The sequence below is a fragment of the Alligator sinensis genome, unplaced genomic scaffold (genome assembly GCF_000455745.1).
Source record: "Alligator sinensis unplaced genomic scaffold, ASM45574v1 scaffold736_1, whole genome shotgun sequence".
NCBI classification, from domain to species: domain Eukaryota; kingdom Metazoa; phylum Chordata; order Crocodylia; family Alligatoridae; genus Alligator; species Alligator sinensis.
Window position 1 is genome coordinate 847,452 of NW_005842561.1, and position 60,158 is coordinate 907,609.

Below are 60,158 nucleotides of genomic sequence, written 5' to 3' on the forward strand. Positions count from 1 at the left end.
GGGAGCCGCCGCAGGGCCGGGAGGAAGAGCAGCTGGGGGAGTGAGGGGAGGTGCTGGGTACGGAAGCTGAGGAAGAGCCGCCTCATCTTCCCACCGGCCCCAAGGGATTGCTCGCGGTTGGAGCTGTTTAGCGTCTCCTGAGGCGTCTCCTCTCCAGTGGACCGAGGCGGGTTGTGGTGGGGGGGGTGTGTGCGACAGCAGCAAATCCAGGATGGAGGAGCAAGAGAAATGCATGTACATTCCAGTGTTCGCTTGCCTGAGATCGGGGGTTTGTGAGCGTAAAGTTGATAGACAGGATGAGGCATGGCTGCTTGGTGAGAGTAAACCCACTTTAGAACATAATTTGGTAACATGGCAGCACAATCCCTTATGCTTCAGGACATCAGATCATCCACTAAAAGACTGAGGCTTTGGGATTGTCGGCTACAGCTGGGGAGTCAAGTGTGTGGCCTGCAGAACAGTTCTGTCAGGCCTGCCAATAATCCAATGGGCTCCCAAAGTTGTGGGGTCAGGACAGGTAGAGTATGACCTGCCATAGCATTGAGGGCCACTGGGCCTCACTGGACGTGGCTGTCAGTGGCATGAGGGTAGTGCCAGTACAGCTCTTGCTTGCCTCGCCACTGGTTCTGGACCCTTGCTGACACTGCTGGACCCCGTTACAGCTGCTGCTGTCTCTTTGGATCTGGCCTGGGAGGAGCCCCATAGGCCAGATCCAGCCCAGGACCTAGGCTGAGTTTAACCTGTGCATTACAGGATGTCTCTGAACAGCATGCTGGAATATATAAATAAGGCTCTGGTCCAGCCTGACAGTTCCAGTGCTGTGCTCACTTAGTCTGTGGATCTCTCTCCAAAAAAAGAAAAATGTCAAAAGTCCTTCCCAAGCCTGTGGCCCATCAGACTAGCGTGGTTAAGAGATGACAGTTTTTGTAGCATTTAAGGAAATTATTTGCCCAGCATCATGCTACCTTTTAATTCCCCCGGTCGAATGACCACTTACACCTAGGTGTCCTGAAGAGGAGCCTTCAGCATGAATCTAGAATAGACTGAAAATAATGTATATGGAGCCAAAGCATCACCCCTTAACTGCTCTGATACCACATCCTTTTGCCAGTAAATTCAAAACATGATTATCTTCCACATGAATGAAAATCAGCTATTTTAAAATATTTGACCTTCATGCCTGTCTGTTTAAAACAGGGGGGGTGGGCAGTTATTTTGGCTGGAGGGCCATGTAGGGTTAGTAAGCTGTTGTGGTCTGGGTCAGCACCCCTCCACCCTTCCAAGAGCTTGCAAAAACTACCTAGGTGGCCTCTGCGTGTGGCCAGGTGGTTGGGATGGGGCCATGGACAGATGGGGAGTAGTATCTGGGAGTGTGACAGTGGGCGTGGCCAGGACCAAAACTGGGATTGGGTGGTCACAGTGCAGGCCTGGGGCAGAGCCATGATCCACTCTCCATACGCCCCTGCAACAGGCACTGCTTCCATGGCCAGGGGTGCAGGGGGAGTGGATTGCACATCTGCCCTGGGCTGTGACCCTGTGTTGTCACTGCCCCAAGACACCAGGATCTCATGGAGATTGGCCAGGACCTGTGCAGGCAGGGCATGTGGCAGGGTGGACAGGATGGGGCTGCAGAGAGGCAGGGTGCTGCCTTTGGAGTCAGAACTAATGGGTGGGGCTCAGGATCTGGATCGCAGGGTGGTGACAGCACAAGGCCAGGGCAGATCTGTTCTCTGCATGGCCCTGCCTATGGAACTGGCACCCATTGCAAGGATGTGTGGGCAGCAGATTGTGCTTCTGCCCCAGTCCTTTACTGTTACTGCCCTTGATTCTGATTCCTGGTCCTGCCTGCCCATCCCATTCCTAGACGTGGCTTTCTGTTTGCCTGCAGCCCCATCCCATCTGCCCAGCTTCATGCCCCACCCATATGGCTCCTGGCAGCTGCAGTGGGTGTGGAGCAGATGGGCCAGGATACCTAGGCAGCAGGGCTGGGTCCTGCAGCAGCAGCTGGAAGGAGCCACTGCTGGGGAATGGAGTCCGGGCCTCGCCCCAGCCCCTCTGTGTGCTCTGGGGGCGGCAAGACTGGTTGCACGTGTTATGGCTCTGGCTGCCACCTGTGCCTGGACTGGGCGGGGCCAAGGGACCCACTGTGGGCCAGACAAAATGTCTTGGTGGGCTGGATCCAGCCCATCAGCTGTATTTTGCCCAGCCCCTGGTCTAAAATGTCTAGCCACTTTCAGCTTATTAGAGAAGGCATAGTTTGCCTCAGACTTCAGTGAGTGGTGTGGTATTAATATCTTATTGGAATGTGGTAGGATCATTAACAAATGAAGACAATATTAACACCTTTCTTTTTGAGATCTATTAGTGAAAATGCTTTATAAGCAGTATTATTAAAAATTGATTCCAAATTGTTTTTTTTTCTGAATATGAGATACTGGTGAGATAATTATTGCATAATTAAAATCTTACTTCACCTGCTTCTAAAACGTTATTTTATTAATTAAAATAAATGCTATAAAAATTACAAGAAATTATCCATTTGTTGATGTTGCATGCTATATGTAATGTTTGACCATAACATTCTGCACTGTGTAGGCAATTGGGGATCAGTGATGCTTTGTTGCGTTTAGATCCTCTGAATTTTAGCTGCCAAGAAAATGGTGTGTATATGTTATAGGAAACGGCCAGCAGGTGGCAGTAGAGGGCACAAACTTTAAGTGAGCCTATCAACTGTTTCATCTTTTCCTAGTTACCTATGGTTTGAACTTTTGGCAATTTTAGAATTTGTTAAAAATTCCAGTGCAAAACACCTGAATGGGTGGCTTGTAGTTGCTGTAATTTCACTAGCTTTTCCTGCCTAGACTTGATTCAAGATACCCCTCTAAGCGCATCACCACTTGCACTACTATAGTCCCTGCTGAATATTGTTATTAAGCATGGGGGTGCAGTAGTTGTACCAACAAAGTTGATGTTGCCCCAACTCAGCAATGAGAAGGTTAATGGGGTGTGTAACATTCTCCTGTCAACATGCTGCCAGTATTATCTGGGATGCTACCTTCCCAACTAAGAAGACAGAAGACAATTTGTGGGCTTGCTCAGTGTGCCGAACAAAACCAGGAGCATCTGCTTCATGAAGTCTTGGAGAAACTAGTACATAAACGACTAGAAAGTCAAAAAATCCATTTAGACCAGAAGTGCCGGTACAATTGCAACAGTGTGGAGGTGGGAGCAGTGCCATTTGGACACTTGATCAACACCCCAAAAAGTGGGATGATTCTCTTCTCAAGTGACCCAACACTATCCACCTGGGTACGAGCTCCCCTGCAACTTAAGAATTAAACAAAACAGGATTTTCTCTAGAACTGGGCACTTTGATGCTACACTTTATAAGATAGGCTTAAAAAGCAGTGGTTCTTAACCTTTTTTGTACCAGGACCCATTTGTAAACATGGATGGCCAATCCTGACCCAGTGCTCCTCAGTCCTGACTTGCTGCCCCCAAGCCCCACCCCCACAGTGTGTGGTGCAGGGGAGGTGTGTATGGAACATGGGCGGGGGCCCAAGCAGCCCCTTGCAGGCTGGAACTATGACAGCCTGCAAGGGAAAAGCCATGGTTTTCCACGTTTTTCTCCTTTAAAGGGGAGTCCATTTTTAAAGTTGGTCCACAACCCTTTTGTATATTCTTGAGACCCATGGGTTAAGAAATGCTGGCTTAAAAGACAGTCCAGTATGCGAGTGTGGCAGTGCCCCACAGACTGCTAAACAACACCTTGTGTACAGCTCACTTGCGCACCCAGGATGAGGACCTGGTAAGCGTCAACAATAAAGCAGTTGTGTGGCTCTGCCCCCTCTGTGTAGAGGGGAAAATGAAGTATATGAGAGAAGATGGAGTTGTAGATACCCCATGGAAAAGTTCTGAACTGCAAAATCAAGTAGGACAATGGAACAAGCTGCTTAGGGAAGTTGAAGAATCTCATTTCAACAGAGTGAGGGTGGGCAGGCATCTGTTTAAGATGATTTAAGAACAGCAAATCCTGTATCTTTGCAGGGTGTTGGGAAAGATGACTCTCGAAGTTTGTTCCAGTTCTGTGATTCTGTAAAGCTGGAATGAAAATCTATTAAATTCATAATAAGAAAGTGAAATTTAATTAAATTGGTTGTAATCTGGAAAGGGAATAGTATTGCTGTATTTACTCAAATAGAAGATGGCCCTGATTATAAGATAACTCCCCAATAATTAGATTCTATATATTGAAAACTTATACATTTATTATAACTTTCCAGGTATAGAATCTAATTATTGGAGGTTTGCCTTGAATTTGTCCCCCTGACACTGCTGTAGCAGGGAAGATAAATCTGGGGGTATCCTTTTGCTCTCTGCTTCTCCCAACTTTTCCCCCTGACAGCTGCTTCCCCCTCCCCTTACTATCAGACCCTGCTCTCCCTGAGCAACATGGAAGTGAGGAGCTCATTTGAAAACAATAACCTTGAAATTAAACATGGCTATAACAATTTGCATATAGACCCATGGTCTTAGTTCATCTAGAATTGATGCATGTTACCTTTTTGGTAAGTGCTGCAAGTTTTAGCACAAGTGTTTCATAAATACACTTTTGCGCAGTATTTTGGCATCTACTTATATCTAATATAAACTATGTATGGTATTAGTCCAAAGCCAAAAGGCTTGTGATTTACCACACAGTATGCTCGGCTGGGGCCTATTGGAGTCAACCACATTTCAAGTGAAGGTGAGCCCCAGGATTGTATTAAGTTCACCCAGAATCCTTTTGTCGCCCCCTCTCTCAGCCTGGCACATATAATTAGTGTGGCCTTGCCCTCCATAGTGACCCCATAGCTTAACACTGCTCAGTATGTGTGTATACTCCAGATACTCCCTCCTCTTCCCCCCCCCCCCCCCCAAAGGATCCATGTGCTAATTAGCCCCCACTCATGATGAAACAGGTGTTGTTATGCATTCCTGGGAGGCATTCCTAAGGTGCAGGGCAACCTGATCTGGCTTCACTGCATGGAGGGCAAGGTCACACTAATCATATGCGCTAGGCTGAGATAGGGGGTAACAGAGGGATTCTGGGTGAACTGTATACAATGGCACGGATCACCGTGACTTTAAAAAGAGTCAGTGATGAGGAGGATTGTACTTAATGGGCTCTAGTATATCTATTATTCAGATGGGCTGCAGTAACCTATCCTTGTGGTAGGTTCCCATCAGCATCTCAGCCTTTTGACTAAGATCAGGTGATCAGCAGAGAGCCTAATTAATGGCTTAATGACTGAGGAAGATATCAGTGGAGCATCGGGATGACAGAAATGGAGGAGGGAAACATGAAGCCCAAAACAATGTCAGTGGTGGCTGATAACCAGGAAGTGGAAAGAAAAATGAAGAGTGGAAGTGAAGGCCTGGAGACGCACAGAGAGTGGGTAACGGTGGAAAAGTGGAGAGAAAAGACAGAAAAGGTGAAGGCAGGAGCAAGAGCAGAAGCAGTGGCAGAAAAGGTAGTGGTGAGAGAGACACGGCCAGAAGGGTGATGGGAGCAGCTGGAGAAGCATCTTTGGGAGTGTGGCAGAAGCTTGGCCCACTGGGACTGGCACAGCAAGAAGACATGGAAGAGATGCTATGCTGCAGGATGCTGGTCCAGAGTGGAAACTATGGATAAGGACACCATTAATTGGCAGTGGGGAGTAGAAGGGATTCATGATGAACAAATGTGATTTTGTGGAGAAGGTACTGTTTGAGATAGTGGGCGTGCAGACAGCTCACCTCGACTTGATTGCTTTCTCTAGCCAAAAGATGTAGCAACTGAGTTACTGGAACAAAGATGTGTATCACAGATTTGGGAGAGATATGCAGAGGAACGGGGGCCGGAGGAATTAAAAGGGTTAAAGACTAGCAGCAGAGCAGTCAAGGGAGAGTGATTATTGTCTGAATGTATACAGATCTATTGGAGGCAGAAGAAATAGGTACCTGGAAAATAGTGTGCAAAGAGTTCTGTGGGTAGAGAAAGTGAGGGACAGACATGGTATTTGGATGGGAACTTGGAGGGCTTAAGCAGTGTTAAAAACCAAACAAGTGGGGCTCAGGTGGAGTGCAGCATCTCTTATCTGTGGTCCATCCAGGTAGGGCCAGATTAGGGTTTTATAACCTGCCACTGGCAGCTGAAGCAGTGTAGCAGATACAGGAAGGAGGGGCACCTGGTTGCACAGTGTTACACATGTGAAGTGATGGGGCACAGAGCAGCAGAGTGTCAGGAGTTCACAAAATGCACTGCTTGTGAGGGGGAGGGATACTTGTACATTAGGTGCACAACAGCTTTTGCAATCAAGGTCAGACCCCCCCCCCCGAAGAACCGCCAGAATTGGAAAGAGGCAGTGAGGGAGAGGAGGGGGGAGAGACTGAAATCCAAATAGTAGATGGGACTCCTTAGGGAGGAGAAATGGAGATGGAGGGAAGAGGAATCTCTGTAATAAAGGCTGCACGAGAGAACAAGACAAAATGAAAGGGGAGGAGAGAACAGCAACAAAAGGATCAAAAGACATGGAGGTGAGGGAGGGGAAGAAGGAAGAAACCCCGCAGACAACAGAAGTGGAGATGGAGCAAGGAAAAGAGCCAGCGAGATAGGGAAAAGGAAGAAAGCGCAGGGATAAAGTGAGGAAAAAGAAACCTGATAAAGAGGGAGTCAAGTTGGAGTCAGAGCCAGAGAGCAGCTTCCTGCCATTAACTCCCCTGGGCTCCAGCCCAGAGTAGAGAGCAGGAGGGGATAGGAAGAGGAGGGAAAATGGAAGCCTTCCTAGCTGCAAAAGCACCCAGACAGCTTGCAGGAGCAATATGAGGGGAGGAGGGCAGGAGTTGACCATGACAAGCACTGGCACAGATGATCCTTAAAGGGACAGGCACATTCCATTTTACCCAAGCAAAATTGCATTGATTATAGCTTCATTTTATGTCAGGAGTGTCATATCAAGGAAAAGATTGGGGCAGACTGAACCAATGTTAAATCAAGTAAAGGCATATTAACATCTGTCTCCCAGAATGTGGTATACTGGAGGAGAGGGTTTATAAATGTTTTGAGAAGAGGTGAAGATGGGGACCATCTTGGTGATCAGGGACAAATGAGAAAAAAGTAGCTGGAATGGCAATACCATTCAATAATCCAGAGGTAAAAAGCACAGTGGATAGAAGACAACATCAGTGGCAGACTGCAATCTATATCAATCTGGGGAACAGAATGAGAAGTTTTCAATGTATATGTAGCACCAGTATGGGAGGGGAAGAAGGCTCTGCTTAGAAAGCTAGCAGTTTATATGGTTGGAGGGAGACTGCAGATAATAGGGACTTCAATTGCATAATAAAGCAGGTGACAACAGGGGGAGGAGGAGATGGAACTTTAAATGGTTCATCCAGATAGTTAACCAGTGTAATTAAAGAAGAGTCACTAAGAGATGTTGGCAGGGGAGAAAGTTTTCATTAGAACTGACCCCAGGGCTAAGAAACAACCCAGAACTGACTTTGTATCAGAATAAGTAGAGATAAGGAAGAAAGAAACCACATGTGAAGCAGTTAGTGATCACTGGCTGCTGAGTCTTGGTAAGAGTCCCATAAGGCGAAGGGGAGGGTGGAAGTTAAATGTGCATTACAAGATGAGATATGTCAAGCATTCATGAGACAATATTAGGTGGTGGAGAACACTGAAGAAATATTTTAAGAGTACCAGAGAATGGTGGATAATGGTGAAGAAGAGGATGGGAGAATTCTTCAGGAAGGAAAGCTGAAGAACTCCGGGGAAAAGAATGAAAGAGCTAAGAGAGCTACAAAGTGATACAGAAGCTGCTAAAGGAAGCAGCAGAAGGAAGACAGTTATGAGAACTAGAAGAAACAAAGCAAGAGATAGAAAGCTGGTTTAGAGATGAGAGAAAATGTTTTTAGTACAAGCACTCTGGGTCTTGTAGGTCTTTGGTGAAGACACCAAACAATTCTAAGTTCACCATTTCCCATACTAAGCCATTCCAACCATCCTCAGTGCTATGAGAATTGCAATTTACTATAAGATTACATGTCTCAAACTTCAACTACCAGCCACAGGATATTTTTATGCTTTTGTCAGCAAGACTAATATTGAAAGACTGGGGTGGTGTTTTGATCATCACCACCAATTTTTTGGTTGTTCTTTTTAGACATGGACCGTGATTATGGACATGGAGCCTATGGTGGCCCAAGACCCATGGACTCTTACTTAAACCAATCATATGGGATGGATAGTCATGGAGGAGGTGGCGGCAGCGGAGGAGGAGGTGGTGGCGGCAACAGGTAAAATAATTATTCGGTTGTCTCAATAATTTAATAAATCAATATTATTTTTTTCCAACTTAAGTGTTCCTTAGGCATGTTGTTTGATTATATGGGCTTTCTTTCTGTAAGTTTTGTGTAAGAAAAACTGGAAAATGTTATGTTGTAACAGCTGATTTATCCAAACAATCACTATTTTTTGTGGATAATTCTGGCAGTCATATGATAACCTGCTTCTTTGAATCTAACTATAAAGATTGCTTTCTATCTAGTAACTTTCACTAGTCTGTAACTGATCAGTAAATTTACATTGGCATAATTTAATATTTCTGACATTGCAGTCCCTAACTAAAATGGCTTTAATTGGTTCAGTGCTTAAGACTGAATCTATCAACATTCCATTTTCAAGGAACATTTAGGATATGTGTTCTTTAATTCTAATTATAAATTGTAAGAATGCTCACTGATATTATTATTTACAGTCATGTCCAGATTATTTTATTGGCAGGTACTAATTGCACCCAAATTATGTATATTCTGGGATATTCCGTAAAATTAGTCCAAAAATAACATTTCTGGTATTGTGGTTTTGCAAATAAGTTCAGGTTTTAGTACATTATACAAATTAGCTTTCTTCTCGGGAGTGTTTCTTTATGAGAGAAAATAACATCCAGCAGTTTAAATTTTCTCCTAGTTTTGTCCTCTTTTGCATATTTTAATCCTTGTCTGGCCATAGCAGGACTACTGTACAGTAACTGTATGTAGCCATTGCAGTGCCACTGGGCAAGGGCAGAAGAGGCTAGAGAAAATGTTGAAGTTCTTTTTAAAGAGTTGGTTGATAATATTTTGCACAATTAAAATTTGCATACAGGTCCAGGAATGAGATGTACCTACCATTTAGTAATCTGTATATGATTAAGGTTGACCGGTTCCTTGAACATTAAAATGTGTCTTGCCTCATTACTATTGTGCATGGATTGTTTCTGTATATAGTGTCATTTTCTGTGTAGTTTGGGGTCTTCTGAGGCTAACTTCCTTTACAATGAAGAAATTCTTGTTATCTTAGACAAGGGTAGTAATTTGAGGCTGTTTTATTAGTTTGTATTCTGTTAGTAAAAGGGCTGACTTTCCCAATTTCTGCTGAACTGTCCTGTTTTAATCTTGCGGGGGAGACTAATGAGCTTCCCTTCCTAGTATAGTTATGGATGTCAATGAGTCCTTTTCCCTGCCCTTTTCTTCCTTTCAAAAACTCCTGAAGCAAAACAGGCCCCTAGTAAATAACTAAAGTTGTTACTTATCACTCTACCTTGAGATTCCCATGGACTATGTCCATGTGCAGTGTGTACTTTGTACAGCTTTTTCAAATCCTGAAGTTGCCAGACTTAATGTCTGCAAGCAAAGGATGGGTGCATGTTAATCATGGGGTGCATAAGAATCACCTCTTCATTATAAAGACTAAATATATTTTGTCCTGTTTTCCCGTTGAAAAATTAAACCACCTTTTAAATGCTTTTCAAATGTTAAAATGTTAGGTATGACCTTGATGAAGGAATAGTCTTACTAGCCTGTAAACATCTGCAGGTGATTATTTTCCTGAGACTAGGGCTGGGCTCAAATAACATTTAGTAAACGATGCTGAGAAATTTAATTTAACAAAGTTCAGGCCTATTGAACTTTAGAATTCTTTTTACAGAAAATGACACAGATAGCTTTCTATCTGGTCACAAGTTGAATGCCCAGCCCTAATCAAGATAAACAATAACACAACTGTACAAACCAATATAGTATAAATTAATTTTAGTTGATAAATGTCAACTGATAACTTGTCTTTTGAAATGTATAACACTGGTAAGCTTACTTTTTTTTTTTTCCTCACTGTGCAACTCTTCCAGGTTTGGACCTTATGAGTCTTACGACTCCGGGTCTTCTCTGGGTGGGCGAGATCTATACAGATCTGGCTATGGTTATAATGAACCCGAACAAAGCCGCTTCGGAGGTAGTTATGGTGGTCGATTTGACAGCTCCTACCGGAATAGCCTTGACTCTTTCGGAGGTAGAAACCAGGGCGGGTCTAGCTGGGAAGCACCTTACTCACGTTCAAAATTGAGGCCTGGGTTTATGGAGGACAGAGGAAGAGAGAGTTACTCTTCCTACAGCAGTTTTTCTTCACCCCATATGAAGCCTGCACCTGTAGGCTCTCGGGGGAGAGGAACGCCTGCTTATCCTGAAAGTGGATTTGGAAGCAGAAACTATGATGCTTTTGGAGGACCATCAACAGGCAGAGGCCGAGGCCGAGGAGTAAGTACAGAATCTTTTCAGATTCTTTTCACTAGTCACTCTTTTAAACCCTTTCAAGACCACAGCTTCAAAATGAGTACTCTGTTTGTCACAGTGTACTTTTGACCAAACGTACTAACACAGTTGATAATCCTGTTAATCCCTTTGAAGTTGACTTTAAGTAGTTCCCAGTCCCTCTGTTCTTGAAAGTAAAGAGCAATACAAGATTAGCTGATGGGGTTTTGTTACACAATCTCTCCTTTTGTTTGAAAGGTGAAGATAAAAGTAATAGGTTTGGTCTAAAAGGGGTTAAAAGGAATTGCATTTTTCCTTGTGAACGCTAGCATCTTTGCAGGTGGGAAAATTCTTGAATAATTATAAAAGGTTAATTGGAACCCTTTTGACCTTTTCAGTAGGTTAAAGGTGCAATGTATAAATAAAAATAAAACTGAGGCTATGAATGCCATAGAGCAGTTCTTTCCACTACTGTGGATAGGTGACATCTTAGCTAAATCTTTATTAAATACACGTGTTACCAAACACGAAGTCTCCTTTTTAATTTAGCTTTTACTCCATCTTGTATCTGGGGGGAAGGAAATAACAAAGGTAGGTGGCAAACTGCTCTATAGTGGCTTTCCTTAAATTTTAAAGCATGGTTAAAGGGACATAATCAGCATTAAATCAGCTTAAAATTAGTTTTGGATATTATACCTACTCTTTATCACCCGTGTCAGTGTTTTACTTGCACATTTGCCTGTTTTAATGGTGTTCATGCATAAGAGCGTGTGTGTGTGTGTGCGCGCGCGCGCGCACACACACGAGCCTTTTAGACAGGAAACCGTGAAACTGACAATACAGCAAGTACTAAAGCTGAAAAGTTAGGAGAGAGATTTCTATGTTTTTCAGTTTGTTTATTGTTAGGTGTTGCTTATAAGAGAAGAATCCAGAGGAGTGATTTTAAGTTGAGGATGTCCCTTTAACTAAGTTTTATAATCCCATTTTTTGATTTTTAATAAAATAGTTCAGCTGTTGAATATTTTTGTGCCTTAGATGTAACTTATCACTTTTTAAAATTCATAAGCATACGATGTTTCTCTAGGAAGTAATTCTGTATTATAACATTATGTAGCTTGTTTTCTTTAAAGTGTAGATAAGGATAATTTTTATTAGGTCTTCTAAATACTGAATTGTGCGTGTGGTTTTCCTTATTTCTTTTTTTGTTTGTTTGTTTGTAAAATTTTATTTTGCAGCTTTAAATAATTTTAATTGTATAACCAAACTTAGCTCAAAAAAATCTGCACATAGCTATGAGCTAACATGTAGCTGTAATTAGCAGATCTTATCCCTTGGTTGATGAACTGAAAGTGTTAGGTTTTTAAGCTCAGATATCTTCCTTTTAGAACTTTTTTAGAGATGAAAGTTCTGTTCAGAATTTTAATGGAGTACTTTTAGCTGATTGATATTCCTTAAAAAATAATGCTTTCAGTTTCTGTTTCATAAATAAAGGGCTATATAAAACTAAACTTACCATTTTTAAAATGCATTGCACCTTTAATAGATGATGGAAATATTGCTTGTTAAAAACCTGTAAAGCACTTGGAAACACTGTTTGTTCAAGTGCATATTTCATATCATATTTATGTTTGTGTAATATGAATACATCTTAAGTAGTTTGATAACACTACATTGATAAACTAAATTTTACTTGGTTTTATGCATGAATCTTCAGGGCTTTTTAAAAAATAAGCTTGTCTACCCAATAGTTGTACTGTATTCCAGCCTTGTATGATTAGAAATGAGTATGTGCTCACACCCACACCCACACAGTATTTTTATCTCGAATAGAAAAAAATGGTTTTGTTTTCATGTTAACACAAGTATTTCTGCTTATCTGATGTGTACACACAGTCAAATGGGTTTTCTCTTCTTCCCTCTCTGTTAATGAAGTAGATGAACAAATAGGAAATCAATTCTATGCTTTTCATAACTCCTTTGGTTCTTTCTCTTCAGATTACTCCAGTACCTGTTGCTTCCAGGGAGGTTATATCTATAAATGCATGTCTTTAGACATATGCACTATTATACAGTATTTTAGAGACAGGAAGGAAATTGTGTTCCAATACAGTTCTTGAATCCAAGTTCTGCCACTTTTTGCTCCTTATTGTTTGAATTATTCTGCTCTAACTATGGACTTTAAAAAAAAAAAAAAAAAAAGTCCTAAATTCTTTTAGTTCAGTGCCACAGATGCTTTTGTCAGGATGAAGTAAACAAAGAAGATTGGTCACAAGTCAGTGTTCTGCATAGAAAAACTTCCTCTAGCTGTGCTTTAAAAACATGTCTTACTAGTCAGCATCCTACCCAGATTTTCAGTTTACCTTCACTACACAGGAAAATCTTCAGACTCATCTGTTTCTTGCCTTAAGCCAGCAAAGGAGGATTCTTTACTAGCTTTTGTTTGAGTTATAGAAAAACTCAGCTGGCTTTTTTCTCCAGAAAAACAGAACTAGCAAGTAGAGAATCTGAAGAGAAGGAACCAGGATGTTGTAGTGAAATGAACTCTGATAAACATGATTCTCATCTGGACTAAGGGTTGTGAATAAGCAGAAACCCACTTCATATGCACTTGGCCACCACCCCCCCCCCCCCCCCATTACCAGAGTAATTTTGTTAACACACGTGTAACTAGAAGCTTTAGTTATCTGCCTTTTACTCCAGAACGCACATTTTACTCATTTACAAATTGTTTTAGGCATTGGCATTTAGTAATATTGTTTTGTTTCTGTTGATTTTGTATACCAATACCTTTTTCTTGATTTCACACGTTTCCAGCCTATGGGAGACTTTGGAGGCATGCATAGACCCGGAATTGTTGTTGACTATCATAATAAACCCAGTTCTGTAGCATTTGCTGCAAGAGGAATAAAGAGGAAAATGATTCCACAGCCATATAACAAACCTGGTGGGACGTTTATCAAGAAACCCAAACTGACAAAACCTATTATGAAGATGAACACAAAAAATCTACCTAGTAAGTAATTTAAATGAAAAATAAATTAATACTGGCACTAATTGTTTTTCTTATTTTGAATTAAGAAAGACATTTATTATACTTGGCAATTCTTCATTTTTTCCTATTGGAATAAAACATATATTAACACTGTTAAAGAACTTGCTGTTGACAAGGTGAAAAGTTTAGGTAGGAGCTAGAAAACTCCAGACAAATGTAGTCACTTCGGTGCACTGATGTGTTTATGATCATAGGTAGTTAGAATTGCCTGTGGACAGAAGATGATTTACTTCAACTTTTTGCAGCTAATTTTTTGTTTGATTTCCTAGCACTTTCTTTGTGAAGATAGGTTACCAAGTGTTAATAAATGCATTGCTGCTGCATGAAATATAAACTGGAAGATTGCTGTGATTTTTTGGGTTTTTTTTTTTTGCTTAGAGACAAAGTTAGTTTTAAACCTCCATCATCACAGGTAATTTCAGATTTGAGGCTCTCTTAAAAGCTAACATTAAGTATAGAAACCTGATACACAACAGCAATTTACTTTTTAACACTTTTTAAAACTTTCTATGGTGACTTTTTCAAGACTCTGAAGTTGAAAAAATAGAATTTCATGTCTCTTTATCTTTAAAATATGTTCCTGGTATAGCAGTCCTCTAGGGAGAACTACTGTGTTATGGATGCATCTATGCCTGCTCAGATATTGTGAGTTCAGTAATTTTGCTTGATAACTGCTGATATTTTATAGTATTTTGAACCTTAGTTATTGGGACTTGCCAAAATTTAAAACATTCATCCTTGCACAAGCCTGGGGAATGGAAACTTGGCCCCAGTTATTAATCTTGTCACGATGCAGCAGTTCCTGTTGGGTGTCCCAACTATTTCTTGATAATTTTCAAGATGTCTTTTTAATTTTTTTAAAAATGTACTTGGAAAGGGTGTTACCTGCCAACAAAGTTCCTTGCTTTTTACTATAGTAAAGATGTATACTCTCTCACCACCTCTTTCATGTACTAGAGGGAACTCTTATCTGTGGTATAGAGAATAAAGAGGAAAGGGTGACCATTGAGGTGAGGAAACATGGAAAATTATTAGGAAGTAAATGAGAAACACAGAGGTTTCTCTAGATTGTAAAAGAAGAAATTCATGGATAAAAGAGTGACCAATGGGGAAGAATAGATTAAAGAGGAAGGAATAGAGGGGAAAAAAGACACTGAAAGGAAAAAAATGTAAAGACAGTATGCATTGCATTTTGATTAGCAAAACTTATTTTTATACTTGTTCCTTTTAACATTTTTTCTGGAAGACATCCCACAGCTTCAGTAATTCTGAAGTTACTGGAGAGAGAGGTAAAGACAGAGTTGTTAATGAGGCATGAATGAAATGTTTGGTTTTGTGGGCATATGAATTTAAGTGTCAGGTAGCTTAAGCTGCATGCCCAGCAGTCAGTTTTCTTACTTCAAAACTTTCAATACTAGTTTGTACATGTTAGTCTGCTTTGCTAGTTTTGTATTTTTGATGGATCTACAATGTGTTACATAAATGCTGATTTCAGATGATACCTGTCAAATACGCTTAGTATGGTTCTAATTTTAAGTGTGTGTGAGGTAAATGCAGATTTTGAAGAAATTGCATGTGCAAACCATTTCCTTGACTTTCTTACATTCACTGACATCCTATCACACTTTTAGCTTCTTTCATTTCTTGGAGTCTCAGAACAGCAGAGACTCCCCATGCCCGAAAGCTTGCCAAGAACATTTTTTCCAACTACTCAGTTGGTCTAATAAAAGATATCACATCTACTCAAAGAACCTTGCCTGTAGAATGACCAAAAAACCTTTAAGTTTTATTTTTAAAGCTGTAGTCAGCAGTTTTACTATTGGGTAGGGAGCCACTGCATGAACACGGCTCATGCGCTTCATGTGCCATCAGGCTTCTTTCATCAACTCTGATGCATTTAGGTAGATTGCAGACTTCAATACTGAGCAGAGCAGCATAACATACAATGAGGGAGGAGAAAAGAATGAGCAGAGAAAAGGATGATGGGGGGATGGAGAGAATGGAGAAGGATGACTGAGAAAAGGACAGTAGGTGAAACATGTGTTTTATGGAGTGGAGATGAGGAAAGTGAAAGGACAAGCATGCATGAAGAAAGAGGTCAGTTTTCATGGAAGCAGAGACCAGTCTGGACCGGTTAGGAGTGGTCATTTGTAAGTCATAAGGAAGAATCTGCTAACACATGTAAAAATCCTGGACCTGTATTCGAAACAGTCATGTTTTAGTCTGGCTTTTGCCAAAATGAGAATGATGACACTACATGCAGTGTTTATTTTACTTCATAGTCTTGAACACCTAAAATGAGACTTGGATAGGTATCCCCCAAATAATTACATACAGTGTCATTTAAATTTCATTCTTGTTTATCATTCACAAAGGCATGAATGCTTGTTTGAAATAATAATTGATAAATTGGGGTTTTACTGAACTAGTTCCTGTATACAGTTCATCGACTATCAAATGAATTACAATGGTCAGTGACCAATGGTGTGAGATTAAATTTATTCTCAACCATCTTCTGTTCAATTGGACATGATACTTTAGGCCCTTGTTAACTATATCTTTTTCATGAGAAATGTATGGATTTGGCTTTATTAAGGTAATTAAACTGAAGCAGAGGATGCAATTGTGGATGAAATTTTTTACAAAAGATGCCTCTGATGTTAGGTATCAGACTTAGGAAGTAAGTCTGTTCTGTTAGGTAAAACTCTAGATTTTAGGCTAGTCTAGCCGTTTGTGTGATGATGGGTTTACCAAACAGATTCCATTGAATGTATGTTCTATAAAAGCAACTGCATCCTTCATTTCATCATAAAGAGTTTTTACAAGCATTAAAGGGAAAAAGCATTTTGCTTGGCGCTAAACAGGTGGAAGATTAGAGAGGAGACAGTTGTCTGATTTTGACAAACATTTGCCATTTTTGCTGTTTATATGCCTGTCTTTTTTTTAATATTCTGATCACATCTGAATGTTTTACCTGTTTATGTTTTTTTTTTTTTTTTTCTCTCCCTCAGTATTTTAGTTTTAGCTCAGATTTTTTAATGCCCTTCTGTCACTTAAGTATTATTTGTTCTTCCAGTTGATCATCCTTATTTGTACTTACTGAATGTTTCATTGAATTGACTTTTAAAGTCATGAACTGAGACCTGATGTTAAGAACACAGTGGGTATAATTTTGTGTAAATGTTACTGAAACAGGAAATATTGAGGCTCAAACTAGGTTCTAAATCCATTTTCCATTGGGTGTCTTGGTATTATATATATAATCTGTCTGATAAGGAATGCTGGAAATTGCTGAAAACTGTATGGAGTGTGCAGTACAGGCTGTTATTGTGCCATAATTTAGTATTCCTATAGCAACATGTTTAAACACACCTAGTGAGGCTGTGTTTGCTATATTCTGAATTTCCTGAGTTCAGACCCCTAAATTTACACTGAAGTGTATATATAAGATATATTGCTAAAATACTTGCATTGATTTTTGTTATGCAAAAAACCAAACCAACCTTATACGCCGTTGGAATATATTGCTTTAATTTATTCTGCGCTGTGAAACTTGTTAACGAGAGGTAGGGGAAAATAAGCATTGCAATTTCTCCTGGGTGAATTTTGGAAATGTAAAATACTTTTAACTCCTTTTACTGTGTGTTAAGATTCCAAGCCAGATGTCAGAAGTGAAGAGGAAGAAAAGCGACGAATTGAGGCAAGAAGAGAGAAACAAAGGCGAAGAAGGGAGAAAAACAGTGAAAAATATGGGGATGGATACAGGTTTGTACTGTTAATATTGTTTGTAGTATGTACTGCTCTTTCATTTGTAGTGTTCTGCTGCCCCTAGTATTCTACAAGGAGAGCATCAAAGGATACAGACTACAATAGTGATTTTTTTTTTTTTTTAACAGTTTTTGCTCATACGTTTTTTAAGATTTCTTGACTGCTTGCTTTATCCTATATCAGGAAATTTTACTAACATTTGTGAAAGTATTTGAGCATGCACCCGTACTTATGTGAGACCATCAGAAAATTAGTCAAGAATGGTACCAGTATTCCAGTACTACTCAACTACAGTTCAGTATTGTTCCAGTACCACATCACATTTTTGTAATTGAGTTAGTTGGATTTACATGCTGAACTGTATTCCTATACTATCGTTGCTGAGCTTTTTCAGCTTAGGACTTGATTTTATTTCATGCTTCTTACGGGTGTGTAAGAAGTACTGGTCTCCTGCCGTCAAATTTTCAGACCCATGGGGAGTCCTATAGGCTGGGTAGCGTGTGGCCAGTGCTCAGGGGTGGCATGGCATCTTGATCCCAGAGGGTGGGAGTGGATCTGGCTCACAGGACCAAAAGATTGAATGCCCCCTGATGTAGGGTTATCTATTTTCATATTTTTTCCCTGTTAGTATTTGCCTCCTACTGGCTGTAGCTTTCCCTGGCAATATGACATTCATGACAGTATTGCTAAATAGCAATAGCAGTATTTAAATTAACCGGTATGTTTCACTGGCAGAATTTTGAGTAGGAATGTGGTCTGTGTGCCTGAAAAATCAAACCTCTAGCCTGGTTACATCTATTCACTTCCTGCAGTTAATTTCTTAAATGTAGGGTTTTTTATGTTAGATTTCATAAATAATTCCAGAAAAAGATGGCAAAGTATCCCACACTTAGTAGGGAAGATACGTGTAATCTGCTATTGATTGCTTTTTTTCAAGCCCTCAGACCACCTTGGTGACTTTTGAAAAACACTAACTGACTTTTTAAGAAGCCTTCTTAAATAGTAATATTATATTGGATATTTTTTTTCTAGAATGGCATTCACTTGTTCGTTTTGTAAATTTCGAACATTTGAAGAAAAAGAAATTGAATCTCACCTGGAAAGTGCTGCCCATCAGGAAACATTGGACCATATCCAGAAACAAACCAAATTTGATAAAGTAGTGATGGAGTTTCTGCATGTAAGTCCCATGTTGGCGTTTAAAAATAAGCTGTACTATTTATTGCCTTCAGAACATGTTTATTTTTTCATTAAAATACTGCATTTTGAAAGAGTTTCCACATAAATGTAATCAAACAAAAGTAAGTTTTCAAATACTTGACAGTAACATTTACTCTAGATAGCTTTGCATCTAAATAAGCAATTATTGGAGTTAGTTGCTATTAATATCTCTTTTTTTCAATAAAGCTACTTTTCTCCCCAAATACTTAATAATAAATGCATGCACACCTAATCAACAGTAAGAATACCTGGGTAACAGAGTTTCAATTGTCTGACACAGGGTGAAGGAGTTCTACTTAGATGTTAACCTAGATTCTTCATATCTTGCTTCCAGGAGTGCATGGTGAATAAATTCAAGAAGACAGCTATGCGCAAGCAACAAACCAGCAGTCAATCTGAAAATGTCCAAGCTGTTGAAAAAGATATAATGGAAGGCAAGTATTGCTCTTTGAGTGAGAATGCATGCTCTGGGGATGCACACAATTTACTCCTATTTGAAGTCCCTGATAAAGAGGTTGTATTGGAGGCTGTTTCAGCACACTTAACATTTCAATAGATTTTACTGTCTCTCTCAAATCTGTCTCCTCCAAAAGCCAGCCTACTATTGGTTCTGCAGTCCTGGATTCCAGTGATTCTGTAGTGTTAATATCCTCAAACCTAAAAAATGAGCTAAAAATATGATTTTCAGTTAGATTACTTATGCTTGGCCATTAGGCAGCATAGAGGAGTTGTGATTATCCCAACATTTCTCCCAAGCTGTTTTCCCATCTTAAGCAGTATATGCTTAGGACCCTCTTGAGATACCTGCGTTTACTTTGATAGGTGTGGCCATGGCTAAGCAAGAGCATAGAGGAGGTGTTTCCAGAAATGTGGGCTGTAAATACTATTTTCAGTTGGATTACAGATTACTTTTACTGACAACAGATAGATTGTTATACTTACAACATGAGTACAGACAAAGGAACACAAAGAAATTTAATCACGCCATGTTTTAGCTGCATGGTACAGTGATATCAGCACACAAGCAGCCTAATTGCTAAGTTTATGGTGGAGAACATGACAAACCATATTCGTTTTCAGACTTATGTTGTTCCAGGAACTAGAGAGACCGCTAAAGTAACTTTGCTTTGGGAGCCTACACAAACTGAGCCCTTAGCTACCCTATGGACCAAAGTGCTGCTTCAGGTCTCTTCTATTGCCTGCAGTATCCTTGAAATTACCTTCCCCCTACCCTACCAGTTTGCCCCCCTATTCTAGGACTCGCAAAGAGATGGCATCCGTTTGTGGCTGCCCTTGCAGTGCCTACACTGGAAGGATGCTCCCTTTGCTACGTTGACCCTTAAATTAAGTGTTAAGACCTAGAGCAGGGTACAGTTCTCGGCCTTCCTCTTTTCCCTCTCTCCTGATTTAAATCAGGACTGTAAAATCATTGGCTTAGCACTCGAAGTGGGTAAATTTAAAATGTTACAGAACGTATTTCAAGCAGCTTAAATAAATTATCACAGGAGACTTTTAAATAAAAGTCATCCACTAAATTTCTTTGTTTTCTCAGTATATACAGAAATGCATTTTCATTAACTTGTAAATGGAAAATATTGACTGAGAGTTATAAATCTGTAAGTCTAATGGAAGTCATGCAGTTTTTCGGTGTGTGTCTGGAACTAGTGTTTTGTGGAGCAGAGTGCCAACTCATACCATTACTTCAGTGGGATCAGTCCTATAGAAAATCCTTTTTTATTTTTATTTTTTCCCCCTTCGTTTTAAAATAACTAGGGCCAGCAATATTAGACTGCTGGATTTTCTTTAATATTTTAAGGACATGTTAAATTTAAAAATAAGTTTGATTTATTCAGGATTATCCTTGCCTTCTCAGTAAGCACCAGTTCCTTAGTTTAGTGAATTTAATTAGCTAAATTTCTCCTTAAATGTCTGTTTTTGTATTCTTATTTGACACAGATTATGCATCTTATTCCTGTCTTTTTTTCTTTGCTAGGTGTTACTGCTGATGACCACATGATGAAAGTAGAGACAGTTCATTGTAGTGCTTGTAGTGTGTATGTTCCTGCACTACACAGTTCCGTTCAACAGCACTTAAAATCCCCTGATCATGCAAAAGGAAAACAAGTATGATTTAACGTACATTTGTAATTCCCAAATAGCAGTTGTTTGTGGAATGCTGAAAGTATAGTCTTATTGAAAGTGAAAATAGAATGTGGGTTTCTTTCCCGTTATCATATCTCTGCTCCTTGTTAGGTGTTCTGTGATGGAATCTGAATATCGAAAAGGAGGGCAGAGTTCATTGTACTTCTAGGATTTGGTAACCTCCCAGTAATTCAGTAAAAGATTTGGGCATTATGAAACGTTTACCTTTAAACTCTGAGTCACTGACATGTCTGTACTTTGACTAATAAGTATACACTGTGCTTCATAAATAGGCTACTTCTTAATAAGAGTATGTGCTCAAATATTAAGTTGTTTGATGGCTACCAACAAGAATCAGGAGAAAATTAGTGGTGATGCACTTTCATTTCCCACCTCTAATTAAAAATTGAAGCTAGTACGAAAATTTACTAAATATTGAAGAGCACTAGCATTGTTCTTGATCAAATGCATGGGATGATAGCTGAAATTAAATTGTGGGAATATTAGTTATTGGAACTCTTGGAACAGCACATTGATTAGTCCTCATTAGACGAGATAATGCAAAAATAGTTTGTTCACTTACATTTTGGAATAGACAGGAATGAATACCAAATACGAAAGGTCCTTTTAATCCACACAGTGTATGCACAGTGCCAGGTGTACATTCATTGAATTGGGTAGTGCTGCAGAATCCACATGCTTCTTTCTGGGAAGGCATTTCTAATTGTTAATCACTTTTTAATTGAACAAGAGTTTTCTGTCTGAAAAGAGAACTGTTTAGAAGTACTAATGTTAGAAATACAAAGTTGCCACAAATTTAAAATGATTTTTCAAATGTAATTATTTTAATAGAACAGTACAAAGAACACAAATTAAAAAAATGGTTGGCAAGCAGGAAGTTTGAAAATAATATTAATTTGTAGTAGTTGATGCATCCCTTGTTACAGAGAATGTGTTTTTATAATTTAGTTTTGTAGTTATTTATAAAACTATAGGTATACATGCTCTCTTGTAAAGATGGTTTTGATTAACTTTTGCATTAGAGCTCAATGTCTGGTTAAACATATATTAGAAACAGAATTAAATACATAGCTACAGTTTATAGAATCGAGGAGCTTTTAATTTTTTCCCTTGGTCCGGAGAAAGCTTGTGGCTGTAGACAAGTCCTCTGGCTTGGATTAATTGATTATACATATTGGGCCTTTGTCAAGAGGTAGCAATTCCTGAGAGAAAAACATATTGACTCTAATTTAGAAGATCCTAATTAGTGTGGCATGAGTTAAATTTGTTTTATAGATCTCTTTTACATGCAACAGGTTGTAATAGGTATTTATATTAAAATCTGTTTCGTAGGCCTACAGAGAACAAATAAAAAGGGAGAGTGTACTGACTGCTACTAGTATCTTGAATAACCCAATAGTGAAAGCACGATATGAACTATATGTCAAGGTAAGATGACAATGGAAAAAGGTAACGCTAACATTGTTTGTGTTATCACTCGGTTCCTTCCACAGTCCCAGTGATGATGCTAGTTTTAATACATTTCTCTCTTCTGGCCCTGCTTTCTTCCAGTTCACAAGCCAGGCTCAGCAACCTACAGCCTCCAAAAAAATTACAACTGGCCCATGAATACTTGATACATTTCATGTTTTGCTAAAAATGTACTTATCCCTACCCATTCAGTCTAGTCCATGTTCCACTTTCTTTTACTAACAGCCAGCCAATTCCCCCCTACTCCTGCCCCAGCTTCCCTGTTCTGTGCAGAGAGCAGCCTTCTGCACAGAGTGGGGATGATTTGGGCAGCAGCATGGGATCAGTGACCCATGACAGCAGCTGAGGCCCAGGCTGTGGCCCGTTATTAGTAAAAGGTTTTTGACCCTTGCTCTGTCAGGGATATTAAACTTGTCTGGTCCTCTGGGCTGGTTGAGCATACCAGAGCCAGTGTGTGGGCTGCAGAGTACCCACAAGGCTAGACCCAGCTTGGGCAAGCTGCATGTGTCAGCATACGTGGCATGGGGTCTAGCCCATGTGTTACATGCAGCCATTGGGGCTGGAGCTGGTCCAGTGACCCACGGGGTAGATCATACTGCCTCACTGGCCAGATGTTTGACACCCCTGCTCTAAGCAATGTAATATCCTCCTAGTCTGATATGCTAACATTTAAATGGGCATCCCAGTGTCCTCCAAAACTGTTAGCACTGACTTTTATTTGGGGGTTTCCCTGTTTGTCCAGCTTCGTGTTTCAGTGCTTAAGGAGAGGCTTACTTTCAGCTTTTTCAACCTCAAGTGCACTGTTAATGCTTGAATAATACACGCTTAGCTTTTAGAAAGTGCTGTTCATCTGTAGATTTCAAAGTGACTTAAAAAGAAGCTAAGTGTGATTATCCTCTTTTTACAGATTGGGAAGTAAGTAAATAACAGTTTGCATGGTGTAGGCTCTTGCAAGGATTGCAAACTCAGACATAATATTAAGTTGAACAGAAGTATTTTGCAAACATCCTCCTGTATAATGGAGATTGTGTGTGAATGAAGATACAAAAATAACAACATTTACTCAAATATACATAAGGTTTCCTCCCCCCGCCAGTCAACATGGTGGGTGGGTAGGGAGGGGATAAGCCCCTTGTCTTACATTTGCATACAAGGAGGCTCACTAAATACATCGTTTATCATTACACTGCCAAAAGCAGCATATGCTTGGTAATGGAAACCAACTGTGAAGTTGATTAAATGCAACAAACACTGAGCGTGACTATAAAATGCATGGCCCATATGGGCAAACATACTGAAGGGAACCTACCACAAGGATATGTTAGTGAAGTCCATCTGAATAAGGTACATAGTAGTGTCCATTTGTTCAATTTGGTTCCCCTCAGCGCTGACTCTTTCAAGATACAGAGAGCAACTACACTGAATACATTTGCACTTCTCCATTCCCACAGCTGAGTTGCACCTTTCTTTCCCATTTCCACTGGGTCCTGTTTTTTAACCAGTTTTAAGTGTCTGGGAAATGTCACCGAGTGGGGTCCCAAGCAGCTTATTTAGAATCCCTGTATTGTTCCCTCTCTGTTGCATATGTGTGGCCCTGCCCTCCATGAGGTAGAGCTGGACCAGGTTGCTTTGCACCTCAATGGCATATACATTTTTGGAGGATCCCAAGACTTATGACAAGAACAGCTGGTTTCAGTCTATGAGTACCTGTAGTTATTTCCCTATATATACATTACTATAGATATATTTATTTTTAGGTCAGTATTTTCAAATTTGCTTCTCACTTCCATGTGCTCAGGAAGAAGCAGGGTTTGATGGTAAGGAAGGGGGGAAAGGGACTGGAGGGGAAAAGATGTGGTGGGCAGAGGGCAAGGGCTACCTGACCCCAAGATCTATTTTTCCCTGCTGTAGCAGTGGGAAGGGGACATACTCAAGGCAGACCTCCAATAATTAGATTCTGTACCTGGAAAATCATAACGCATTTATAAATTTTCCATATATAGAATCTAATTATTGGGAGGGGGGTCATCTTACAATAATTGTGTCTTATATTTGAGTAAATATAGTATTTGTGTCCACAGAGCATTCAAGTAATTCTTAAATATCTTTGATGCTTGTTTATACCAGGGGTATCCAACTCGTGTGGGCTGCAAGGCTATATGTAGGCCAGATCCAGAGCCAACTCTTGTGGCGGGGCAAGGAGTGGTGGCACTAACAGCTGTGGATGCCTGAGCCATTGTCAGCTCAGGAAGCTGCAGGGGATTAAGATGGTCACTTGCCCCACCTCTGCTGAAATAAGTCTCCAACAGGGCTCTATACTCAAATTCATTTCCGGGGTTGGCGATCATGTTATTAACATTCGGGCACTGGTCAGACCGCAGTTGGAATACTGCGTGCAATTTTGGGCGCCACACTTCAAGGGGGATGTGGATAACCTGGAGAGGGTCCAGAGAAGGGCCACTCATATGGTTAAGGGCTTGCAGGCCAAGCCCTATGAGGAGAGACTAGGGCACCTGGACCTCTTCAGTCTCCACAAGAGAAGGTTGAGAGGCAACCTTGTGGCTGCCTATAAGTTCATCATGGGGGGCACAGAAGGGAATTGGTGAGGTTCTACTCACCAAGGCACCCCTGGGGGTTACAAGAAATAATGGCCACAAGCTAGCAGAGAGCAGATTTAGACTAGACATTAGGAAGAACTTCTTCACAGTTCGAGTGGCCAAAGTCCGGAATGGGCTCCCAAGGGAGGTGGTGCTCACCCCTCCCCTGAGGGTCTTCAAGAGGAGGTTAGATAGGCATCTAGCTGGTGTCATCTAAACCCAGCACACTTTCCTGCCTATGCAGGGGGTCGGACACGATGATCTGTTGAGGTCCCTTCCGACCCTAACGTCCTATGAATCTATGAAACTCTGCTCAGGGAGCTGCAGGAGTTAACACTGCCACCACTTCCCCTTCCTCCCATTCCCACACCCTCCAGGAACCCCATGAGCTGGATCCCGTCTGTGAGCTGTATGTTTGACACCCTGTGTCTACATGAATCCCAAGATGGTCCCTCCTTCCCAACTTGTAGTAGTGTCCTTACTTGATGTCTGTGTTGATGAAGGAACTGAATGGTAGTTAGAGCTGCTCTGCCTTGTATTCCTTTGCTGTGATGTGGGTGTTTTAGTCACCTAGTAGGTACTGCTGACTTGAGATTCTGGGCTTGAACACATGGACATTTATGTGGACAAAAATACTACAGAAAATTGTATTTGCCTTTCTTTCCAGGTTTCTTGTATGGTAGGCTTGTCCAACCTGCAGCCTGGGAGTTGCATGAAGCCTACAGAGGGTTAATCTACAACCCCTGGGCTCTCTTTAGCCACCATTCCCCTCATTTCTCTAACTGCTCTTGCAGCTAGCATCTCCAGGCTTCTCCTCCCTTTGTTGGCCCTTTGTTGGCTTTTGCTTTCTGCCCAGGGGGCAGGGCAGAGCAGCATGGCTGAGTGCAGCCTGCAGTGTAGTGCAGCAGAGGGGGAAAAGGAGATGTGGGAGTAGCCCTCCCACAGGTGCTGCACCTGGGTCTAGGAGGGGGCGCAGGGAGCCACCTACCTGCACAGTGCTGGGGAAGTGTGCAGCCAGGTATATGAGATGGGGCCATGACCATTCCTGGTGTGGTCCTTGGCCACTGGGGAGTTGGACAGTCCTGTTCTACAGGAAAGAGCATAAATCTAGCTGAATGTGTTCTTGTTTGTTTTTTAAGCCTTTCATATATCAGGGATGTGTTGGGGGATTTTTGGCTTTGGTGAGCCTCACTGAGTTTTTATTTTAGTTTTTTAAATTTTTTTGAGTTCTTTCATCACTAGTCTACACTGAAAGATACGGTCTTAATGATCAAATAAATGTAACAATCCACACTTTCATGTCTGTTTTTCTGTCTCTCTCTTTCTTTACACAAACAAAAAGACAGAAGCTCTGTGTCCTGTCTGCCCCTCCTCCATTTACTTTTTTATAATTTCAAGTAATACTCTTGGAAGACTAATGCTTCTTTAATTCAACATTTGTTTGATTAGTCTAAACTGATACTATCTGATTTAAACAGTAAGGCACCTTGTGCAGAGATTGCCCATCTGACTGAATTCCGTTGCCTTTGTTACATTTTTAAAATTATAAAATAAGTATAATAAAATAAAAATGAAAATTGAGTTGCATTCTATACTCGCTTTTCCAATTTAATAGGTGGAGCATTCAGCTAAAATGACTAACCTATTTAAAATACAGTTATTTGTGAAATCTGCTTGGCTACTCCCTGTTTCCCCAAGGATAACTCTGAATTCCAAGCTAGCTAAATGATTAGTCATTTAAGGTTTAACTTTATTTTTAATTTTGTCTAATAACTTGCTTTTTAAAAGTCGTATTGTCTTTGTGAGAATGAATAGATGGATGTTGTGCAAATAGGGGAAGATAGAAGAAAAGTATTTTTTTCTGAAGTCATCTTTTAATTCAGAAAAGTAGAGCACTTGTTTATGTCTGAAGAACTTGGATACCCTGGTATAAATTTATGAAATTTTCAGTTTTCAGTTTATCTGTTGAATTAAATAATAAAGTGATGCTGAAATTTTAAGCTGATCTGTAGTTTAATTCTGGCATCAATTCAGGTGATTTTTCCCTAACGTGGCCTGGTAACCGCTATTTTCAACTAAATAAAATTTAAGGTGTATGTGTGAAGGGAGCAATTTCCCTTTTGGAGTTTCAGGTTTCAAAATATTTTTGAATTTTTCAACTACAGGGTGAAAATCCTTTTGAAAATAGTGATCAAACTCAGGAGCAGCAGATAGAGGAAGAAGACAAGGCTGATGAGGCTGTTGAGGAAGAGGAGGAGGAGGAGGAGGAAGAAGAGGAAGAGGAGGAGGAAGAAGTGGAGGAGGAAGAGGAAGTAGAGGAAGAGGAGGAGGAAGAGGAGGAGGAAGAAACAGAAGAACAAACTGACTTCACCCTTGACCACACTGAAGATAACTAAATGCAAAAAAAAGAGAGAGAGAGAGAGAGAGAGAGAAAATTGAAGTGGGGAAAACATCTTTTTATTTCTGTTCCATAGTGGCAAACTGTAAGATACTTTCAAAATAGTTTCAAATAAGAGAGTTGTGTAAAAACCCCCACCCTGTGCATGCATTCCATTATGTGGAGAATTTTTGTTTGCCATTCGTTTAAAATGAAGTAGATTATTTAGTTAATTTTTTTTTATAGCAAGCCAACTATTAGAGCTGATTAAAAGTGGTGCTGTATATTTTTTTTAAGTTTCCTTTCTCTTACTTTGCTGTTAAAAATTAGATATATTCGTTTATAGTCTAATCACTTGAAAAAGGAAAACTCTTTGGGTTTAAATAGAATGCTGAATGACATAAAATATTATGTGGCTCATAATATTTACCCCTTAGTGCAAGGATGGTTACATTTTAAAAATTGTGCTGTGAATGTGGCTGGTTTTTGTTTTGTTTTTTTACTACATTGCACGCTATATATATTAGTACGTGTTATGCCTTGTAGCTTTTTGTGATAAGATGTATCAGTTTGTAGCAATAAAATGTTTTAGAAATGCCAGTGTTTTTACTGTCTGTAGATAAACACTAGCATATTGAATACATAAAAACAAAATTTCCCACTACAGATTTCTCTAGCCCAGAGATGCAATACTATCCTGTGGTGGGCTGGGGTGGAATGGAATAGAATGACTCAGCATATGTCTGATATGAACGGGCACTAAGACCCAGCTGCCGCTGCCACTTCTTCCCACCACCCAGCTACCAGGAATGGTATGGGCTAAATTCCAACCCCCTCCGCCGAAGCCCCTGCTGCCCAACTGTGAAACAGCTGTTTGGGCTGGATCCAAAGTCTCCATAGGTCAGATTTGGCCCCTGGGTTATAAATTGCCAACCCCTTCTCTAACTCAATTTATGAACGTTTTTTTATTCAACATTCAATGATTTAACACCCTCTTGTTGGATTCTGCCATTTCAGTCTGCCATTTGTCAGTATACACATCAAAGTTGTGCTTATATTTTATACATAAGAAATGTGGGGAGTAGAAATGGGATTTTGTGCACACTGACTGTGCAGTCATATAGTTTACACTTCAGATATGCATACTTTTTTTTTTTAAACTCTTATTTTTAATTTAGTCTTTTAACCAATTTAGCCTTTTAACCGAATAAGAATTAAGTTTTCATATTAAAAAAATTAAGTCTTGTTTATGTAAGTGGTGTATTGGTTTTACTTAAAATGTGATATTTTCTAAAATAAACTGGCTTGGTGAACTTTATTTTTGTTCAGCATAACTACATGCCTAATCAACTTAAACTGCAATGGTTCAATAAATCAGTTTCTTGCACCTTAAAATTTTAAGTTTTGCAGTGTTAGGTAAATTTTCAATCTAATTGTGTTCAGTTATATATAGCGATGCTTGTTTGTGGAATGTTTATGTGGGATTGATCCTTATTTTGGTCAAAAGGAGGCAAGTAATAATATAAGGGTGTTGTTACACATTAACTTATATGTGTTAAGGGTTTTTAAACCATCAGTGTATACACATTAGGGCAAGGAAACATGCAAAGAACCCTCTGAATGGCTTGGAGATAGTCCACTTCCATCTAGGATTATCTCAACTTGTTTTAGGCAGCTCGCTTATATTACAGTCACATATGACTGTTCCATAGATGCAAAACCAGTTGAGAGTGATCCTCTAGCATCCCAGGAGGCAACACTCCCAGCTACTATATCTTCCCCCCCGGTGACAGCGGGGGAGCACCTAAAGGTAAGAATTTCCCCTCCCTCCCATTCTGGGCTCTTCCCAGCCCCTGTACCCTTTCTCTGCCCTCCCTTCTACTGGAGTTCCTCCCCTGCTCCTCAGGAATCCCCACCTGCTCCTGTCTCTTCTGCTCCTTGCCATGCCCCTGTGTTCCCTGGTTCACTTTCAGTGCCTGTGCTGTCTTGGAGGAGTAGGCATGGAAGGGGAACCCCCTGCCCAGACATTGCTGCTGCTGGGCTGCTACTACTTTCCAGACTTAGGCCAGAGAGTGGTAGTGCTGGCAGCAGGTGGGTTCCTCTTTTCTGTGTATGTGAGGGCAAAGGTGGAGGTTGCCCATGTGCTAGGTCCCTGGAGGTGGGGAAAGGCAGGGGATGGGGTGCGTGTTGCAAAGCTCACTTGAGCAGTGCAGTACAGGTGCAGGTCTGCTCCCCTGCTTTCCCATCCATCCTATGGCTGTTCCTGCACTGCTGCATGTCAGGCAGCCTGCCCACGATCACCAGATAGTCCCAGCCCTGGTGAGCATGCATAGCTTCCTGGCAGGACTGCTCCTGGTGCAGTTGCAGCCACCTGGGTGCTGCTCAGCTTCCAGTGGCTCCTCCTCCTGCCCCTAGTGTGCAGCTCTAGATTGGCTCCTCCTGTCCCAGTGCGCAAGACTCCAGCTCCTGGCTACCTTCTACCTGCACTGCTTGCCTAGTGCAATAAGCAGCCACCTGCAGGCAGCTGAGTGGGTGGAAAGCAGTCAGGAGCTGGAGTCCCATCTGATGGGGGCAGGAACTGCCCTGCTAGAGCTCCTTCCTCCCCCTCCATTCCACCCCCCAGCAGCACAGCAGGAGGAGGAGCCACTGCTGGAGGCAGGGGGAGCTGAGTAGCACCTGGGCACCTGCAGCTGTACTGGAAGCAGCCCTGCTGGGAAGCTGTGCGCGCTGGCTGAGGCTAGCGCCATTGGTAGGCACAGGCCAGAGCGCAATGCAGGCTACCCAGGGCAGGAGTGGGTGATGTTCAGCTCCATATGGAGTACCGCAGGAGTAGCTGCAGGTGGGATACAATCAATTGGAGGGGCCTGCTCATGGGTTGGATCTAATCAGTTGGCAGCCTGGATCCAGCCTGTGGGTTATATTTTGCCCACCCCTGCTGTAGGGGCACATTACAGGGGCTATTAACTCTTGATGTGTGACTTCTCAAAGCACATGCTAATTTTAACACCAATTAAAATTGACCCGAAAATGCACACTAGTTTGAAGTGTTTGCCATTGCCTGGACTAGAATAAAAAATGAAAATTTTTTTGGCATATGTGACCAAATGTTAAGTAGGTGGTTAGTGAAAATAAAAAAGATCCATGAGTTGTTCCTTGCCAAAGCCGTTAGATGCACTGAATTACTAAGAAATGTCTCAATAACTCATAGCTGCTTTTAGCCCAAATGACTCTGTGTCTGATTGAAGTTCAGCTTGAGTTCAGGAAGATTAAGGACAAATGGTGCAGTCATAGTTCTCCAGAAGGCCTCTGTGGAGTGTGTCCTTTTTGTGGAGTTACCATGGAACTGATTTGGAAAAGACTGTTCATCCCACTTTCAATCACAGCCTTGAATAAACTGCCAGAGCTATTATTTGTTGTGATGCTGTCAACAATTTGTTTTTCTGGCCAACTTCAATGTCTGAATGAATGGTAACTTAAAGTCAGCTCAGGAGTTCCTGAGTCACAAAGACTTGTCAAGAAGTCCAGCTAAATCACAAATTGAGCCCAGGTTACATGCATTTCAATCCAGTGTTTAAACCACAAGATGCTCTCCCCACCAAATATATATATGTGACCACATTTTGAATTTGGTTTGGATGCTGAGGTAAAAACCTTTCCTAAATGGACTAACTGTTTACCTACAATGGTATATTTTGAGGTCAGCATAACCTTTTCCATTGGATTTCAGGGTTTTGTATTCCTTCCACTTTGCCAACCCATTCTGCTTTGTTCTCCAAGTGTTTGTTTTACTTTATAGACTACTGGCTCTAAATAGGATCACGAGGCATCCAAGGAAGTTTTCCACCTCCTAAAAGGCTCAACGTGTAAACTATATTATCTTCTTTTCTATAGCAGCCGGAGGTAGGAATTGGCAAGAGCTTTGGTGGCATGTCAAGGCATTCTTCAGGTAGTTGACAAGAACTCAGATGGTATAATGCTACAAAGATTTCTATGTGCTTTTTGATGACACATTTTTTGCAGATGTATTCTTGACCTTCCTTGGGGTAGTTTCTTAAACTTCTTCCTGTTAATGACAAGTGTCCAGAAGCTCCTTTTGAACAAGGGCTTTGTCTTTTAGTCACCGTTGTCAGTATAGGCTCTAAGAATCTTTTTGCTTCTGAATTCAATGACAGTCAGTGAAGCACATGGCTTTCCATAAACAGATTCATGACAGTCATACAGCTGCCAGGCATGCTGAGTGATAGTCTCTACTCCATTTCAGGGAAGTCAATAGGATTACTGCTGATAAAAATGCAAGGAAAGAAAAGTAGTCTACATCTTCCACGGGGTTTAGCAAAGAGAAGTACATACCTCTGTTAGAAACCAGTGTTCCTTTTGTACTGAATACTATCTGATTCAATGTAAAGGATTTTTTATCTCTTGTAGCTGAGAGGAATAAACAAAATGGAGGTCCTGCTGAGCCCCTGCAGCTCTGGGCTGCAATGTGTTCAGTACTGAAGGAGTCATAAAATTTGGCTGCCAAACTCTTCTAACAAATCTCATTTGAATATGTGCAAAGGACACAGAAAAGCCCAACCAAATTTGGGCTTCTATATGCAGGGTCAGCCAACGGCACTTGTTTGACACTGGAGAGACCTCTTCTCAAATCAAGTTCTTGCTCCAAAGTGTGTACATACTATGGCTTATCAGCTATGAATTTGTAAGAATTCTTTAACATGAGGAAACAACATACTTTCTCCTTCAACCATTCTTGAAAATGGCTGAATTACTGGAGTTTGCAAACATGAAGAATAGATGAGTAAGGAGCGCAGGGCTTCAGGTTCTGTTGTTACCCAGAACTATGCATCTTCCTCTGAAGACCTGTTAAGGCTACTTGAGTCTGGGGTGGAGTACCTGTGTTGGTGTATCTTTTACTTGCACAGCTGTCTAGCAGTTGGCACGTGTAACAGATTTTGGTTCTGTGGAGCAGTAGTGGAACTGCATAGGAGTAATGGTAAGCATGTACAGATCAGATTGAAGGACTAGATCCTAGCCTTTACCGGTGGAAAAAATTATGTATCTGGGAATCGGGCTTAGATGGAATCAGATTGGCTGAATTCCTACTTAGTATAACAAATGGTCATCTTTTGTGAGCTGCAGAAGTTAATACAGGATTTTAGTTCCTCTACTTCTTAGTGACACATGTATAAAGGTTTTTTCAGTGAGGCACATAATAGTGTAGCCAGTTCTTTTGCCCCTTTACAGTGCTGTCCATTTTGCCTAAGTGAAGTAAAATAATGATATGAATAATCCTTTATATGCAACCATTTTAATTAAAAACAAGCCCTGCTAGTTTTTATTACTGCTCCGAAGCTAAAAGCCTCAATAGGATGTACCGCAGTAACATGCTGCAATCTGAATGCTAGAGTTCTCAACCCACCCTGTATCAAGGGGTTAATTTGTTTCATCACTGGGGATTTGAATTGCTTGTCAGTGCTGAGGTCACTGTCACTGTTAAATGACAGATGTCTTTCTGAAAATCCCTTGCATCTTTCCTTGTGATGTAAAGTTCAGTGACTGCAATAACAGGGTGTTGTTCTTTAATAACTGTTAAATTTATTCTTTAGAGAATTTACAAAGATGTCCTATTGCTCCTGGAGAGCTCCCTTGATACCAAACTCTGCATTTTCTTTTTGCATAATGCCTACAGATTTAGAGTCACTGTACTCCCAGTTGTATAGCTTCTGTATCCCTGGTTCAGTGCTGTTGAAATACTCGTAAATCTCCTTTCTTCTACTGGCTTTGTGCGGCAGCTGGGGTATGACAATAAGGTCCCTGATCTATAATTCCAGACAGCCCCTGAGGGTGAACAGATTGGCCAATCCTGAGCCTCTACGTAAATTAAACTAGCCTGGACAACTCTGTATCCCTGAGATGTAGTCATCTAATGCTTCCTATTTGTATTCTACATGGAACTGTTCTTGATGCTGGACTGTTGTTCACTCAGAGAATTGTCCAGTGCACAGTATATCAACTCCCACTAGAGCTTGAATGCATCTAAATAAAGCATGCCTAATGCTTAACATAATGTAACTTTAACTCAAAAGGAATGCATTAAAACAAAACACCTTTTATAGCTGAATATAGTGTTCAATTCTGTTGACTGCAATGAAACTCTAATCTTTCTTTAATAGTAGCATTCATGAGCACAGTTAGAACATGTCAGTTGAACATGTAATTGTAAGGAACTCCATTTTTTTTTACTGAATTCAATTACAAAATACATAAATGCCTATTTGTAATTGGCTAAGTTGTTCTCAACACTAGTACTGTCAAATATTGTTGTATACTTTAGTACAAATGTGATGAAGATCAACATTTGAAATGCTTACACTGATTGGGTGTGCATTAGTTTGAATTTATCATTTGTAGATACGATTGTATAGTCATGTGTTTTACAGCTCCCAAAAGTGTGCCAGGCAGTTCAGCGTACGGAGAGAAAAGCATGGTGCCTGCCCCAAAGACCTTGTAGTCTTACTGTAAATAGCTGTATTCCTTTTAGGTATGTTATTTATGTGATTTTCATATATCCCTATAACAGGGTTTAATTATCTGATGTATTTTAATTGTAACACATTTTAAAATGTTCCTGCAAGGGTATAGCTGTATCTAGAGCCTAATATTTTTTTCTTTTTTGCTAAGCCTGAAACATCAGCTTGAAATATTAAAATGAAGCCAAGTGTACAAATTTTAAACTAGGTTTTCAATTTAGTGTCAACAGACTGGGCCTATTACTTGGCTCAACCATGCAGAATTAGTGCTGATACAATATTTTAGAACATTGGGACTCCCATTCATAGTGTGTTAATTGCAGGCTATGCAGCAATTTAAAACCATACAGTTCCAGGCTTTAGTATCTTTCTGATTAAAAGACTTGATTATTTGTAATTAAATGAATAACAATGTATTTTTACAGGGAGAACAGTTGCAGCATGACAAAATCCTGGTTGCATTGAAATGGATGGCAAAATGAGTTCAATAGATATTTTTTTCATAATACTAACACAATGCCTAAACTACCTCACCATCAACTCTTCAAATACACTGTAAAGGTAATTTAGCTGATATTTTAGGAATTCATGTATACATGTATTGTAAAAAAACAAAAAACAGAAAACCAAAAAATCCAAGGCCAAGCCAGAATCATAATGGAATTCCAATTCCTCTTTAAAGTCAAAGGCAGGAGGAAGGGAGCTTGTCTGTAGCACTAATGAACATAATTAAATCCAACTTCTGGAGAACAAAGCAATGGAAACCTAAACAAATAGCTGGATTAGATTCCTGTACTAAGGCAGCAGATCTGAGAAGTTTAAAACTTTGAGGAAGAATTTCTGGAACATGGCTTATTATTGTAAGCAAGCCATTCAGTGTGGAATTTAATGTGGAAGGCATATAAATTCATGTTGTTTAAGCAGACACTTGGCTGTGATGGTTTAGTCAGGGAATGTCCTGCCTTGAGGAGGAGGCTGGCTGAGATGACCTTGTGAGGTCCCTTCCAGCCCTACTTTTCTATGATCCTGTTGCCCCATAAAGTAAATACCACACTGTAGCAACTTTAAACTACACATAGTAGTTATTAAGAAAAAGGAGCTAGTGAGTGATAGAATCCAGTGTGTGCAATATAAGGCCCCTGCTACACATTAAATATATTATGCAATTAAATGGTCAATAGTGCAATACATTTATAGTAGCTGCATGTTCAGAGTAAGACCAGCTACACATGCAAAGTAATTATCACACAACCAGTTAATTGCACAACAAATTTAGACAAACCACACGTGCAATGTAATTATCACATTATAAAAATGACTAGACAGCTATAAAAAGAACAAGCCAGCTACAAAGTTAGTGCTTGTAAACGTATAACAAATCTATAGCTGGTTTCTGTCCAGCTGTAATCTGAACATGTAGCATGGCCCTATGAGGTACACATTGCAACACTGATAACTACTTATTTAAGCAATCCAGTTTTCTTCAGCTCAGGATAGTTATGTCATTCTCTTACACTTTGTATTAGAAAACCAGGAAACTTCATATACTTGTGTGATGAAAGAAGAAAAAAAGAAAAGAGATCACAGAGAAAAAGTAACCAGGAATAAAGGACTCTGTAGATAATTAACCTAGAGGGATTTGTTCAATTTGGGGGATGCACAATAACTCACTAGTCTTTTTGTTATTAAATGGTCTAAATGAGTTCACATGTCAGATTCATTCTCTTAAAAAAAAAAAAAAAAAGAAGCAATCATCATGCTAAATGTCATTTTAAAGACTTGTCTAATTGCACTCTCATTTGGCAGGCACAAAGTCTTGCTGAATTTCAGAAGCTGTAATACTTGGCAAAAAGAGTTTTGTGCCATCAGCTTACCTTTTTGTGTGTTAAGTCTGGTGCTATACAAGAAATACAACAATTCATGGGCTCTGCTGGTAAGTAATTTGCAAAGTGAGTACTTTTGCTCACTCAGCTAAAATGAACCTGGCATCACAGTAAAATCTTAATGTTATTCTTCATGATCTCTTGTGATTCCTTCTACTTGCAGATTCACAGCCATTTACTTGCAGAATGTTAGAACTAGTGAGGGGAAAAATAGGAAATTAAATAAAAATCATAAATTGTTTCCATTTCACAGGGTTTCAAATGGACCAATTTTCACGTTTTTTTTCTTTTTTATATATATTTCTGCTATTTTGTTTTCAAACCAAACTTTTTATTAACATAAATCTACAATAATTTTCTAAATATTTGTATTATTTAAAAAAAATGAGTTAGTGAAACATTTTAACAATAAATTTGAAATGAAAAAGTGTTAAAACATTGCAGTAAACTTCAATAATAATGGAATATTTTGGTGTCACTATTATGTGAAAAGCTTTGTTTTTGCAAGGCCATATTTTGACAAAACAAAAACCCTCCCAAACTGTTTTTGTGTGGAAATCGTTTGGCATACTTTGCAATACTTCAGATATACAATTTTTCCCAATGTTTAGATGTCATATACTTACTTCCATGCCTTATGCTATGAGAGACTTTCTTTCCCTCAAAGGCAGCATGAGTATGGTTTGGGGAGACGAAAACCCTTACCTTGTAATAGGATATTTTGTTTTGTTTTCTGCTGTACTCTGGTCTCTCTCTGTCAGCTCCAAGAAGCTATAACAATACCCTAAGTTACTCTCTTCATCTTATTCCCTCACAGGTGTTCTGTTGCTTTTCTCCACAACCATCTTTAGTATTCAAGTTAAACATTTTGGGCACCAGTTCTGCCATAAATGCTACAGGGTATATAGACTTCCCTTCCTGGTTGGAGTGCCCAGGGTACCTGCATTGTAAGAACACATCTGGATTTGTAATAATTCTTTCTGCTTCCTGAATCTGGTGTTTCTTTTAACCAGAGGCTAATATATAGATTGTAGATGATAGTACCTCTGTTAAAATTGGTTTACTTGTCTCACATCTCTTCCAACTTTGTTTCATGGTGTCCATACACTTCTCTGATTTCCTCCTTAATGAATTTGGAGGAGGTCATAATGCAGAAAGTATTTCTTCTAGCGTATTTCTGACTGTTGGTTCACTCTTCTTTACCCAGTCTTCCTCGTATTCTGCCTAAGTAGAGGCAGAATGCTAGGTGTTGAAAATCTTAAGTGTCTTTTGCTTGAGAAATAACACAAACAGCTTTTGCTCAAATTGTTTTCAGTAATTTTGTATTAATGGTTTAATGGGATGTAATTGCTAGGAAAAAGCTGAACAAGACTTTAGCTGCTCTGTCTTTTCTTAGACACTGTTCTAATTACTTGGAGGAGGTTGTTTTTTTTTAAATGCACAATGTACTTTAATGCAACAACATGACAAAGCAACATGATCAGTTGGTTTCAAGCAAATCCAACTTAATAAGCACATCCTTCACATAGCAGTAATTAGATCCGGTATTTTTAATTAAAAAAAAAAAAAGCAGCTGTCCAAAGAAGAAAACACATCCAATGATGCAAACAGTATTTTTAGTTCACTTCAGATCTTTCGTCACTTGATAGAAGACATTTCTGGTGTTTAGTTACTGCGACCCTCAAGTTCCTCTTTAGGTGCATCAAAGATGAGCTTAGTGAAAAGTAACTTCCCTCTGTTTGGGAAAAATCATGGTTTTAACGGAGTGCTCTTTTCCAAATCTAGAAAAATTATCAGCAAGCTGAGGTGCTTGTTTTTCCCTCTGCATTAGTGAGTTAAAGTCTCCAACTTTTGGTGATCAGAACCCAACTTGGCTTGCTGAAGAGCAAGATCTGGTTAGTTAATATAAATATAAGCAAGTGGAGAGAGTTTGTACATCATTCCTAACAGTATTTCATTTTAATCTCTTGCATCTGAAGATCCTAAGTACCCTAGGGATGTTACATTTTTACTGGTACTTTAAATGTTCTCTTTCACAGAATACGTGATTGTAATGACACCACTGTAACATCCTGCATTGTATTCAGAATTTATTAGCATTTTTCAGTGTCTTTTATCCAAAAGGCGCTTCATGAGGGAAAAAAAACCCTCATCCTCTGTAGCACATGTATATGGTTACAGAATTTGGGACTAAGTCCTTTGATAACAGTATCAGTTTTATGTCCTTATTAGTACTGATTTCCCTAAATCAGGGGTTGGTAACTTGTTGCCTGGGCTGGGTCTGGTCTTCCGAGTGATTGGATTTGGTCCAGGAGGCCAGGGCATCCTCAAAGATTCAGTGGCATGTCAACATAGTGGAGGGGATTGGCAGGAAAGGGCCAGGGGACAAAAGAGGAAGAGCTGTGGCAGCAGCACTGCAGTGTGGAGGGATGAAAAGTGGCAGCCCACCATCGGATCTAGCTCCATTAAAGTAGCCCACTGTTCTTAAACAGTTGCCTATCCCTCTCCTAAATTTTAGTACAAGTCTTTTAAGGAAAGGTTGCTTGTAGAACAGGTGGAATTGCAACTTTTTTTTAACTCTTCATGTGGCAGGCATAGAATAAAAGTCAAGAGTTTGGGGTTACATTTAGATTTCTTCCCAAGACTTTCTGTGGCTTGGGGGAAGTTCTATAATTATGCTCCATCTCAGCTTCCTCATTTGCAAAAGAGGGTTACTATTTATTCTCATAAAGCTGTACTTTGAGTCCCTTGGATGCAAAAGGTAGAGAAGAATCAGCTGTATTTCTAATTTATGCATTAGTAACACTAGATGTTTTATTTAATAAATGCCTGCTTGCTATCCTGGTTTTTCGATATAGAAACCAGTGTCAGCTTCTTTTAATTGCTTTGAATCTGACTTGATTAGCTAAAGCAGGCACCATTTCAGGTTTTTAATGTGAAACAAATTTTTACATTTTCACAACTAATTAGTGGCTTAACATTTTCTTTCAAATATTTTTATTTTATGTTCCATAAAACTCATTCAAGTTCCTTCTAAAACCATATTTCTTCTGGGAGGTTCACAGTTGGAAGTTCACAACTGAACAATAAGCAATACAAAGTTAAAAAGCCTGCACCACAACATCTGCCTGGCTATTTGTCTAAAGGATTTATGCCAGGACCTGTTGCTGTTGTTTCAGAACAGCAGTGAAATTAATAAAATGATAGGTGAAGCTCTAAGTGGAGCTCCTGCAGTCTCTTATCCTCCCTGGTTGTAAGAAGTGCTGTTTGGTATAATCCTGATGAGAGGCTACCTGTTGGTTTCTTTGCTTTGTCAAGGAGTAAGGTGTTTTCTTCTTTCTTATGGCTAGAGTAAGCAATGGTAGAGAAGGTGCAGGTTAATTAAAGTTGTACATTGAGGTTTGATAGCCAGTTGATGACATTTGGGCTGGCTAAGTGGATTGCTTCAATCCCTCCATGATATGCAAGTTCAGGGCAGGAGTTGGAGTCATAGATTGCACCTCATCGCATATGCAGTTTGGCAAGTCCTGTCGATGTGACAGGTGTGAGGGGTTTGGCATTAGATGGGAGTGTGGTATATTTAGTAGGGGTGTGCGAAGTGGGCCCTATTCAATTTCAGAATCAGGGACAGTGATTCAATTAGTTGATTTGAATAACTGTCCTTGATTTGATTCGTCCAAATCCGATGATTTGATGCTGATTCGGAGAATCAGTGATTCAGACATAAACACAGTTTTAATGTTTTTTTTCTACATACCTCAAGGTAGCAATGCGGCTTGTGAAAGCTGTGATGCTGGGGTGCATGGAAAATCCCACAGGAATTCAGGGAGGCCCTCCACATGCTCGTTGGTGAACCTGGAAGTGGACCAGAAGTACTTCTGGTCCACTTCCGGGTCTGCCAGGGAGTGCGTGGGGGGCACCCCCCAGACCCAGGAGGCACCAGTCACCGAGCTGGGGGGGCACAGAGGGCCCCCCCAGTGCGCTACCCGGCAGACCTGGAAGTGAAACGGAAGTGCTTCTGGTCCACTTCTGGCTCTGCTCCCAAGCGTGCTGGGGAGCCCCCTGTGCTTCTGTGGGATGCTCCATGTGCCCCAGCATCGGAGTGTTGACAAGCCACCTGGTACCTTGAGGTATGTAGAAAAAACATTTAAAGTTGTGTCTATGTCTGAATCTTTGAATCTTTCTGAATCTCTCTGATTAATTTAGATGGTTCCAATTTCATTCGGAGAGATTAAAGGGTCCTCTGATTCGATTCGGAGATTCAGCCACCGAATTGGGCCGAATCTCCACCAAATTGAATCAGCGACCGAAGCTTCGCATAGCTCTAATGTTTAGCTTAGTGGTCTCCAACCTTTTCATGGTGAAGATCAGTTTTTGTAAGTAAAGGGCACCCTAGGATCTACTGCCCCTGCCTCCCCCCCCCCGCCTCCTGGACAGGCCGCCCAGGCTCTGACCTCACTCACCCAGCCTGGCCTGGGCAGCAGGGGACGTGGCTTAGCCCAGCCACAGGTGTCCTGCTGCTCCTGATTGTGGAGTCTGTGACAGATTGAGATCGACTGTCAGAGGCTCCATGATCAACCAGTCAATCAAGATCAACTGGTTGGTGACCACTGATTTAGCTGTAGAGAGTACCAGGGCCTAAATCAATCTATGGAGGGTAGGAGCATTGCTTCCCCAGGAATTTCCAGCGAATGTCTCCATAACATTTAATAGGGCTGTGTGAAGCATTGATCACCGATTCAATTCAGAGGAGATTCAGCTCAATTCAGCGACTGAATCTCCGGATCCGAACTGAATTGAGAAACCCATTAAAAGGTCTGAATTGAACCTAAAGCAGCAATGAATCTCCAATTCCTAATAGATTCGGAAAAGATTTGCAGAGATTCGAATTGGCCAGGGACAGACAGGCACAGCTGGGTGGTTGGAGGTTCTCCCACAGTTCCTCTGGTTGTGCCTGCATCTCCCTGGGTGAGGGGAGCTGCGGCCCCAGCCTCCTTTTTTTTTTTTTTTTTAAAAGGCTTGCACTCACCAGCTTTGGCAGCAGGGATCAGGGCCTCTGAGGGCTTGTGGCAGAACCCCCCCACACAGTGTGGGGCAGCAGGGATCACCCTCTCCACCTGGCACCTGTGTGGCAGCTGCTGCATGGCGCGGGTGCAGCATGGCTTGGCAGGGTGCTGTGCGCTGTCTAGGAGCTGGGCCACTGGGGCTGAGCACTGCCGGGCTCTGGCTGGCTGCTGGAGCTGCCCCAGCTCCCAGACAGAACACAGTGTCCTGCCAAGCCACACTGCACCCGCATCATGAGGCAGCTGCCATGCGGGTACTAGGTGGGGGAGGGCGATCCCCCCTGCCCCGCACTATGCAGCAGGGGCTCTGTCACAAGTCCTCAGAGGTCCTGATTGCTGCTGCTGCAGCTGGTGAGTGCGGGGTGAGGGATGGGGCTGGGCCAGGCAGCCATGGGGGCTTCTCCTGCAGCTCCCCCCACCCAGGGGGAGGCAGGCACAGCCCGAGGAGCTGCAGGAAAACCTGCAGTCACCCAGCTGTGCCTGCCTCTCCCCCGCCAATCTGAATCTCCGAATCAGCACCGAATCTCCAATTCTGATTTGGCTGAATCAAATGGGGACAGTGATTTGAATCACCAAATTGAATCACTGTCCTCCAAATTGGCCAAATCTGAATTGAATACTTCCCTATTCTCACAGGCCTAATGTGTAACTTTGTTGCTGTCATTTTGCCAATAATTCCGAGGTGCTGGCAGTAACTGAGAGAGTGATCTAGAGTGACTCCAAAGTATCGTGGATGTTTTTTGTGTGTTTAGTTCCACAAAACTGTACATTTAGCATTTTATTGGCCTGACAGTTGCTAAGTTGGAATGAGGAAGTGGCCATCTTAGCTGCGTTAGGTTTCAAGCGCCAATCTTGGAAATAGTCCTCTAGGGTGCACAGATTGTTTTCAAGTACTTTTTCTGTTGCCTCGAAAGACGCATCTTGTGTGGCTAATGCAATAACATTAACATAAATCGGGGGGTTTCAACCTTTTTTAATAAGTGTACCCCTGGCGGCCCCCTCTTTAGTAAGTGTATTCTGGGGTGGGGGCAAGCGGCTAGACACGGAGCAGGGGTGTAGTGAGCGGCAGCATCTTTGTGGCCCTGCTCTCGCCCCACCTCAGCCCTGCTCCGGTGAGGCAGTTGCACAGGGTGGCAGCGCTCTGTCTCCATCCACCCCCGCGTACCCCCTGGGACCATTCAAAGTATTCCCAGGGGTATACATCTCCCTGGTTTACAACCCCTGGCATAAATAAATTTACACAATGCTGTCAGTGGGATGTCACTGATGTATAGATTGGAAAGAATCAGAGAAAGAACAAATCCTGAGGGAGCCCATCATTTAGCACTTTCAAGTGGCTCAAATCCTCACTGAGATGTACCCAGAATCTATGGTTTGATAGGAATGAGTTTATTAATGTGAGAGTTGGTCTGCACTTGATGACATATGCTAAGTAGCCTGGAAAATTTGGATCAGCAGTGGAGGAGGTCCTACAATCTGGATTTCTGCTCCATCCAGTTTGGGCCTGCTTCTTGGTGGAGCTGCATGGGTAAAAACCCATCACGCCCCTGGGAGCTGAAGACCTGGATGCCACCTGGACACCACTGACCCCCCCCCCAGTGCAGAGCAGGAGGTAAGGGAACTGGGGCAAAGGAGAGGGTGGGCAAGTGCAGGGGCTCTCAGAGGGTGCATGTGTGCATGAGTGTGTGTGTGTGCATGTATGTGTGCATGTGTGTAAGTGTGTGGGGGCTGCACTGGGCGCAACTGAACTGAACTGACTGTGACCAGGGAAGGGAAGCCCCCTCTCCCCTGGGTCCCTACTTAGCTGAGGTCCCCAGGGAGGGTTGGTGGCAGGGTAGGTGAGGAGGCACTCACCAAGCCCCTCAGGGCTGTCAATCTCAGCTGTGTCTCACACGGTCTCGTGAGATCCTGCAAGACTTCATGGAAAGTCCCAATTTGAAACCAGGTCCCAACTGAAAGTTACTTTTAGTTTGGGCCTGCTCCTTGGTGGAGATGCATGGGTAAACACCTGTCGCACCCCTGGGAGCTGAAGACCTGGATGCCACGTGGACACCACTGACCCGTGGTGCATGGGTCGGTTTCGACCTGGAAGGGTGTGGGCAGTGGGGTCCCGCAGGGCTCGGTCCTTGGACCGATACTCTTTAATGTCTTCATCAGTGACTTGGACAAGGGAGTGAAATGTACTCTGTCCAAGTTTGCAGATGACACAAAGCTATGGGGAGAAGTGGACACGCCGGAGGGCAGGGAACAGCTGCAAGCAGACCTGGACAGGTTGGACAAGTGGGCAGAAAACAACAGAATGCAGTTCAACAAGGAGAAATGCAAAGTGCTGCACCTAGGGAGGAAAAATGTCCAGCACACCTACAGCCTAGGGAATGACCTGCTGGGTGGCATGGAAGTGGAAAGGGATCTGGGAGTCCTAGTGGACTCCAAGATGAACATGAGTCGGCAGTGTGACGAAGCCATCAGAAAAGCCAATGGCACTTTATCGTGCATCAGCAGATACATGACGAATAGATCCAAGGAGGTGATACTTCCCCTCTATTGGGCGCTGGTCAGGCCGCAGTTGGAGTACTGCGTGCAATTCTGGGCGCCGCACTTCAAGAGGGATGCGGATAACCTGGAGAGGGTCCAGAGAAGGGCCACTCGCATGGTTAAGGGCCTGCAGACCAAGCCCTACGAGGAGAGACTAGAGAAACTGGACCTTTTCAGCCTCCGCAAGAGAAGGTTGAGAGGCGACCTTGTGGATGCCTATAAGTTCATCATGGGGGCACAGAAGGGAATTGGTGAGTTTTTATTCACCAAGGCGCCCCCGGGGGTTACAAGAAATAATGGCCACAAGCTAGCAGAGAGCAGATTTAGATTGGACATTAGGAAGAACTTCTTCACAGTTCGAGTGGCCGCCAAGACCCAGCTGGAGCTACATGGAAGGCAGTCATCTCAGGCTACAAGGCAAGCATAGCCTGCTCCTCCCCTGGCACTGCACAACAGGTATGCTCCGCTCACCATGCACGAGGAGACTCCGTTGGAAACACCGGAGGAGGAGGTGAGTAGTCAGCGAACTACCACCCCCCAAGAGAAGACACAGGGTTTGGGGGGGGGGGCTCTCTCCTGCAGGACACTGAGGGACCCATTTGCTGTCCAGACCCCCTAGCCTGAGAGGTCTTCTGTCTCCCTGGGGCCTGTATCTGGGATGTTGCAGAGAGGATTCCTAGGCTTGTCCAACCCTCTGACCACTACCCCATGCTCCTCCTCCACATGGGCAGAAATGACAAGGCCAGGAGTAATCTGGAGTGGGTCATGAGTGACTACAGGGCTCTGGGGACTGGGTTTAAGGGGTTGGGATGCCAAGTAGGCTTTTCCTCTGTGCTCCTGGTTGCAGGCCACAGACCTAGGAGGGAAGGATTTGTGGAAGTATGCCCAGGCAAGACAGGTGATGAGCACAAGAAATATCCAGGTAAGAGACAGGGGCCCAGATAGTCCTGGGATTAGGGGGGGCGGTACATACACCTTTAGGAGGCCTTAAATGCCTCTTCACTATGCTCGTAGTATGGGAAACAAGCAGGAGGAACTTGCTCTCCTGCTAGCTAACACAAACCCAGACATAGTGGGGCTCACTGAAACTTGGTGGGACCCAATGCATGACTGGGCAGTAAACATCAAGTGCTATAGGCTGTACAGGAGGGATAGAATTGGGAGGAAAGGTGGGTGTGTGACACTATGTCAAAGAGCAATACACATCCTCAACAAACTGCACTGGGTCAGAGGAGGGGCAGACTGAAGTGGTCTGGGTCAGAATACAAGGGGGTTGGGGGGAAAGGGACTTAACGGTGGGGGTCTACTACAGGCCACCCAACCAGGGGGAAGAGCTGGACTGGGAATTCTCAGGTCAGCCTGCACAGACAATTAAGTCAAGGGACGTGGTCATCATGGGTGACCTAAACTACCCAGACATCTGCTGGGAAGAGCAGTCAGCTAGGTCTAACTGCTCACGGAGGTCCTATAACTTGGCTAGGAACCTACATCTAACCCAGGAGGTGCATAATCCCACCAGGGGAAATGCCTTGTTGGACCTGGTCCTGGCCACGCTGGTGAGTGGACTGTGTGTTCTCCACCACCTGGGTGATAGCAATCATCGCCTACTGGAATTCATCATCCAGCACAGGGTGTCAAAGGCCTGCAGCAAGGCAGCAGCCCTGGACTTCAGGAGGGTGGATTTCAATGAGGTAAGGAGACTAGTCGGGGAGGCACTGAGGTCCTGGAGGGGAGGGTAGTTGGGAGTCTAGGAAGAGTGGTCATTCCTTAAGGAGATGATTCTCCGAGCCCAAAGGGTGACAAGCTGAACGCGGATCAAAGGGGGCAAGAGTGCTCAAAAGCCCTCGTGGCTCACCAAAAGCATCCAAGAATGTCTCAAAGCTAAAAAGGAGGTGTACACCCAATGGAAGGGAAGGGCCATCACCAAGGAGGATTATACTTCCATTGCTCAAGATTGTAGGGGGGCTGTTAGGAAGGCTAAGGCGGAGACAGAACTGGGACTAGTGACCAGGATCAAAGATAACAAGAAGTCCTTTTTTAAATACGTAGGGGGTAAAAAGAAGGTACCGGGCAACGTGGGGCCTCTTTAACAATTTCTTTGCCTCCATTTTTCTGAGCAGGGACCAGGTCATCCCCCCCACCGGGATCCCAGACGGACCCAGGGGAGGTGTAGCCAGGCCCAGGGTCAGTGAGGACCTAGTCAGGGAACTTCTGGTGGGACTAGATGTGTTCAGATCAGCAGGTCCTGATGATCTCCACCCCAGAATGCTGAGGGAATTAGCAGAGGTTATTGCGGGACCCCTGGCAAGTGCTCGTAAAGCTGTATGGTGCTCTGACGAGGTGCCAGAGGACTGGAAAAGGACCAATGTGGTCCCCATTTTCAAAAAAGGGAGGAGGGAGGACCCAGGAAACTATAGGCCCGTTAGTCTTACCTCAGTCCTGGGGAAGCAATTTGAGAAAATTATCCAGGAGCACATCTGCGAGGGACTAGCAGGGGAGATTATGCTTAGGGACAACCAACATGGGTTCATTAGAGGTAGGTCCTGTCAGACCAACCTGGTGGCCTTCTATGACCAGGTCACAAAATCCTTGGACGCAGGTGTCGCGGTGAATGTAGTCTTTCTAGACCTTAGGAAGGCCTTCAACACCGTCTCTCTCACCCCATTCTCATTAAAAAATTAGGCAACTGTGGTGTCAATGCCTACACAGTCAGGTGGGTCGCAAATTGGTTGGGGGGCCGCACCCAGAGAGTGGTGGTGAATGGGTCATTTTTGACCTGGAGGGATGTGGGCAGTGGGGTTCCCCAGGGCTTGGTCCTTGGGCCCGCACTGTTCAACATGTTCATCAGTGGCTTGGACAAGGGAGTGAAAAGCACCTTGTTCAAATTCGCAGATGACAGATGTGGGGAAAAGTGGGCACTCTAGAGGAGAGGGATAGGCTGCAACTAGATCTGGACAGGTTATAGGGGTGGGAGGATGAGAACAGGATGGATTTCAATACTGACAAGTGCAAGGTAGGGAGAAAGAACCAGCAGCATACCTATAGGCTGGGGAACTCCCTTCTCATCAGCACAGAGGCAGAAAAGGATTCTGGAGTCATTATTGATTCCAAGATGAACATGGGCCGCCAATGTGAGGATGTGGTCAGTAAAGCTAACTGCACCTTGTCATGCATCCACCGATGCATCATGAGCAGGTCCAAGGAGGTGATTCTCCCCCTCTATGCGACATTGGTCAGGCCGCAGTTGGAGTACTGCATCCAGTTCTGGGCACCGCACTTCAGGAGGGATGTGACCACCATCGAGAGGGTCCAGAGGAGGGCCACTTGCATGATCAGGGGTCAGCAAGGCAGGCTCTACGAGAGGAGGCTATGGGACCTGAACCTGTTCAGCCTCCACAAGAGAAGGCTGAGAGGGGATCTGGTGACCATCTATAAACTGGCCAAGGGGGACCAGCAGGCAATGGGAGAGTTCCTGTTCCCCCGAGCACTAACTGGAGTAACAAGGAATAATGGCCACAAGTTGACTGAGAGTAGATTCAGGCTAAGTATCAGGAGGCACTACTTCACAGTCAGGGCGGCTAGGATCTGGAACCAACTTCCAAGGGAGGTAGTGCTCACTCCTACCCTGGGGGTCTTCAAAAGGAGACTAGATAATTGCCTAACTGGCGTTGTTTGATCCCAGCATTCTTTCCTGCCTATGGCAGGGGGTTGGACTTGATGATCTGCTCAGGTCCCTTCTGACCCTACCAACTATGAAACTAAAAGTAAACCAACAACTCTAGTGATGGTGCTACTGAGAGGGCTTCAGTTTCTTTGACCACAGCGCTCGCTTCAGGAAGAAAGGACTCCTGGGAAAGGATGACACCGCATGTGTAGAGGTAAGTCCCTGTTCCTGTGAGGATGGCCAATCTTCTAGATAGGGCTTTAAACTAAGATTCCCAGGGGATGAGGAAACTCCAACAGGAGTGTGCCCATGGACTGGCACACAAGAAAGCTCTGATGTTGGGGACACTAGGATAACCACTTTGAAAGAGCTGAGAGAATGATTCTCCCACAGCATGTCAGGAAATTGAGGTTGTCAACTGGAGGACTCAGGTGTCTATACATTAATGCCAGGAGCATAGGGAACAAGCAGGAGGAGCTAACCCTCCTACTTTCCAGTGGGCATTACAATCTAGTAGGAATCACGGATGCCTGGTGGGACTCCTCACGTGATTGGAATGTAGCCATAGAGGGCTACATCTTGCACAGAAGGGACTGAGGAGGAAAGGAAGGTGGAGGTGTAGCTCTCTATGTGAGGGAGCAGTACACCTCCTTGGAGGCTGACATTGGCCCCAAAGAAGAGCGGCTTGAAACCATCTGGATCAAACTAGGGGGGCAGGCGGAGGGGAGGGGAAAGGGCATGGTGAGAGAAACCTAACTGTAGGTGTATGCTATAGACCACCAAACCAGGGGGAGGAGTTTGATCTGGAGTTCTCTTGAGAACTGGCAGAGGCTGCGTGGTCATCATGAGCAACTTCAATTACCCAGACAAAGTGTTCGCTTGGGAGGAACACTTGGTTAAGTCGAATCGGTTAGGTAGCTTCCTGGCCTGCATTGAAGAGCTCTACCTGACTCAGGAAGTGCAAGGGCCAACCAGAGGTAACGCTGTCCTAGACTTGGTCTTGGCCAAAGGAGATGATCTGGTGAGCGACTTGTATATAGAGGGTTGCCTGGGTGACAGTGACCACGAGATCATCATGTTCACTGTCTGTTGCAAGGCAGGAAAATTAGCTAGCAGGGTTGCAGTTTTGGACTTCAGAAAAGCAAATTTCAACAGGCTCAGGGCAATAGTAGGGGAAGCAATGCAGGACCAGGAACTGAAGGTCAATGGAGTACATGAAGAGTGGTCATACCTCAACATGGGCGACTGGTGTCACCTTAGACCAGTCAGCAACCGACCTCACTGACCTGGGGGGCAGGTCTCCCACAACCTACATCTGGTGCTCCCACTCCCCGGATGGTGCTTACAGGGAAGGCACTGGCACTCCCAATGGACCCCTCTGCCCATTGTCTAAGCAGGGAGCATGGCCAGTCGGGGGGGGTAGACCAGTACTCTCAGGGGGTGCGCATGCACCCCTGTGCACCCCGCATGCATCGCAACTGTACCTCAAGGACACAATCCTTGAGGCAAAAAAGACCATTCCTGTGCCGAGGAAAAGTAGCAGAAGGGCTGGCAAGCCTTCATGTCTTGATAGGGATATCATGGTCCTCTTGAAAAAGAAGAATGAGGCATATGGACAAAGGAAGCTTGGGACAGTCTTCAAGGAGGACTATACAACAATGGCCTGCACTTGTAGGGGGAAGATTAGAACAGCTAAGGCGGTGACTGAATTTCAGTTAGGAATGGGAATCAAGGACAATAAGAAGTCCTTCTTTAGGTATGTAGGGAACAATAGGAAAACAAATGGAAGTATGAGGCCATTGCTTAATAACTCAGGACAGCTGGTTACTGACACTCAGGAAAAAACTGAACTGAATGAGTACTTTGCTTTGGTATTTCAGTGGACCAAGGGGAATATCATGCGAGATAAGATTCAGAGTGGGCATGGTGGGATTGACCACCTTCCTACTGTTGACACTGGGCTAGTGCATGGTCAGTTAAAAAAAAAGTTAGACATTTATAAGTCAGCAGGACTGGATGAACTTCACCCAAGACTGATGAAGGAGCTGGCTGAGGTCATCACAGGACCTCTAGTGAAACTCTTCCAAAACTCGTGGTGCTTGGTGGAGGTCTCTGAAGACTGGAAGAGGGCCAATGTAGTGCCCATCTTCAAGAAGGGGAGGGGAGAGGACCCAGGCAACTATAGGCCAATTAGCTTAACTTCTATCTCAGCTCTTTTGTCAGCCTGGTGAAGAAATCAGCAAAGAAGAAGGCTATACCTTTTGGCTTCAAAAAAGATATATGCTATGTTGATCATCAGAAACTGAAAGTCTCTTCAAACAGTACCAAAAGGACAAAAATCAGACTACGGCAACAGCTCTCCTAACGTTGTTGAACTCAGAGCGGTGAAGGCGGTGCCATGAAATGGTTGAGAACTTTGACTTGGCGTCACAACCCTGGCAACATACCAACCATTGCAAGTGACACCTGATTCCATCACCTGTGTCCTTGTTGCTAATTCAAAGGGTGGTCAAAACAGTATGGCAGCATGTCCACAAAGAGCTGCGGCAAGTTAATTCAGCCTCCCAACCTTCCTCTCCTTTCTCTGTCTTTTTCATGCTGAAGGAAGTAGACAGAGGGCTTGCAGCACAAAGTTGAGGAGAGAGGCTGGCTCTGACACTGTCATGTTTTCACTGGCTCTGACATGTTCCCAAGGAACAGAGTTCCTTGGGAACATGGGACCTCTCTCATGGACTTGTCTTACAAATCTTTTCAATAATAGACATACTGCCAGTTGACTTCCTAAAGAGTGGAAAAAAGTGAAAGTCATTACAATCAGAAAGCATGGAAAGCTTGTTGATGACCCAAAGGGCTACAGGGCAATCTCTCTTCTGTCCATGGCTTAAACTTATGGAGCAGTTGATCCTCACCTGCCTGAAACCTACCCTGGAAGCCATCATACCCAAAAAGCAAGCCGGCTTTTGGACAAACAGAAGCTGCTGTGATCAGGTATTAGTACTGACCAGCCATAGTGAGGCCTAATTTCACTACAAATTAAAAACAAGTGCAGCATTTATAGACCTTTCCTCTGTATATGACACTGTTTGGAGAAAAAAATAAGGTATTACACTATGACTGAACAGTGGTCAACCTACCTCTTAAGTCTGTTGAAGCAATAAACTTCCACCTTTTACATTTTAAGCTCTTCAGTACAGGGACTGCTTGGTTTAGTGCACTGTGTTGTGTATATTGTCAGTGCTAAACAATTTATACTTTACAGGAAATTTTACTGCTGAACATTGAACAAAAACTTATTTTTTTTCTTCCAAAGATAGGCACCTGCCTAATGATGTTCTGAAGAACTGTTGCTGTCACTAGATTAAGGTATATAGAGGCAGCTACCAATGGGGGTCTCCTTCACTGCAGAGAAAAGTATCTTCCTAGAACTGAAAAGGAAAGGAAAGAGAAAAGGTAAGTTAAAATTCTCCTTTCTGGGTGCATTGACAAGTGCAATTAATTTGAAACAACAAACTCTGGAGCAGTTTGAGCCAGAGTAGATTACTCCTGCATACAGCATCTACACATGCACCTAGGACAGCAGCAATTTGAGCTGGTGTGGAGCAGTTTACACCAGGGCCGCACCTGCCCTGCTCTGCCCTGAGCCTCAGGTGGCAGTATCGAGTGGCAGAGGGGTTAGCTAAGGTATGGGGATGCTGAAAGTGCAGAGCCATGTGGTTAGGTGGCAAGCAGGAGTCTGGCCCTTGGCTGGCTGTGCTGACCAGGCACACGTCTCCCTGTCTACACAAGCATTTAATCACAGCTAATTACCCTGCTGTAAGATAGTACTGTTTTGCAGTGGTGTTAATTAGTTTACTGTATCTTAGTAGCATGACATCTGTAGGTGGTGACACTGCTCCACAGCTGATTAATCTACTCCTCAGTTAAGTGCACATGTAGATGCAGCCTCTGACTTGAATGCCCTCATTTTGGTTTTTAGTAGTCACACATTGTTCATGAAATATGTAAAGAGAAGAGGTTACACGTCCCCAAGATAAGGACATTTTATTGTGTTTTAAAATAAATATGTTTCAGTAGAGCATTCATCAAATTCACTAACTTAACAGTGTGTGTTTAATATACTGTACTAGTGGACTGTTTGATGTCTCTCATACCTTGTTAAGATCAGCAAAAATTAGTTCTATGCTATGTAAGGGGACCCTTTTATGAAGGCCTCCATTACCTTAAAACTCACCTGCAAAGGAAAAAACATGGGTTTGTACCTTTTTTGCTTCTTTGTGTGTTTCCTTGGTTTTAGCTGTAGTTAATACTAAGAACATTGGTGGGCTTCTCTGGTTTTGTTGGATATGCTGGGAATCTAGGCAGTACATTAAAAGCTTACCAAACTCATGAAGAAAGTATTGGTATGGATGGGCTGTGGAGAGATCTTTTTCCCATGTGTTTTAATTAAACAGGTGTTAGGAAGAACCAAAAAAACCCACTGTTTGAAACTGGCAGAGTAAAACTCAGTTCCCATCTCAACTAACAAGGTTTGGTTTCTGGTTAATTGTAATGATCATACTTGTTCTTCAGTCACCCCACAATCCCAGCACAGGCACAGCTTGAAATCGGGAAAATTAAATAGAACCTAACTTATTTGGTCGATGGAAGTTGGAGATTTTCAGTGCTTTTATTGCATCAAAAAGAAACCAGCAAAAGCTTGAGCAGAATTCTCTGAATACTTTTTTTCTCTTTGTATTTGCCGGTCACCTTTTAAAAAAATACCAGCCCCCTCCCCAGTAATATATATTTTTAACACACATGTATGTATATAGAAATCTATTTCTATATCTATCTCTAGATATAGACGTATACATATTGATTTCCATATACATACGTGTGTGTGTGTGTATACATATATATACATGTACACAAGAATATATATATAAATCCCAAATGTGTGTGTATGAATATCAATATAGATATATAATAAGGGCAAAATGTCAAATAAATCTGTGAAGAATAAAAAGGTAGAAAGATTCTTGTCTCATTCTCCAGCATTCACTGAACACAGTCCTAAACAGGAGTTAGAAAGCAAACAGCTTTGCCCTGAAATAAGGCATATTGTTGGCTCATTCACTCAAATAATTGGAATTACTGGCCAGGGCAGTGACTGACATCTGCACACATTAAATTTACTGTTTTTTCCAATTACATTTGCAATCATACTGTGCACAAAAGTTTGTAGAAGTCAGCCTTCCTGTGTTGAATACAGAGACCCCATGGATTTAGTCACAATAAAAAGAGTTGATTTCAGTTTGTTTTACCCCTGACCCGCCTATCCATGTTTTCCACATGGGTGTAGTAAGTGCCTTAATTTTTATTTATAAAAGAAACAAATTTTAGTGGAGACAGAATAAATATAATTTCTACTGGAGCTCCAGCTCCAGACAAACCCTATCCCCTGTCCTCTGCTGTGAAATCCTGCCACTGCCTTCTTTAGTCTTTTAAGTGTTCTGGTGACAGTCCTGCAACCCTCCATCTTCTCTCCCAGTAATCTGCAAATTGGCATGTAGAGGGCAGCAAAGCCACATTTTAAAATAAAGTTTGAGTTGTTTATTCATGAAAGAGCATTTTCTTTCACTAAACTAAAGGAAGCTCTTGGACATTGGATGAGTGGCTGGCACTTTTATTTACTAATTAAAAATTAACGAAGTAAAAACTTAAATCAGGAAAACATTATGTTCATGAAAATGCAAGAAACTTAAAATAGCCCCTTCCTGAAATGGCCAAACTGGTTGTTTTAGTAGTTGCTATGCAGAAAAACCAAGTCACAAAGCCAATTAGAGGGTAGCTTTTCAACATCAATAGCAGGAAATTTGCACTGTTTCTCACCAATATCTAATTGCCACATACTGAATGGTGTGTGATTAAAACAAAATTATGAAACCATTGTTACTGCATAGATATCTCCCACTTCATTTAAAGAAGAAAGGAGGAAAGAAAGAATTGCCTGTGGCTCTGGATTGATTTTTGGATAAATGCCCTATCTTCGCTTCATTTATCTAGCAGTGTGAAATTATTCATATTATTCAGTGATGACATTCTATTCCCCTGTCATCCCTTAAGTGTAGTTATGAAATAATGGCATTGAGTTTAAAATCAGATACTCCTTCAGTGCCGGTGCCTGAGCTGTAAACATTACACAAGAGAAACTGGAAAAATGTTAAAGCGAAGGCACAAGCAGAAGTGGAAGCTGTTTTTTATGGTTTCCAAAAGCAAATGTCCCTTGCAATAGCATAGCCATTAATAAAGGATAATCATAATTAATGCAGAGAATAGTTTTCTTCATGAAATATATTGGAACATTTATTGCAGTGGTTATAATGTTTTATTAACTAACTACTTGGGTTTGCTTGTACTAATACCGAAGTGTTAGAAGCAACTAATGCATAGAAAACTTGAGTATATACCTCGGAATAGATGGTGAATATCAGCATTCTAAACTGGAGACATTAGTGTTTTATTATGGGTTTAAGTCTTGGCATGATAATAGTTAAAATTATTACTTGGTTTAAACTTTTTATAGCTCAAATCATGAGCTACCCTTCACATAATACAGATCTATCTTAGATAATAAATGTTAACGTGTGTATAGGTAGTGTAAGAGTGATATTGTAGCTATGATGTTACAGAAATTATGTGAGAGGCAAGGCTTTCTTAGGGTGATATCTTTTATTGTACCAGCTATGTAGTTAGGCAAGATTTCAAATGCAAGACATTCTTCCTCAGATTTTGGCCCTACAGATGTAAATTTTGTAGGTTTTATGGTGTGACAGAAAGACATGAGATTAGGAGTGGCTCCTCACTTATCTTCTGTACCCCTTCCATACTCAAACAGCAAGTTCCAGCACAGCAGTAATAATTCTTCCACTTGCTCATTATGTAGATATTTATTTTGCTTTTTTTTGTTCCTGATGATTTAATTAAATGTGGAAAAAATCTTAAATAATGTAAAAGTTCCATGTCAGATTGACAAAAAAGCCAGTACATTCAAACTCAAAGATGACTGTTTTCAAGAAGTGTTCCTGTCATAAGGAAGAAAATGTAGCAGATTAAATTAGGAAAATAATTTAAGCCCTTCATTCATTTCTTTGTTTTTTGTCAGTTCACATCACAAGATAAACATTGCTTTAAACATACTGAGCTACATTTGGCCAGTGCCTTCCTCTGCAGTCAACAGGAATCCCTTGTGAATGCAATTGAGAGCATTCTGTTCAGAATTCAGCTCTCCACATTTTTGTTAATCTTCCAGATTTATTTTTTACATTATCCACGTACTCATGAGACATCAATGGCTCTTGGGTAAGTACATACAGTATTTAGACTTGACGTTTAAATGATTTTGGATGGCTAATGCATGGGAGCTTCCTTGAGCTCCTCCTTGATCTTAAAAACGTCACATATTTTGGAGAAGACTGTAACTCCAACAAGCACTTAACATATTGAAGAAATCTACTTATCTGAAACTTTGTTTTTCCATGTTACCTTGAACCCCCTCACATTTGGATAAATGAGGACTTAACTGTATTTGGCAGGTTTCCCGGGCTCTCCCCCTGAAATTATTTCTTTATACATAGGAAGAAATGGAATTAATGTTTCTAGTATATCAAATATAAACACACACGCATATAATATAAAACGTGCGTCATGTGCCCAATGAACTCAAATGGCTGAAACAAGTATTAGCATATTTATTTTAAAAGGATTACTAACCTTTATTTAGATGAGAACATGTTTAAAATACTCATTAGATATACAAAAATTCACAGGAAATAATTTGCTTGCATACATTGAAATCATCTTTAAAAAAATAATCTGAAGAGTAACAATAACATTTGAAATATGTTGAAGTATGAAATTATGGGTTTCCCAAATTGAAATCTTTAATACTGTAATTGCTTAAAACAACATACAAATCAATACTTTGTTGTCATTTAGGATAAAATGGCTAACAATTCTTAACAGATTTGTAAAAAAAATAAATAAATTAGAAGGGAAATCAGGCTTTTTGATTTTGGTTCTTTGAACTGAGAGTTAGTCTGAGACAATTTTTATGATCAAATTAAAAATGCCTAGAAATAGGTTAAACTGAAACACTGATACAACCTTAACTATAACATCACAAAGGCACAGCTACCATAATGTGCAAAATACTGCATTTTTCATTGGCAAGATAAGTCTATAGTGCTGCTGGTGAAAAACAGATTGACATTTGGTCATTATTTCTTATCAAGGGTGTTTTACTTGTAATGCTATTTGACAGCTATATTCTAGGTCTGACAGCATTGAACCAGCTTAATTCCCACTGAACTGCTCTAAATACGTGGTATTGCAATCAGTTTAACAACCCCTGGAGGCAATAAAATCTCTCCTTTGAACACACACAAGGGGAAGAAATCTAAGATTTATAAAGGGCAGCAAGTATTCAAGATAGGGGCAAAGTTTATGTGTGAGCCTATAATTGATGTTTCCTTTGTTGGAAAAGAAAGCTTGAGGATGCTTTAAGAATTAATCTTTAACAAGTTCTAATATGCACTAACAAGATCTGTTCAAGATGAGTGAAAGAGATATGTGATACTGAGAGTTTTGTCAGTTCCAGCCTACTAAGAAAATTCAAAGGTACTCTGGTTCAGGAACATATCGGGGAGATAAGGAAATTTCACAATTGGATATGAAATCTGCCACATCTCCCTGTTGCAGGTAGATGAGTACAAAACTCGCAGTCCAAGCTGCCTGCTTCCTGCTATGTAGCCAGATAAGAGAGAGCATCTCATTGCTCCAGTGGCTTCCTATAACATGCGTGTAAGCATATGAAGTCAGATTAGGCTGGTACTTTAGATTTTTAGGCTGGCCTTTCTTGGCCCTTGCAACATATAATGTGACATATTACATAATGGCAGAATTAAGGATGATTGGTAATGAGCTTGTTTATAATAGCCCCTTTATTTTCCAAGGGGTTCCCAGCATTTTAAAAATAATATATTGGGCATCACCAGTCAATACAATTTAACTACCTCTGGCAGGAAGGATGGCATCCTTTGAACAGCTAATATCTGTATGCATGGCTATGAAAAATGCTTCATCTAACTGAAAGTGCCAAAGATCCTTTATATGTTTACACTCAGTTTTATGTCTAAAAGACAATGTGGAGAGATGGTTACTGTCTAACATATCAGCAGCTCTGATTTCTGTTTCAGCTTGCTGGTTTGTGAAGGTTTATCATCTGAATACTAACCTATCCTTGTCCTACTTAACTTGTGAAATCTGGCAAGATTACACACAAGATGATGTGGTGCAAGTCCAAATAGAAATGTCTAGGAAAAGAGGAAAAAAAGTGTGTGCAATTGGAAAGGTTCACATGGGCAATAACATGGATTCAGTCATCTTAATAATGGTCAGAAAAAATATGCAGACATAAAGATCATGCAAAAATATAAGCTCTGCTATTTAGGTAGTAATCTTGCTATTTAATAAATAACAACTGATGTCATCTATATATCCCATCAATACATATATAAGAAACCATACTTTGCATAGAAACTGAGAAGAGCTTTCAGAGAAAAAGCTTCCTTTAAATCTACAGGTCTGTGGAATATAGGATTATAAATAAATAGGTAAGAGTAACAGTCCTTTTTGCTACTAGCTGAAGGTACTAGTTCATGTCACTAATACAGAGAGGGAGAAGAATTGTCTATAGATGTGAGATAAGCTTCTGTAGCCATAAGAAGAGCAGATAGAGGGCAAGAGAAAAAATTATGGAATGGAAAGAGAACATGAAATACTGGGCTCCCTTAATAAGTAAGAAGAGCAGGAAAAGTACTGTTGTTTCATAAGACTGGAATGAGAGGATGCCATCTAATTAATGGCATCTGGAATTATGAGTTAGCTGGTGTCTGTGTCAGCTGAGCGATGGCATGAGGTTTCAGAATTTCCAGCTGAATTAATTGTTTTCGGAAGGTGGTGGCTTTTTCCCTCTGCCCTGTGTGGTGCTATGAAGAAAAGCCTATATTTCATCCATTTTCACCTACATTTGTTCTGCATTTTCTAGAGAACAAAGAAGGACACATATGAACTAATTGGTATGGCAAATGCATTTTGTTCAGTCTCTGGCATAGATACTAATTTGCATTAGAAATCAAGTTTTTTATCCATTTTCCTGCAAGAGTTAATGTTTAAGGCTGCCATTTACCTACTCACTTATTCAGTAGGGTCTAGAAGAGCTTGCTCTTTGGAGCTATAGTGGCTCTACAGAAATGCATGGCATAGATAGGTGAAGTGTTTACATCAGTAATCGTATGCATTACACCAGTTTTTTTTTAAAAGGTCACAGATACATGGCACAAACTACTAAATTAGGGAAACTCTTATCCAAATTAGTGGAGAATGACTCCCAAAGGAATCGGGAATGATGAAAAAATGGTTCAGAGACGTGTTTCCAACAATGGGGCAGACCATTGTGTGTATATTGCCATAGCTTTACGGAAGTCAGCATTGCTAGGACAATTTTCACAAGTTGAGGTTTTGCCCCAATTCTGATAGATTAGTTATTTATTTATTTAATTACATTGAACAACCTTTTTTTTTTTTAAGGTGTGGTCTGCTTTTTACAAGCACATGCTTTGTATGACAGAGGGACAATCATTGTAAATCTGAATGTGGGATAGTCATGGTGAAATCTTTATGGGGCATTATCCGAACAAATTCCACAATGTAAAAAACAGATTTTCATAGTGGACCTCTACTTTGGCTTCCTGACAGTTTATATATGCTGTGAATAATTTAGGAATATGCTTTCTTTCATGAGTGAGCTAATTTCATAAAGGCTATTTTACATTCTCTTTGGATCATTATGGGAGAGCTTTGCAAGAAGGTATTCAAGAAAGCAGACAAGTGACACCTGTTTAAGTTTGACTTTATTCAAATGCTGCTCCTTTGCTTCCTGTAAGAGTTAAGCAATCACTTTTCCAAGCCCATGCTCTTTTTTTAATTGATTCAGTTTTCAGAAAGTTTATTGTTTGTGCCTAATGAAGTATTAAACTCCTGCCAGTACAGGCTTGTTTTAAAGAAGATACTTATTTTTCCAACTTTTTAAATACTACAATAGCATTCCATTTATCTACCTGCTCTAGTAATGTTTCATACAAAAGGTAAAAAAATCTCTTTTCTGCTGTCCCCCCCACTTCTGAAAAAGATGTAACAGCCAAAGGCAAAAACGAGGCCTGTGGTACAAACATTTCATTGCTTAAATAAAATTTACCACAGAATATTTTCTAGTATGCTATAAAGTATTTGCAGTAATTTAAACTAAGTAACACTGGTGTGATTCAAATCTGTTTTGTGATGCCTTGCTTTTTATTGTTTGTTCACTTCCTAATTGAAAATGTCAATAATTTCAAATGTTTTTCCTGTCATTAGTGTGCATTATTAGCAAGGCCCTGCTCTATGATTTCTTTTTTTCTATTGTTTAATCTATTGTCAGTGAGGGCTGTACAGACGCATCTTATAAATGAAGCTTTAAGTAAGCAGAAAATGTAGTTTTTGGTCATAGAATGGAAGAGACGTGCCAGTGAATCTAGTAGATCATTTCAAAAGACTTATCTCAGTCAACCAGGTAAGCAAGAATGACTATAAATTGGGTTAATTACTGTAGCTCAAGTTCTAGCTCAACAGCTCTTAATTTCAACTTTCAAAGGCTACACAAACCAATTTTGTACTCTTAGATTATAATGAGCAGTCTTTATTCTTTAATCAGTTCATCCAGTATCTAGCTGTCTAATGTAACATTCCTTTGAAGTCTAGAAAGATCTAACATAATTGAAGAAATGTCGAACTACTTGACTCTCTTTTTTAATATAAAGGAATTAAACATTAATCAGACTTGTGCATCTCAATTAAGCCAATTAAAATTATCACAGAATGTACTGCACACAGCAATAGGTAGCTTTAATGTTTGAATACATTATCAACTTTTACCTAATGTTCCTTATTTAAGATGTTTGTTACTCAGAAAGGGAATACATGTGGCCCATTAGAGAGAGCCACCATTGTTTTAAAAAGTTTGATGAACTCCCTTACTTAAAAGAAGAACCTATTTTATATGCTTAAGATATGTTAAAAAATTGTTGCATTTAGTTAAAAGTAATACCATGGATTACTTCTAATCTATCTACTGCAAAGTAATTTCCATATTTTTTTGATGATTGGTTTCTCTTGAAATACAAATAGTATAATACACATTTGAATGTACTTAATTCAGAAGTAAGGACAGTTTGGTCTTACAGGCTGAAGTGTATACACAAAGTCCATATAATTACTAATAATTTGTAACAAGTGTTAATTGATAAACAGCTCCCTCTGGTAGCTTAATTAAAGCTGTAGGATAGCTAGGCGATTTACAACTGGGATTGATCTCAATTAGTCAACAAAATCTGTGTAGTCTGTTCAAAGAAGAATAAGGAAATTTAGCCAAGCGAGGCTTTGGGGATTTTGTCTTATAGTCTTTGCTCTTCTTTTTTTTTAAAAACAAGAGAAATAAATCACAAGTGTACTAATGTTGCCTGCACTGAACTACCTATTGTATACTAAGCTTCTCTTTTACACTACCCAACATTTGTTCTTTCATTTGTTTGTTCTTTGTCAGGTTACAGAACAATATTCAAACATTTCTTTTCATTACATACAATGCAATAAAAATCATTTTATACAGAGATGTACATTTTAGAATAACACTCCCAAGAGACCATAAACTAGAGAATGAAAAACATTTAAAATATGTCAGTTTTTGATCTTACTTAGAGATCTGTTTATAAACTGGCATTATGCAGCCTTAATTAAAAGATAACACAGGAAAGATGGCATTGGGGAATAACCGGTTATGTGGAAGCAGATAAATTCAACTATGCTGTTTTAGGATTCACTACTCTTTTATCATTTGGACTGATAGTAAGAATGGAATCTAAGACTACTTGAAATTGCCCCTGAAGAATAAAAAAAGTGTCATCTCTGTTAAAACTAGATCACAGACTGGCTGCAAACAGCTGCCGAAACATTAATTAATTTGTTTGCAAATAAATCATGGATATGTACTAGCTGAAAATACTGATCTAAACAAGCACAAATATTCTACTGCTTATGTTTTTAAGGCAACTTAATATGTATCCACAACATCAACACAAGACCAAATAATATATATATATATATATA

General features: G+C 41.3%; 1 protein-coding gene across 2 annotated transcripts; it reads left to right on the forward strand.

Annotated features, from left to right (window-relative positions):
* The first annotated feature begins 7,530 nt into the window (after positions 1 to 7,530).
* On the forward strand, positions 7,531 to 28,204 carry ZNF326 (zinc finger protein 326). Of its 2 annotated transcripts, XM_014524025.2 has the most exons (9): positions 7,531 to 8,322; positions 10,194 to 10,599; positions 13,408 to 13,606; positions 17,296 to 17,410; positions 18,446 to 18,593; positions 18,969 to 19,068; positions 20,628 to 20,758; positions 22,130 to 22,225; positions 27,030 to 28,204. In XM_014524025.2, exons 1-9 carry the CDS (start codon positions 8,192 to 8,194, stop codon positions 27,258 to 27,260), a joined length of 1,557 nt encoding a protein of 518 aa, XP_014379511.1. In that variant the 5' UTR covers positions 7,531 to 8,191; the 3' UTR covers positions 27,261 to 28,204. The 2 variants fall into 2 exon arrangements, with proteins under 2 accessions (XP_014379511.1, XP_025069805.1); XM_025214020.1 differs by lacking the exon at positions 10,194 to 10,599 and having other exon boundaries at positions 8,189 to 8,322.
* The last annotated feature ends 31,954 nt before the right edge of the window (positions 28,205 to 60,158 follow it).

Excerpts from the sequence above, each read along its gene's own strand:
- ZNF326 (XM_014524025.2), top strand. The coding sequence starts at position 8,192 with ATGGACCGTGATTATGGACATGGAGCCTATGGTGGCCCAAGACCCATG. Across the intron at positions 10,600-13,407 it reads GCAGAGGCCGAGGCCGAGGA|CCTATGGGAGACTTTGGAGG; the intron begins GTAAGTACAGAA and ends ACACGTTTCCAG. Across the intron at positions 18,594-18,968 it reads TAGTGATGGAGTTTCTGCAT|GAGTGCATGGTGAATAAATT; the intron begins GTAAGTCCCATG and ends TCTTGCTTCCAG.